The 72,089-nt window shown below is 36.0% G+C and overlaps 1 protein-coding gene and 1 pseudogene across 5 annotated transcripts; both read right to left on the bottom strand.

Annotated features, from left to right (window-relative positions):
• Positions 1–1,377: 1,377 nt before the first annotated feature.
• On the bottom strand, positions 1,378–4,943 carry LOC105749527 (annotated as a pseudogene).
• A 37,112-nt stretch (positions 4,944–42,055) lies between these two features.
• ZNF200 (zinc finger protein 200) lies at positions 42,056–71,026 on the bottom strand. 5 transcript variants are annotated; one of them, XM_023497734.2, is made up of 6 exons: positions 70,946–71,002; positions 66,932–67,960; positions 65,813–66,172; positions 64,807–64,895; positions 64,371–64,500; positions 42,056–43,569 (listed from the first exon to the last, which is right to left on the bottom strand). In XM_023497734.2, the coding sequence occupies exons 3-6, from the start codon at positions 66,060–66,062 to the stop codon at positions 42,824–42,826; spliced, it is 1,215 nt and encodes a 404-aa protein (XP_023353502.1). In that variant the 5' UTR covers positions 66,063–66,172; positions 66,932–67,960; positions 70,946–71,002; the 3' UTR covers positions 42,056–42,823. The 5 variants fall into 5 exon arrangements, with proteins under 5 accessions (XP_023353502.1, XP_012398619.1, XP_003761961.1 ...); XM_012543165.3 differs by lacking the exon at positions 66,932–67,960 and having other exon boundaries at positions 70,946–71,026; XM_003761913.3 differs by lacking the exons at positions 66,932–67,960; positions 70,946–71,002 and adding an exon at positions 70,840–70,922.
• Between the last annotated feature and the right edge of the window lie 1,063 nt (positions 71,027–72,089).

Genomic DNA, 72,089 nt, shown 5'->3' with positions numbered 1-72,089 from the left:
TTAGCTGGAGAGCATCAGCACTACTTAAATTCATTGCTATAGCTTCATTATCTTTAGCAAGATATAGTTTTCTAATGTATTTTAATTAATCTATTTTTGTTTTTGCTTGGTCTGAGATTGGGATCAATACCCTGCTTTTTTTTTTTTTTTTTTTTTTTTTTTTTACTTCGGTTTAAGTATAAGCCCTACTTACCGTGGACAGAATGGAAAAAGCCCCCACTTAGCAACCTTTTTCAAACTTCACGCTTCAATATTTCATTCAGGTCCAGTTAGTCCAGTTTATTACTTTATGCTAGCTTTTGTTGTGATTTACTCACTTCCTAGTGACTCCTAAACCTAATGATGGAAGAAACTGTGGCCAAAAACAAAGTAAGTCTTTATTGACATATCATATTTTCCAGCTTCAATGCCAAATGACATCATGTTTGAAGGGTAAGTTCCTGAAATGATCAAAGTTTCAAGTATCCACGTTTCAAGTTTCCAGGTTTATTGTCCAATAAACTCAGTGTTCTGGGACATGGAGGGGGGAGGGGAAGAAGAGGGGAGTAAAGGGAAAAGAAAGGCAAAAGAGTATTGCAGTGAGGATGAAGGAAATTATCTATAAGGAGAATTACAGCCATAAAGAAGTTGGAGGGACAGGCCACCGAGGTCTATTCCTCCACCTTCGTGTGTGTGTGTGTGTGTGTGTGTGTGTGTGTATAAATATACATAAACATATAAAACTTTTATGGGTGGAGATTCTCAAGCCCTGAATTCTCAGGATTCCAAAGCTCTCATTCTTCCCATCACATGTGGAGCTCCAACTGCAGCTGAACAAGAAGATAATAAGGTAACAGTATCGACACTATGGCCAGGAAGAGCTATGCTTATGTCCACTTTGTCAAGGAGATTAAGGTTCCCAATTGCTTAAAAAGCCTCAGCCTTAGAGAACAAATGAACAGTGATTGTGATTGTAATTCTATAAAAAGGGCCTCAACAGAAAAGAGAACATTAAACTTGGCCTTAGGAAGTGTAATTTTTATTTCCTCCAAATATCTTCCTGTTCTTTGAGCCTGAGCAAGTTACTTCACCCCTCAGCAACAATAACCATCTGTAACCAGGAGTAAAATGGCAACAGTACTACTTGTATTACCTACTTCACAAAGGTTCTTTAGGATAATTTTCTGTAATAATAGCAAATGATGCTTTATGGTTTACTAAAAGCTTTCCTCACAAAAACCTCATAAGAATATTATCTCCAATTCATAGGTAAGGAAATAACTTCAGAAAGGAAGAAAGAATTGGTTAAGTTCATATTTAAGTTCATACACTCAAGTGAGTGCTAAAATTCAAATTTAGGTCTTCTAACACCAAGAACCAAAATGCCATTACTGACAACATAAATGTGAATTTGGGTTATTTTTATATTCTGTGCACAACACTGGATGAAGGAACAAAAAAGACCCAAATCACTGCCTTGAAAGAACTAGTTTAGCATGAAAAAGAACAGATGGTGAGATGAGAAGTGGGAGTGGGGGTGGTGACAGAAATGAGTAGGTGAAATTCCATTTGGAAGAAACAGCTTGGCTCTTTGACTAGCCTGAGGGCAAATTTGGAGACAGGAAACAGAGGATTTAAATCTCACCTCAGCCACTTTTAAATCCGTGCTAAATCTCAACATCTTTGAAGTTAGTTATCACCTATATTGTAGAATAACAAGACCATAAATTTAGAACTGGTAGGGTTCTTAGCGGTCATCTGGTCCAATCTTCATTTTTAGGTGAGGAAATTGGGGCCTTGGGAATCTAAATAATTTGCAAGTAGTAAGTGATTTAAATTCATGAATCCAAGCCCAAAACTCCCACTCTTTTCATTTGGAGAAGCCAGCCAAAGATAATTTCAAGAAAAGCACTTTGAATGGCTTTAAATCCTCTATGCTGGAGGACCCTGAAAGGGAAAGCAGTAAAACAAAAATGTTATTGCTCTTCAGATTGATGGCTCTGGATTGACCTTCAGGTCAGATTATCCTTAGGTAGTTGTCTTGGCAGGGTCTCTTTCTTGGCTTGGTTGTGCCAGTTTGGCTGAGTAGAGATATTGTAGGTTGGAGGCTGATCTGAACTGTCAGGTACTGTAGCCAGAGGTGTGCTCAGATGCATAGCCATGTCCATTTGCTTCTGGACCAGATGCAGCTGTTTCTGCATTTTGCTCCAGCTCCAGCTCCAGTTTGAGAGCCTTGGAATAGGAAGTGGGATGGAATTGGATCTACCATTCAAGCTTCCCAGACCCAGGTGCAGCAATTCAATGAGGTTAAGCAGGAATAAAATAAATGGATATTTCTCAAAAAGACTATGAAATGTAGTGGATAAAATATGTGATCCCTATTCTCAGAGAGCTGTAGGGCAGAAAAGGTCAAACCCTAGGGCTGAGCCTCATGGAGTCACGTGACTGACAGGAAGTGGACAGCATCGCTGACCACTGGTCAATAGTTGTTTCCTTTCCAGTTCATTCAATGAATTTTAAAACCAACAGGAAGGGAGGAAGTGTATTTCCCTCTTAGTGCTATATGAGTAGCCTCCTGCCCTTAATACTCGCTCATTCTATCGCAATCCTTTTCTGCCCCTTGAGGCAATTGGGTTTATAAGTGACTTGCCCAGGGTCACACAGCTAGGAAGTGTTAAGTGACTGAGATCACATTTGAACTCAGGTCCTCCTGACTTCAGTGCTAGTGCTCTATTCACTGTGCCACCTAGCTGCGTCATTGGCCCTCTTCTTCTTTTTTTTTTTTTTTTTTTTTAAATAATTATAACTTTTTATTGACAGAATCCATGCCAGGGTAATTTTTTACATTATCCCTTGCACTCACTTCTGTTCCGACTTCCCTCCCTCCCTCCATCCTTTCCCCCAGATGGCAAACAGTCCTATACATGTTAAATAGGTTACAGTATATCCTAGATACAATATATGTCTGCAGAACCAAACAGTTCTCTTGTTGCACAGGAACAATTGGATTCAGAAGGTAAAAATAACCTGGAAAGAAAAACAAAAATGCAAACAGTTCACACTCATTTCCCAGTGTTCCTTCTCTGGGTGTAACTGCTTCTGTCCATCAATTAAAACTGAGTTAGATCTTCTCTTTGTTGAAGAAATCCACTTCCATCAGACTACATCCTCACACAGTATCGTTGTTGAGGTATATAATGATTTCCTGGTTCTGCTCATTTCACTTAGCATCAGTTCATGCAAGTCTCTCCAAGCCTCTCTGTATTCATCCTGCTGGTCATTTCTTAAGAACAATAATATTCCGTAACATTCATATACCACAATTTACCCAACCATTCTCCAATTGATGGGCATTCATTCATTTTCCACTACAAACAGGGCTGCCTCTTTGGGGTATAAGCCCAGTAGTAGCACTGCTAGATCAAAGGGTAGGCACAGTTTGATAACTTTTGCGGCATAATTCCAGATTGCTCTCCAGAATGATTGGATTTGTTCACAACTCCACCAACAATTGCACCAGTGTCCCAATTTTCCCCCATCCCCTCCAACATTCATCATTATTTTTTCCTGTCATCTTAGCCAATCTGACAGGTGTGTAGTGGTATCTCAGGGTTGTCTTAATGTGCATTTCTCTGATCAATAGTGATTTGGAACACTTTCATATGAGTGGAAATAGTTTCAATTTCATCATCTGAAAATTGTCTGTTCATATCCTTTGACCATTTATCAACTGGAGAATGGCTTGATTTGTTATAAATTAGAGTCAGCTATCTATATATTTTGGAAATGAGGCCTTTATCAGAACCTTTAACTCTGAAAATGTTTTCCCAGTTTGTTGCTTCCCTTCTAATCTTATTTGCATTAGTTTTGTTTGTACAAAGGCTTTTTAATTTGATATAATCAAAATTTTCTATTTTGTGATCAATAATGATCTCTAGTTCATCTTTGGTCACAAATTGCTTCCTCCTCTACAAGTCTGAGAGATAAACTACCCTATGTTCCTCTAATTTATTTATAATCTCATTCTTTATGCCTAAATCATGGACCCATTTTGATCTTATCTTGGTGTACGGTGTTAAGGGTGTTAAGTGTGGGTCCATGCCTAATTTCTGCCATACTAATTTCCAGTTTTCCCAGCAATTTTTGTCAAATAATTAATTCTTATCCCAAAAGTTAGGATCTTTGGGTTTGTCAAACACTAGATTGCTATAGTTGACTATTTTGTCTTGTGAACCTAACCTGTTCCACTGATCAACTAATCTATTTCTTAGGCATTGGCCCTCTTCTTGCAAGAATCTAGAGATGCCTCTGAGTAGTCAAACTGGGTAAAAAGGGTTTAATAAAACTCCATCCCACACAACCAAGAGGCAGAGGCCACAGACTGCATTCATGATTAGGAGGAAGATGGTCTTCTCCGTGGAATGAGACACAAATCAGTCCACCGTGTGAGGGCAAGGACTGCTCTGGCAGATATAGGAAGGAGGCACCTCCATCCAGGTCACAGACCCTACCAGCCCAGTGGGAAGGCTACTTCTAAGACAGACCGCATCAACAACTGCCCACATAGGCCCCCAGGAGCCCGCGGATCCTCCTGCGACCATTATAGGCTCCATCATCAGGGGGCTTCTGGGGCTTCTTCTCTTCTTCCTCTTGCTCTGGGTCCTCTGGCGCCGGGACTGATGGTGCACCGCAAAGCCCAGGTAGAATACGTTAGGCTCAGTGCCTAGGAAGATCTGGAAAACGTGGGAGAAGGAGGCAAAGGCGTTACAGCAGACGTTTTGGCAGCCTGGCTGCCAGGTGTTACACACGAATCCGCTCAGTTTGTCACGGTAATTGGCCTCTCCGCCCACGGCCGGCAGCACCCAGGCGGAACATAACCAGCATTGACAACCCGTTTCCTCACCAAGGTAGAATACTGACTGGGTCGTAACTTCCAGCAATCTCGTCAGGAACGCCCAGCTCATTTTCGATTTTCCCAATTACTTTCTTTGACCAGAGAACCGAGGGGCAAGTGAGGGTACCCACTTCACCTCATTTCCCACCCCCTTTCACCTCAGGCTGCTCCTCTGGATAACTATCCTCTCCCATCCCCTGGGACCCTGATCCGCTTGCTCCCAAGTCCTTCCCAAGCCATCTTCCCTGCTCCCCACCCTCTCTCTTATCCAAGATCTCTTCTCCTGTTCCCCACGTTACTCAGAAGCTGAGTTAGCAGGAAAACAGCAGAGAAAGCTGCAAGATTCGCGGTGCATTTCAAAAGGACTGAGTGGCGGGAACAAATCCCCTTTCAGTCAGTGCCCCACCCTCCCCCAACCTGGAGAAGGAAGCTAGGAGTGGGGAGCTAGAATTTAAGAACAATACTGAGGCTGAGGAGAGCAAAGAAGGGGGCGTGGTGGAAGTGGAGTGGAGGGCCCAGGGCCAAGGGAGGCAGGGAAAAGCTGCTAAGGAGACGGGGAGCTATGGTCCCCATTATCTTAGATCGAGCGCCACTTCTGGAGCACAAGGAGCCAGGAAGCTGCTTGACTTCCTAATCAGCCTCGCGGGCAAAAGAAGTGCATGAAAAAAGATGGATTTGAGGGAGAGGCCATGGAAAGAGGGTCGGCTCCTCTCTGGAAATTTTCATTCACTCCCCCTCCGAGCAGTCCGCCCTGTCCCTCCGGCGACTTCTCGGAGACCCCATATCTCCTCCTTCTCCTCCCCTGATCAGGCACACCTACCAGAATTTTTTCCCAGCCTCTGCACTTTCAAGGGGAGCTGCTGCAGCCTCAACTGGTGGGCAGATTCCATTCTACAAATTCTCCTTTCGTCCCCTAGGACTGGCTCTAAAAGGCGTCAGCCTCGCCTGGGCGGCCTGATAGGGACTTGCTCGTCGAGGCCTATTTTGAATCGCTGGCCGTGGTTCTACAAAATAAGATTTTGTATCCCACACTCAGAAATCAAGTACTCCGAGCCTACTGCTAGGGCTATATCCCTATTCCGAAGGAGGAATGAGTTGAATCCTATACGAGATAATTACAATTGTTGGAAGCAGGAGCGTGAGGGTAGTGGAAAAAACTGGACCTTGAATCTTCAGACCTGGCTTTGAATTCTGTTTTCAACTACTCTTTAAACTTCCTTGCTCAATAGTCTTCTTTAGAGATGTGGGACTCCCTTTTTCCTATCCACCACCTCCAGGTAATGACTTCCAACATTTATATGGCACTTTAAAGTTTCCAAGATGCTTTAGGTACATTGAACTTCTCAATACCCTTACACAGTAGATCCTTACAGTTTTCTCCATTTTGCTGGTGAGGAAACTGAGGTTCTGAGAAGTTGTTTGCTCTTGATAGGCTTTGAATCCTTCCTTACTCTTAATCCAACACTCAATGAACTGTATCATATATTGCATTTTAGAAACACCTCCAGTGGCTTCTCTTTGTTTATAGAATAAAACAAAATTTTCTTAGCCTGACATTTTACAATTTCCTACAATCTTCCCCCAACCTACCTTTCTAGTCTATATTGCATATTATTTCCCTTTACACAGTTTATATTTCTTTACACTATATAAGTAAACTGGAATCTTTGAAATTTCCCTTGATATTCTGTTCTTCCCCCTTATAAGATACCCCTTACGTTTTTATGTGTATTTGCATTTTTTTAGTTCCAGATTCTATATCTTCCATTCCCCCTTCCCCACTCAATGCAAAAGCAAAAATGCAATAATTAACACATGAAATTATGCTAAACATGTATCCAAATTAACTATATTGATAGGTGAGGGAAGCAAGAAAACTAAAGTGAAAGAAACAATCTTCATTCTGCACTTAAAGTTTATTAGTTCTCTCTTTGCAGGTGAATAATGTATTTTTTTTTTTTAAATCATTGGTCATTTGGAATTGTGAATCATCATACTGTTCAGAGTCACTGTCTTTCACAGTTGAATCATTGTTACAATATTGCTGTTACTGTGAACAATGTTTTCCTAATTCTGCTCATTTCATTTTGCATCAGTTCATATGTCTTCCCATTTTTTTTTTCTGAAACCATCACCTTCCTCCTATCTTACAGTGCAATATCACATACCACAATTTGTTAAGCCACTCCCTAAATGATGGTCATCTCCTCAATTTCCAATTCTTTGTCACCACAAAAAGAGCTGCTATAAATAATTTTATATAGAGAGATGCTTTTTCTTATTTTTTAATCTCTTTGGAAAACAGATCTAGAAGTGGTATTGTTAAGTCAAATGGTTTGCACAGTTTCATAGCGCATTGGATGTATTTCAAAATTGTTCTTCCAAATAATTGAAGCAGTTTACAACTCCACTAACAATGTATTAGAGAACCTATTCTTCCTCATCCCCTCCAGGTTTTATTATTTTACCTTTTTTTGGTCACCTTAACCAACCTGATGAAGGTGAGATGGTACCTCAGAATTACTTAAATTTCATTTTTCTATTAATGATTTAGAGCATTGTTCATGGTTATTGATATCTTTGAGTTCATCTTTTGAAAACTGCCTATTCATATCCTTTTACTATTAATTAAGGAATGGATTTTTATTTGTTAAGTTGGCTCAGGTTCTTAATTTGAGAATCAATAAGAAAAATCAATAAAAAAAGAAGTTCTTATTTATCAGAGAAACTTGAAAAAACTCCCCCAAATTTCCTGTTTTCCTTCTAATTTTAGTTGTATTGATTTTGTTTGTGAAAAAAAACTAATTTAATGCAATTAAAATTATACATTTTACCTCTTATGATCTTTTCTATACCCTGTTTGGTCACCTTTCCCTTATCCTTAGATCTGATATTGCTCCCCTAAATTGCTTATGATGTCACCTTTTATATCTAAACCTTTTACTCATTTTGACCTTGTTTTGGTATATATCTATGTTTTTTATTGTTTTTGCTCAATCATTCAGTCATGTCTGGTTCTTTGTAACACCATGTTCTATAGCATGCCAGTCTCCTTCTCCCCTCCCCCAAATATCTCCTGATTTCTCTCTAAGCTGATGTTCCTTTGGTTCCATGATAGTATCCATGTCATCCTCTCCTGGCCTCTTTTCCTCTTGCCTTCAATCTTTTTCAACACCAGAATCTTTTCCAATTTGTCCTGTTTTCTCATGTGGCCAAAGTATTTAAGCTTCAGCTTCAGTATTTGACCTTTCAATGAATAGTCAAAGTATTGACTGATTTCATTTCCTTGCTGTCCAAGACTTTCAAAAGTCTCGTCCAGTATCACAATTTAAAAGCATCAGTTCTGTAGCAATCAGCTTTCCTTATAGTCGAACTCTCAAAACTATGCATTGTTACTGGAAAAACCATAGCTTTGATAATATGGACCTTTGTCAGCAAGGAGATATCTCTGCTTTTTAGTATATTGTCCAGATTTGCCATAGTTTTCCTTCCCTTGAGCAAGGATTTTTAAATTTTATGGGTACAGCCATCATTATGGCTATAGCCAATTTATGACTATAGCTAGTTATAGCTAGTATCATCAAGTGGCTAACCTTGAGCTCAAAAATATAGAATCTGACATTGCTTCCATTTCTTCTTCCTCTAATTTGCCAGGAAGTAGTGGGACCAGTGGCCAAGGTCTTAGATTTTGTTTTATTTTTATGTTAAGCTTCAAGCCAGTTATGGAGACAAGTAAGATGATATAGTATTCCATCTCTTTGAAGATTTGCCACATTTTGTTGTGATCCACAGTTAAAGGCTGTAATGTCATGAAGGAAACAGAAGTAGATGGTTGCTTTTGTTTCTGTTTTCTGGAAAGCAAGCTTTCTTCATAATCCAGTGAATTTGGCAATTTGGTTTCTAATTCCTCTACCTCTTTTGGGAAAAAAAAAAAAAACAGCTTTTATAATGTTAATTAGTCTATGACTAATTTTTGCCAAATCACTTTTCAGTTTTCTCAACCAACTTTTATCAAATGGTATGTTCTTACTCCCAAAATCATGAATCTTTTGGTTTATCAAATACTATGGTTATTTACTACTTTATACTGTGTATCTCACCCGTTCCATTGATCTTCCATTTTATTTTTTTTTCCTGCTGAGGTAATTAGGGTTAAGTGACTTTCCCAGGGTCACACAGCTAGGAAGTATTATGTATCTGAGATCTAATTTGAACTCACGTCCTCCTGCCGTCAGGGCTGGTGCTCTATCCAATGCCCCACCAAGATGCCCCTCCATTTTATTTCTTAACCATGATGATTACCATTTGATAACTTGGTTTGAAATCTGGTACCTGGTAGGCCACTTTACTTCACATTTTTAAAAAATTGATTCTTTTGAGTCAATGAAATACTGTTGGGTTTTGTTGGTGGTATGTAGAAATGCTGATGATTTATATGGTTTTATTTTTATATCCTGCAACTTTAATAAAGTTCACAATATTCACACTATTGAATAATAATAGTGATAATGGGCATCCTTGCTTCACCACTAACTGTATTGAAAACACTTTAGTTTTATCTTCATTACAGATAATGTTTACTCTTAGGTTTAGAAAGCTACTACTTATCATTTTTAGAAAAGCTCCCCTTGCTTTTTAGTTTTGATAATAGGAATTGATGTTGTAGTTTGTCAAAAGCTTCATCTGTGTTTCTAGATGTTATTTTTCATTATTGTTTTGGTCAATTAAAGTTTTCTTAATATTGATTCTTAAAATAAATCCAGCCCACTCAAAATATCTTTGTTATATGGTGTTGAAATTTCCTTATTTGTATTTTATTTAAGTGGCTATGTGCCATGACAACAGATGTTCCTGGGTGAAGGTAAAGTAACTTGGAAAGTCTTAGCCCTTCTCTGCAGCTATGAAAACCTAGCTGAATGCTGAATGAAAGAGTGCTTCATTGACTCAAGGATGCAGACAGCCGCTGTGCTAAGTGCTTTCCTTGGTGCAAGCAGCAGTGTTGAGTCTAGTCTCAGAGAATACTGAGTTCTTTGGTGCTACCACAAGCTCTGAGTACTTCTACCCAGTGCTGGGGGATGAGCTCTCCCACACGGTTGCTGCAGAACCAAGTCCCCAGACAATGACTACCAGCTGGCGTGTAGGGGTTGCCTCAGGGGAGCCTTTGGAGGAGGAGGTACTAGAAGTTGAGGCAGTAGGGAAACACGCTCCGAAGAAGAAATCCACTCCCCTCCCCCAGTGACCTCGGTGTCCAAAGTGAAGTTTGAAAAGATGGATGAGGAGGACAAGAAGGAAGGTGTGTATAAGGTGTCTGTGCCAGCCTACGGAAGAGGTCAATTGTGAGGACATGGTACAGGGTAGTTTAAAATGACGGATCTCGGCATCTTCCACCGAAAGTCTCTGCACTCCTGGCACCTGGGATAGGTTCCCTGGCAAGAGCTGAATGGGGCAGCATGCAATCCCTATTTCCCAGATCTCACTCGGATGGCTATGCTGAATCTAATATGGTGCTGACCCAGGCTAAATTTGAAGCCATACATCAAGAGCCCACTAGAATGATGCTGAGGCACCTACTCCTGAGTTGCAGGAGCCCATGAAGAACAAGCAAGGCTTTGTGTGGCAGGACCTCGGGGAGTTTGAGGCTGACCCAGTCAACTCTCCTGTGGATCACCATAAGAAAGTCCAGCTGGACCAGCTGGATATCAATGTCCAGATCAACCATTCCTACCTGGTATTTTTCAAATAGCTTATCTAATATTGGAATTAATTGTTCTTTAAATATTTGGTAGAATGCACTCACAGAAATGCAAATTAAGACAACTCTGAGATCCCACTACACACCTGTCAGACCGGCTAGAATGACAGGGAAAGATAATGCAGAACATTGGAGGGGATGTGGGAAAACAGGGACACTGATACATTGTTGGTGGAATTGTGAATGCATCCAGCCATTCTGGAGCGATTTGGAACCATACTAAAAAAGTTATCAAACTGTGCATGCCCTTTGATCCAGCAGTGTTACTACTGGGCTTATATCCCAAAGAGATCTTAAAGAAGGGAAAGGGACCTGTATGTGCAAGAATGTTTGTGGCAGCCCTCTTTGTAGTGGCCAGAAACTGGAAACTGAGTAGATGCCCATCAATTGGAGAATGGCTGAACAAATTGTGGTAGATTAATATTATGGAATATTATTGTTTGGTAAGAAATGACCAGAATGATGATTTCAGAAAGGCCTGGAGAGACTTACATGAACTGATGTTAAGTGAAATGAGCAGGGCCAGGAGATCACTATAACAACAATACTATATGATCATCAATTCTGATGAACTTGGCCATGTTCAGCAATGAGATGAACCAAATCAGTTCCAATGGAGCAATAATGAACTGAACCAGTTACACCCAGTGAAAGAACTCTGGGAGATGATTAAGAACCATTACATTGAATTCCCAATCCCTATATTTCTGTCTGCCTGCATTTTTGATTTCCTTCACAAGCTAATTGTACAATATTTCAGAGTCCAATTCTTTTTGTACAGCAAAATAATGGTTTGGATATGTATACTTATTTTGTATTTAATTTATACTTTAATATATTTAACATGTATTGGTCATCCTGCCATCTAGGGGAGGGGGTGGGAGGAAGGAGGGGTAAAAATTGGAACAAAAGGTTTGGCAATTGTCAATGCTGTAAAATTACCCATGCATATAACTTGTAAATAAAAAGCTATTAAAAATTTAAAAAAAATAAAATAAAATAAAGCAAAGCTTAAGTCCTCCCCCCCATCAAGAATGCATTCATAAATCCATCTAGTTCTAGGGTTGTTTTCTTTTTTACCTTAGGAACTCATTTATGACTTGTTAAATTTCTTTTTCTGAGATAGAATTAAATATTTATTCATCTTCTGTTAATCTGAGCAATTAGTATTTTCATAAACATTTATCTATTTAATTTAGATTGTCAGTTTTATTGGCATATAATTGGGCAAAATAGCTTCTAATAATTGCTTTAATTTTACTGTGATGGGTTGTGTATTCACTCTTTGTTTTTTAATACTCCTAGTTTTGTTTTCTTCTTTAAAAAAAATTAAAGTAGGAGCAGCTAAGTGGTGCAGTGGAAAGAGGACCAGCCCTGAAGTCAGGAAGACCTGAGTTCAAATTCAGAGCAAGTCACTTAACCCCAATTGCCTCAGCCAAAAAGAAAAAAAAAATTTTTAAGTCACCAATGGTTTATTATATTCTATTGTGTTTTTTAAAAAATAGCTCCTAGTTTTATTTATTACTTCAATGGGATTTTTTAACTTTCAATTTTATTAAACTCTTCTTTGATTTTCTGGATTTCAATTTTGGTATTTAATTTGGGATTTTAAATTTGTTCTTTTTCAAGGTTTTTGAGGGGAAGAGGGTAAGGGAGAATGCATATCCCATTCATTCATCTTCTCTTTCTCTCTTTTATTAATATATAAACATTTAGAGATATACATATTCCCCTAAGTACTGCTATGACTATACCACATAAACTTTGGTATGCCATCTCACTGTTATCATTAACTTTAATGAAATTATTTCTGTGATTTGTTCTTTGACCCACTCATTCTTTAAGATTTGATTATTTAGTTCCTAGTTAATTTTTAATCTCTTCTTCGAAAGCCCCTTAATGAATGTGATTTTTGTTGCATTTTAATCTGAAAAGAATGCATTCAAAATTTCTGCTTTTCTGTGTTTGTTTGCATGGTTTTTATGCCTTAAACTTATGAGTCAATTTTTTTTACATGAAATAGTTTTTCTTTCTTTCTTTCTTTCTTTTTTTTAATAACTTTTTATTGACAGAACCCATGCCAGGGTAATTTTTTACAACATTATCCTTTGCACTCACTTCTGTTCTGATTTTTCCCCTCCCTCCCTTCACCCCCTCCCCCAGATGGCAAGCAGTGCTATACAAGTTAAATATGTCACAGTGTATCCTAGATACAATATATGTGTGCAGAACCGAACAATTCTCTTGTTGCTCAGGGAAAATTGGATTCAGAAGGTATAAATAACCCTGGAAGAAAAAGAAAAATGCAAGCAGTTTGCATTCATTTTCCAGTGTTCTTTCTCTGGGTGTAGCTGCTTCTGTCCATCCTTGATCAATTGAAACTGAGTTAGATATTCTCTTTGTCAAAGAAATCCACTTCCATCAGAATATATCCTCATATACATCCTCATACAGTATCGTTGCTGAGGTATATAATGATCTCCTGGTTCTGCTCATTTCACTCAGCATCAGTTCATGTAAGTCTCACCAATCCTCTCTGTATTCTTCCTGCTGGTCATTTCTTACAGAACAATAATATTCCATAACATTCATATACCACAATTTACTCAACCATTCTCCAATTGATGGGCATCCATTCATTTTCCAGCTTCTAGCCACTACAAAAAGGGCTGCCACAAACATTCATGCACATACAGGTCCCTTTCCCTTCTTTAGTATCTCTTTGGGCTATAAGCCCAGTAGAAACATTGCTGGATCAAAGGGTGTGCACAGTTTGATAACTTTTTGAGCATAGTTCCAAATTGTTCTCCAGAATGGCTGGATGTGTTCACAATTCCACCAACAATGTCCCTGTTTTCCCACATCCCCTCCAATATTCCTCGTTATCTTTCCCTGTCATTCTAGCCAATCTGACAGGTGTGTAGTGGTATGCCAGAGTTGTTTTAATTTGCATTTCTCTGATTAATAATGATTTGGAGGATATTTTCATATGGCTAGAAATAGTTTTAATTTCTTTGTCTGAGAATCGTCTGTTCATACCCTTTGACCATTTATCAATTGGAGAATGGCTTGATTTCTTATAAATTAGAGTCACTTCTCTATATATTTTGAAAATGAGGCCTTTATGAGAACCTTTGACTGTAAAAATGTTTTCCCAGTTTGTTTCCTTTGCCTGCATTAGTTTTGTTTGTACAAAAACTTTTCAATTTGATATAATCAAAATTTTCTATTTTGTAGTCAGTAGTGATCTCTAGTTCTTTGGTCATAAATTCCTTCCTCTTCCATAGGTCTGAGAGGTAAACTATCCTATGCTCTTCCAATTTATTTATAAGCTCATTCTTTATGCCTAGGTCATGAACCCATTTTGACCTTATCTTGGTGTACGGTGTTAAGTGTGGGTCAATGCCTAGTTTCTGCCATATTAGTTTCCAATTTTCCCAGCAATTTTTGTCAAATAATGCATTCTTATCCCAAAAACTAGGGTCTTTGGGTTTGTCAAACACTAGATAATTAAAGTTATTGGCTGTTTTGTCCTTTGAATCTACCTATTCCATTGATCTACTAGTCTATTTCTTAGCCAATACCAGTTGGTTTTAGTAACTGCTGCTCTATAATATAATTTTAGATCAGGTACAGCTAGGCCACCTTCTTTTGATTTTTTTTTCATTAATTCCCTTGAAATTCTTGACCTTTTGTTTTTCCATATAAACTTTGTTGTTATTTTTTCTAGGTCATCAAAATAGTTTTTTGGGAGTCTGATTGGTATAGAGTTAAATAAATAGATTAGTTTAGGTAGTATTGTCATCTTTATTATGTTTGCTTGCCCAATCCAAAAGCATTTAATATTTTTGATGGTTAGATCAGACTTAATTTGTGTGGAAAGTGTTTTGTAGTTTTGCTCATAGAGTCAATTTTTAAAAATAGGTGCCTTGCTTTTATGTTCTACTGTTTTCATAGTTATATCTGTGGGCATGAAAGTTTTTAGTGCTTCCATGGGGGAGGATCATGCTCCAGTCGTTACCCACATAACCACAATTTCTCTCATCCTTGGAACATCTACTAGTAGTCAGGAAGGGCCTCTGCTCCTTAGTGACTATAAATGCTCTCCTTTCCATCTTGAAACTGTGACCTGAAGAGGGTAATGGACAATAGAAGTACTAAACTGTGCCTGGTACTGCAGGGAATGGTAGCAGAGGGGTCCCTTAGAATCTCTCTTTGACCAAAAGTTCAGTCACCTCACCATCTGTGGGCTCTTGGCATTCCTGGTACTGTGAAATAGCTGCTGCCATCACCACCTTCAACAATAATCCTTACACTTGAAATAATGGTTTTCTTCCACTCTTACCTTTACTTGTTGAGATCCTTCCCTTCCTTTAAGGTAAAGAGTCACTTTGAACTGAAAGTCAGAGAAATTTGGCTGAAAGTAATACCCCCTTTCTTTAATCTTTCATAATTCTCTTTGGACTTTTCATGTACTTGGGATAATGTAGAATTATAATAATTTTATGTAAATTATAAGTTATTTAGGCCCTAGCCACTATCATAATAGACAGATATAGTTTTGGGAAGTTTTTCTCTCTATTTCTGTCTGTCTGTCTGTCTGTCTGTCTGTCTCTCTTTTTCTCTCTCTCTCTCTCTCTCTCTCACACACACACACACACACAAGAACCCCAGAAAATTGCAGATTTGTAGTATGTGTCCAAGAAGAGGGACTGATAGATCAGCTCTATGAATTACTCACCCTAATGCATATTATATTTTGGAAAATAAGCATTCTTTATTCATTTGGCCTTTTTTCCCATGTAGATAAAAATAACAGCTCACATTTACAGAGCACTTCAATAGATCAAACTTTTTGAAATATTATACCTGGGAAGATTTACATGAACTGATACAAATTGAAGTGAACAGGACAAGGAGAATATTGTAAAACATAATTGTAATATTATAACAATGATCAACTGTGAAAGCCTTGGCTATTCTGATCAATACAATGATCCAAGATAATTTCAAAGCACCCATGATGAAAGAATGCCACCTACCTCCAGGGAGAGAATTGATGAATTTTGAGGGTAGAGTAAAGCATACTTTTCCCCCCCCTCTATTTCTTTTGCCCCCTTTTTTGATTAATATGAAAATGTTTTCATTAATTAACATGCATAATTTATTATTTGCCTTCTTGATGGGTCTGGAAAAGTCTGGAAAGAGGGTAAAATTTAACAAAATGAATGTTAAAAAATGAATAATTATAAATGAATAATAATTTTGAAACTATTTTTAAAAGATTACAAATCTCATTAAGATTCTTAATGTTTCAGGGTTTGATACAGCGCGACCATGTCATCTATAAGCAGAAATATTTGAGACTTTACAATCAATTGTGGGGTTCATAACACAGATTTTGTGAACTTTTTTTCTTTTTTTTTTTTAAATTTTAATTAAAAAAAATTTTTTTATTTAATAGCCTTTTATTTACAGGTCATATGCATGGGTAACTTTACAGCATTAACAATTGCCAAACCTCTTGTTCCAATTTTTCACCTCTTACCCTCCACCCCCTCCCCCAGATGGCAGGATGACCAGTAGATGTTAAATATATTAAAATATAAATTAGATACACAATAAGTATACATGACCAAAACGTTATTTTGTTGTACAAAAAGAATCAGACTCTGAAATATTGTACAATTAGCTTGTGAAGGAAATCAAAAATGCAGGTGGGCATAAATATAGGGATTGGGAGTTCAATGTAATGGTTTTTAGTCATCTCCCAGAGTTCTTTCTCTGGGTGTAGCTGGTTCAGTTCATTACTGCTCCATTGGAAATGATTTGGTTGATCTTGTTGCTGAGGATGGCCAGGTCCATCAGAACTGGTCATCATATAGTATTGTTGTTGAAGTATATAATGATCTCCTGGTCCTGCTCATTTCACTCAGCATCAGTTCGTGTAAGTCTCTCCAGGCCTTTCTGAAATCATCCTGCTGGTCATTTCTTACAGAACAATAATATTCCATAATATTCATATACCACAATTTATTCAGGCATTCTCCAACTGATGGGCATCCACTCCGTTTGTGAACTTGTTTTCAAAAATATTTTGAAAACTGCTTTTTTATATAAATGATTTGCTTTTTTTTTTTTACTTTATCCATTAAAAAATTTATTCTGAGAAGTCATAGGCTTATCCAGATTGCCAAAGGGGTCCATGGCCCGATGACCTTCCTTTTGAACTCTATGATGACATTGCATATGACACTGACAAATAACTTTGGTGAACATACATCTCCCTTTTTTATATCTTGGGAGACATTAATAAAGAAGTTTGACTGACAAAGTATTCTCTACTGTTTAATATTTCAAAGAATCTTGGATTATTTTGCTATATGCATAGAAGCTACCTTGTTGAAGAGTAGAGGAAGTAATTTTTAAGGTAATTTTACTCAGCTAAATTAAATGCTTTTAAAAAATATTAACAATAGTAATCTACAGAGGGATCTTGTATTTACTTTTCAATTTGGCCAATTTAGCTAGAAAGGCTAGGAAAATGTGATTTTCTATAGAACATCACTTACCAAAGCATGCTTATGATTTCAAACTTTCATTAAGGATATCCTTGATATGTGCTAATATTGTAATAATAATAACACCTACTTCACAAGAGATATGGTGAGGATCAAAAGGGATATATGAAACATACTATAGACCTTAAAGTAGTATATTCATTTTGTTTAACATTATTATATGTGTTGATTACACTTATAAATATTTTACAAATTGAAGTAAATATATGGTTCAGTAGCTATTGAGACTTTTTTTTAAGAATTAAGAATTTCCAGGCTTTTGATATTCCCACCATTCATAGCTTGATCTTTTTAATATACTCAAAATTGTATTGTCTGAAACTCTCTGTATTATCCATTTAATCTATCTCTTCTTTCCTTTTTGTTATTTTTCAGTGACACTTTCATCATATACGCTGTATAAACAAGAGTATCTGAGATTGTGGTGCTGATTTGAAATTTTTTTGTGTCAACCTGAGATACCATTTCACACTTCTCAGATTGGCAAAAATGACAGGAAAAGATAATGCTAAATGTTGGAGGGGGTGTGGGAAAACTGGAACACTAATGCATTGTTGGTGGAGTTGTGAAATGATCCAACTATTCTGGAGAGCAATCTGGAACTATGCCCAAAGGACTATAAAACTGTGCATACCCTTTGACTCAGCAGTACCATTACTGAGTCTGTATCCCAAAGAGATAATGAAAAAAGGGAAAAGGACCTACATGTGCAAAAATGTTTGTAGCAGCTTTTTTTTTTTTTTATTATAGCTTTTTATATACAAAACATATGCATGGGTATTTTTTCAGCATTGACAATTGCAAAACCTTTTGTTCCAATTTTCCCCCTCCTTCCCTCCACCCCTTCCCCTAGATGGCAGGTAGTCCAATACATGTTAAATATGGTAAAGTATATGTTAAATCCAATATATGTATACACATTTATACAGTTATTTTGCTACATAAAGAAAATCAGATTTAGAAAGAAAGCAAAAAACCTGAGAAGGAAAACAAAGATTTAAGCACACAATAACAGAAAGAGTGGAAATGCTCTGTTGTGGTCCATACCCATTTCCCATAGTTCTTTTTCTGGGTATAGCTGGTTCTCTTCTTTACAGAACAATTGGAATTGGCCTGAATCATCTCAATGTTGAACAGAGCCACGTCCATCAGAACTGATCATCACATAATCTTATTGTTGCCATGTATAATGATCTCTGTGTTCTGATCATTTCACTCAGCATCATTTCTCTCCAAGCCTTTCTGAAATCCTCCTGCTGGTCATTTGTTACCGAACAATAATATTCCATAATATTCATATACCACAATTTATTCAGCCATTCTCCAATTGATGGGCATCTACTCAGTTTCCAGTTTCTGGCCACTACAAACAGAGCTGCCACAAACGTTCTTGCACGTGTGGGTCCCTTTCCCTTCTTTAAGATCTCTTTGAGATATAAGCCCAGTAATAACATTAAAATTACTTTTTTTGTTGTTGTTATGGCAATTAGGGTCAAGTGACTTGCCCAGGGTCACACAGCTAAGAAGTGTCAAGTGTCTGAGGCCAAGTTTGAACTCAGATACTCCTATCTTCAGGGCTGGTGCTCGATCCATTGCGCCACCTAGCTGCCCCTTTTGAATTTCCTTCTAATCTCTTTTATTTTTAAAATAATCATTAAATACTCTTTTCTTTTTAGTATCATATTATTTCCACCACCTTCTCCCACTATCCCCTCCAAATCTCTCCCATATAATAAGTATGGCCACACACACAAATTCATTTTTAAGTGTGTGCATGGTACACACTTGAGACATGGGCAGTTTTACTGATTAGGAGCAACACCAAGAATATAGCCCCCAGAGACAATACAATTACCAACAAGAATGTTTCAAGGCCTCATTTCCATCGTTGTATATTTGCTGGGACCAAAAGAATTTCAGAGTTAAAAACCAGAGAACTCTGGATATTTTGTTATTATCGGGTAGTCTGTCTATTGCCTGATTTTGGTCTAGCCTGAAGAAATTAAGATTTCAATGTATTGAAAGATCACGGTAAGTTAAAGAGTGTAATCTGTCACTGTGGAAACCCAGCCCTGAATCATGTTGGATCAAATTGAAGACCCTAGAGCTCTATAGGAAGACAAAGAGGTTTATATCTCTGCAAGGCCATTTGCTGCTTGAAGTAGGGCGAGGTGGAGAAGGTGAAAAACCCTCTTAGTACTGGCAAGGGAAAAAGAATTGGAGAAGCTTCTGCAAATACCAGGTTAATGATTTCTTAGCAGTCATTCAACATAGTGAATCTTTAAGAATCAGTGATTCTGGGGAGAATAGTAACATGTTCCTTACTATGACACTGATTTAAATTTATGTCTACTTTCCCTATAAATGCTTTATGTGAAGGACAGAATGCCCTCAGTTTATGAGCAAAATGTGATGTATGCTTATTCTTGCTTTGTCCTTGAGGTTAAATGTTTCTGAGAGTTAACTGAGGCAACTGGATGATTTAAGGGAAAGCACGCTGGTGAGAGCTCAGAAGCTACTGTAGCAGAAATAGCCACCCATAGTATTATCTTACAACCCTTGGGTCCTCAAACTTTTTAAATAGGGGGCCAGTTCACTGTCCCTCAGACTGTTGGAGGGCGGGATTATAGTAAAAACAAAAACTTTGTTTTGTGGGCCTTTAAATAAAGAAACTTCATAGCCCTGGATGAGGGGTTAAATGTCCTCAGCTGACGCATCTGGCCTGTGGACAGTAGTTTGAAGATCCCTGCATCGGATAAGTAGCCATCCCTTCTGGGAAATTAATCTCTTATCTAACTAGGGTGCAAGTTGTGTGAATGTGCTGGGGAGAAGGGGTGCTACACAGATATTTTCTTTTTAAAATTGTTTTTCTAAAAATCCCATCCCTTTACAGTCAAACAAGACAAATTTCTGAACTGGTTATATCTGACAGAAAATATATACAAATATGTGCATGTGCACATACACGTGCATACACATACACACGTCTCATTCTGCACTGAATTCTTTACCTCTTTATTACAGATTGTATGGTTCATCATTGGCATTATGCTGAACACACTTTGTAAGTATTTCCAAACTGTTTGTTTTTACAATATCATTCTCATCATATAAATTGTTCTCTTGGTTCTGTTCACTTAACTCTGTGTCTATTCCTACAAATTTTCCCAGGTATCTCTGAAAACAGCCCCTTCATTATTTTTTAAGAATACAATAGGGTTCCTTCACATTTATATATTATAACTTGTTCAGCCATTCCCCCAAATGATGGATGTTCCCTTAGATTTCTATGCTTTGCCACGTCAAAAAACCTCTACAACCTATTTGTATTTTGAGATTGTTTGTATTTAGGACTCATCTTTTCCCTAATTTATCCTTCCTATAATTCACCTTCTCCCTTTTCTTGTTAGATACAGGAATACATTTTCTTCAAATGTATTTCTCTTCACAACTATGTATGTATTTTCTCCTCATTTGAACTGTTCACATGAAAATAAGATTCAAGTGTCAGTTGCTCTATCCCATTCCTCTTTATATAGACTTCAACTTGAGCACCCATTATGTGAGACAATTTCCCCTTACCTTCCTTTATCTTATCCTTACTACTCCCATTCATTAGGATATAATAACCACTTCAAGGCATTATTCTTAATTGTATAAATTGCTCTTCTGGTTCTGCTCACTCCATTCTTTATCATTCCATACTTCCCAGGATTTTCCGAAACTATTTCTTTCATAATTTCTGAAAGGTATAATATTCTATTACAATCACATATTATAATTTATTTAGCAATTCCTCAGTTTTCTAAGAGTACTCTAAAGTATGGCCTTAAAGTCTAATTTTTTGCTTTTGTTTTCTTTTTAAAAAATCCCTTTTAATCTTCTATGTCAGGATCAGGAAGTTCGTTTTGCTTCTGACTATTTCTTCCCCAGTATTATCTTTCCTGTTAATTTTCTACCTCCCCATCCTCATTTGTTTTCCTGTTGAACTTGGTGCATTTCTACACCAAAGTTTGTGATGATGGGAGTGTTCAAGCCTTTAACCTTTCTACCCTCATATGTTACACTGACTCTCCTCTTACTTTCCATTCTTCAAGCCATGAAAACAACCAACTTACCTGGTTTTTTCTTTAGTACCCTTTGAAGAAATTAATATTCTGAAGGGAAACTTGTTTCTTTTCCCACTTTAGAATGTCCTAAAAAATTATTCAAATTATTGTTTTGAGAGAAACCTTCCTAAGTTTCTCTATACTCATGCTTATATTTCAACATTATTAGTTCTTTTCATAAAATAATTCAAAGTCCTCTAGTCCATTAAAGCTCCATCTTTTCCACTATAGGACTACTTGATAAAATAAGTTATTGGTTATTGTCTCTTTTAATTTTTGAAATATTGTATCCCAAAATCTGTTTTAATACAAGTCACTAAGTTTTGTGTACTCTTCACTATGTTCCTCAAAGAAATAGCTGGGACTTTTTATTTTGGTGTTCCTTTCAGGAGGTAAGTGATGAATTCTTTTTAGGTTTATTTTGCTTTCTAGTTCTAACAGATTTGGAAGATTCTTCTAATTTTTTGACAAATTGTGTTCAGATTTTTATTTTATTTTTAAAAACATTTTATTTACTTTAAAATATTCTCTCTTTTTTTTTTAAACTTTCAGTTCCAAATTCTCTCCCTTCCTTGCATTCCCCCTCCCACATCAAACTTGTGAAATCATGCAAAATACATTTCTGTATTAGTCATATTTTTTAAAAAGCAATAAAAAGAAACTGAGAAAATTATACTTCAATTTGTATCCAGAGTTCACAAATTCACTCTTTTTTTCATCATGAGTCCTTTGGGATTGTCCTGAATCATTGTCCTGGATCAGTACTGAATCAGAGTAGTTATGTCTTTCACAGTTGATTATTACAACGCTGCTGCTGTGCACAATGATTTAGCTCTTCTCACTTCATTTTGTATCAGTTCATATAATTCTTGCCATATTTTCCCCTCTGAAACCACCCCCTTTTCATTTCTCACAGCACAATAGTACTCCATCAACTGATGAACATGCCCTCAATTTCCATTTCTTTATCAGTACACACACACACACACACACACACACACACACACACACAAAAGCTGGTATAAACATTTTTTGTACCTTTGTATCTTTTCCTTTTTCTATGATCTCTGGTGTACAGACCTAGTAAGAGTATTGCTGGGTCAAAGGATATATACAATTTTATAACACTTTAGGCAACATTCCAAATTTTTTCCAGAATGATTTGACACTTTCACTATTCTACCAACAAAGTACATCTGTATGTTTGTTTACATTAGTATAACTATTTTTCTCTGACCCCCTCTAGCATTTATCATCTTTGATAGATGTGAGGTGACACCCAGAATTATTTTAATTTGCGTTTATCTAATCAACCATGATTTAGAGCATTTTTTGAAATGACTATAGATAAATTTTATTCTTTGACTATTTATCAATTGAGGAATGGCTATTAAAAAAAAAAAAAACTACATAAATTCTGACCTAGTTCTCTACCCATTATATATCTGAGAAATGACACCTTTATCATAAAAACATATTGTAAGTTTTTTTTTAATATTACTCTTCGAACTGTTCGGTTCTGCACACATATATTGTATCTAGGATACACTGTGTCATATTTAACATGTATAGGACTGCTTGCCATCTGGGGGAGGGGGTGGAGGGAGGGAGGGGAAAAGTCGGAACAGAAGTGAGTGCAAGGGATAATGTTGTAAAAAATTACCCAGCCATGGGCTCTGTCAATAAAAAGTTATAATTATTAAAAAAAAAAAGGAGAAAAAAGAAAAAATAATATTATTCTTCATGGTCTATGGTACCTTTTAGAACAATATAGTTTCCCTGACTTCTTTTAATTCTATTTTTGCTTTACAATTTGATCAATTCTGTAGACTTTCGTGAACTCAGGTGAAATCCTGTGCTATTTCCTGCCTTTTTAACTTCAGCAGAAGCATATTAGATTCTGCTCCTGTCCTTTATTTTAACTCTATGTGTATTTTTTGTTTCGTGTCTTATAAACCATGTATTGTTAGATTCTGATTTCTAATCCATTCTGCTATTTGTTTTGTTTAATGTGTGAGTTCATCCCATTCACACAGTTATGATTCCCATGCTTTTTCTATTTTCTTTGAAGTTTCTTCATCTTTTTATCCTGTCCCTCCTCAAGTCTATTTTGCTTCTAACTGCTGTCTCTCTTAATCTACCCTTTCATTTGTTATGTCTCCTTCCCTTTTATCCCCTTTTCCTATTTCCCCATGGGGTAAATTACATTTCTACACACAACTGTGTATGTATATATTCTTGTTTGAGCTAATTCCAATGAGAGTGAGGTTCATTGTTCACTATGTACAATCTCTTCTTTATGCACCTTTTATGTGAAAAAAATTCCCCCTTTTTTTAACCTCTCCTTTTCTCCCAGCGTATCTCTCTTTCTTAATCATTTCAGGTTTTTTTGTAATCATCCCAACATAATCAAGTCATACCCATGTCCTCTTTCTATATAAACTCCTCTTTTTTTGGCTGAGGCAATTGGGGTTAAGTGACCTGCCCAGGGTCACACAGCTAGGAAGTATTAAGTGTCTGAGGTCAAATTTGAATACAAGTCCTCTTGACTTCAAGGGCTGGTGCTCTATCTACTGTACCACCTAGCTGCCCCTTAAATTCCTTTTAAGGATCCTAATAATGATAAACCTATGTATCATCTTCCTACATAGGAATATAAATAGTTTAACTTTATTAATTCCCTTTTGGCGACTCTTTCATGTTTACCTTTTAGTGTGTGTTTTTTGAATTTTGTGTTTGAACATCAAATTTTTTATTTAATTCTGTTTTCATTAGGAATGCTTAGAAGTTCCCAATTTCATTAAATATGCATTTTTTCCCAAAATATTATACATAGATAAGTTCTTTTTGGCTGTCACCCTAATTTGTCTATCTTCTGGAATATCATATTCCTCCACTTATTTAATGTAAAAGCTGCCAAATTTTGTGGGATCCTGACTATGGTTCCACAATATTTGAATTAATTTTTTTTGTGACTACTTGAAAATTTTTCTTTCTTGACCTGGGAGCTTTAGAATTTGGCTATAATATTTCTGGGAGTTTTCATTTTGGGATCTCTTTCAGGAGGTGATCAGTAGATTCTTTCAATTTCTACCTTGCTCTCTAGATCAAAGAGATCAGGAAAGCTTTCCTTGATAATTTTTTCAAATATGATATCTAGGCTCTTTCTTTGATCATGGCTTTCAGGTAGTCCAAAAAGTCTTAGTTTTTAATTTAAAAGTTAGAATTAAATTAAATTAAAAGTTAAATTTAAAAGTTTTAATTTAAAATTAAAAACTTTTAATCATAATCATAATCATAATCAAAATCATAAAATTTTGCTTCAAGAAATCAATATTTTTTTCTTTTGAGAGTTTAAAGTTATTATGAAGTTACTCTCTCCTACTTTAAAGGGGTCTAGATTTTCAATACTTTGTTTTATGTCAGCATTTTCTTTGATTTATTCATCTCTTTACTTTTTTAATTGGGGCTTTGTGATGAGGTTTGACTTCAAATCTTGCTACACTTTTCAGGGAGCAGTCAGCTCTGCTTGGTCTCTCCCCAGGTTCCCTAGACTTTTTCATTTACCTCAAACAATATTAACCCCCATCCACCCACCCACCCAATTTTAAAAGTTCAGAATTATGAAGTTTCAGTGATCTGTCTGATCTCTCAGATTAGTGTTGGTGACATCAGAGTCTCTGAGTCTTTTTTGTCAATCCGTGGAGGAGCACTGCATTGATTATTGTCACTTTCTGGGATTTACAAGGTCCCCTAAACTAAGACTTTCTTGCCACCCTAGAGCTTTTTCAGGGGAACTATCCATTCTATCTGGTTACCTATCTGGTCTTTGGTTTCACTGTGAAATAAGCCAGCACTGGTGCCAGCTTTGCTGGCACCTTCTTTCCTAAACAACAAATATTTATTAAATGTTTATTAAACAAATATTATTCAAAAAATAATAGGCTATTGAATGAGTTGAATTCCATACCTATTGAATGTTGGGGATATAAATACAAGCTATAAATACAATCTTCTGCCCTCAAGAGGCTTATATTCTAAAGTGGGAAGACAATAAACAAAAGGATGCTAAAAAGGAGATAGGGAAAGAATGAAAATATCCCAGTCACGGCAAGGTTTAAAAGTCTAAAAAGAAAACAAACAAATAAATAAATAAAAATAAATTTAAAAAAAAAGTCTAAAAAGTCAGAAACACAGCCAGAAGGAGATGAAGTTTGGCTAGCTTGAGCCCCACCCCAAAAATTCTTAGAAGAATTTACCACTGGGAGAAGGGGGACTACATGCTAAAGAGAAGTTCCATGATGATGATGTAAACTGGCTCCCTGATTTTGGGGAGGGAAGGGTTGGAAAGGCCCTTATGTAAACTGTGTCCCCTTTAATCTTTGGAGGAAAGGTGGTCCTGGGTCTCAAACTCTCCCAGCCTCTCGAAGGGTCCCCACCATCCTGTACTCCCAGATAGTAATCTCCTATCAACTGGGGATCTTGGCCAGGAACATGATCACTATTCTCTATTGGAAGGTCCCTAGCTCCAGGCCAAAAAGATCTAATATAATGGAACTCTGTGCCCAGACCTTTTGCAAAAGTCCTAACAGGATTTTGCCTGCTGAGAAGATATTTTCTCTTTTCAGTGTAATAAACCCATTCTTGCCACAAACCTTGAGCCTGGATTCATTGGGGTTTGCGAATTCTTTCACAAAACCTGCGACCCGACAAAGGGATTTCATTGCTGTCAGGGGATCTCTCAACCCTCATTTCTCACACCTTAACATTTGGTGACCCATTACCAGGATCCCCAAAATTCTAGCCAAGGTAAGCCTTTTTTTGCTGTTGTCTATTCTATAGCTGGGACATCCAAATACCCAGGGAAATTTGAGCTGCCGGGAGCTCCATGCTCCAGCAGAATTCCCTGGCTGGGGATGCCTGGACTCAGAATTCCTGCGTTTCTGACAAAAGTCCCCTTAATCAGAGGACGTGTGTCACCTCTCTCTCTCCCTCTCTAGGGATGCCTAGGAGGACAGGCACAATAGAATCTGGGAAATATAAGACTTGTGGCAAAATGGGACAATCTATCTCTGTCTCTATCCCTCAGGATTCTCCCTTAAGCTGTTTCTTAAACAGAGACAAATTCGGCTTAAAAGATCTTAAAACTAAAAAGCTTAAATTAAAACAGCACTGGAGGATGCTGCTTAAATTTGATGGAGAGAAATCAAAATTAGATACTAACCTTTTAAATAACCCCTTCCTTTCCATTCCTCTAGGGACACAGGATCCCTCTGAATCCCTTTCAAAACATCTCCTTACCAAAGGCAGGACGTTATGTCCAACAATATTTCTTTAACTCTATCCCCCTCCCTTCATGAACCAGATCCTGAGACTTCCCAGCCTCCACTCCTCAATCCCTTTGATACAAGAAGTGGGACCCTTTTTTCTCCTCCTCAGGACACTGAAGCAGCAACTCTCAGGGAGAGATACTCAGAGCAGAGGTGCCTCTTTCAATGTTAAATCTCTCCCAGACTAAGGAAAAACCTGGCCATTACTCTGGGGACCCCACCCAGTTTTCTGAGGGGTCTAAGGCCATTGCCCTCCAATTAGATCTTTCCTGGGGAGGTGTTAATATTAAACAATCTGCCCCAGATACACGGAGGAAGCTGCAGAAGCCAGCTTTCAGGTCTCAAACTTCTCCCACTCAGCTGTTAGAAATAGCTGTTGAAGTCTTTAATAATAGAGAGCAAACTGCAGCAGAGGAAAAAGACCGCAGAGTTAAAGTGAGAAATGGAGATAGTCCCAAATTCTGGCTACTGACATTTCCGGGAAACCTAGGGTTCGTGTTTCAGGTTATGGACAGGGCCATTGGGCCCGAAACTGTCCGCTGAAGAAATTCCCCAGTCCTTGTCCTCAGTTCGAGCAGGAGGAACACTAGAGGCCTATTAGGGCCTCCAGCAGGAGTTTAGAGCTTGGTCAAGCTTCCCCTTGCTCCACCAAGACAGCCCAACCCCCAACAGCCCAAAACCTGGATGTGGACAGTAAGACCATTGAATTTCTTTTTGATGCGGGACTTCTTCCTTCTTGCTCTGGCAATCTGGTCTCACTCGCCCCTCCCCACATAGAATGGTAATTGCTGGGGAACTTAAGAATTGTTTGGAGACTTTTCCTCTGCCTTGCCAGATTGGTAACTTATTATTTAAATACTCGTTTCTTATTATTCCTTCCTATCCTGCTCCCTTATTTGGGTGTGATTTGATGGTGAAATTGGGGACCCAATTTTCTCTTCTCAGACCTCCAGATGGTCTTTTTGTGCTGCTCTCAAAGCCCTCCCATATTCCCTCTGAAATCTGGGAGAAAATAGATTCCTCTGTCAGGATTGAGAAATTTCTTAAGCACAAACTTTTAGCTAAAGAGATAAGAGATTTGGAGCGGCTTAACTGCAGTCTTATCTTGATCTGCAGTCCCATCTAAGAGGCTTTTCTAGATGCAACCATTAAAACCCTTAATTTTACCCTAAAAGCCAAACTGACTTCGGCCCTTACCTTGGCTCTATCTGATTTAGAAAAGTCTTTTACTCTATATGTATGTATAGGATGTACATTCTATATGTAGAAGAAAGGCAGGGCCAGGTCCTGGGGGTCTTAACTCTGGGACCCGATCCCAGCCCAGTTGCCTATTTCTCAAAGGAACTGGACTCATGCCTTAGAGCAGTAGCTGCTACAGCCTTTCTAATTGAAGAAACCTCAAAACTTACCTTAAGGCATCAGAGCATTTTAGAAATCAAAGGGCATCAGTGGCTTATTAGTGGGAGGCTTACTCTCAATAGCACCCTGGAAGATAAGTCACTCTCCCCTAGGACTTCTGCTGAAAAGGCTGAACTCACTGCCCTAACCAGAGCTTTGGAACTGGGGAAGGGAATGAGAGTGAACATCTATACTGACTCCAAATATGCTTTTCATATTTTGCACAATCATGGAGCTATATGGAAAGAAAGGGGACTTTTGACAGCAAAGAACTCTCCTATTAAATGTGCAGGAGAAATTCTACAGCTACTACAGGCTGGGTTGATATACCCAGAGAGGTTTCTGTCATATTTTGTAAAGGACACCAGAAGGGAGATTCACTTCAAGTCAAGGGAAATAGGCTTTCAGATTTAGCTGCTAGAGCTGCTGCCTATTCACCCCTGACAATGGCACGTTTAATTCCCAGCTCCCTGATTCTTACACCCCTTCTTAAAGCCCACAGGAACAAATCCTTTCTCCTTCTGGCTAATTTCAAACACCCTCAAGCCAACTATTAATCCCTTAATAATTAAGAGGCAAGTCAGTGGAAACTAATTTTTGATCTTCATCTGGGAAGAAATGCTCTTCAATCCCTTGTGAAGTGCATTTTTTTTTATATAGCTTTTTATTTACAAGTTATATGCATGGGTAATTTTACAGCATTGGCAAGTGAAGTGCATTTTTACTGGTCACAAGCTGGGAGGAACAATCAGGCAGGTCCACCCAAGTGAATCCTGAAGGAACTGTTAGACCTCCCCCTCTCCTGAAGCCTGAAGGGGCACATACCCAGGGGAAGATTAGCAAATAGACTTTACACACGTGCCCCCCCTGTAGAGGCTTCAAGTTGCCTTTGGTCTTTGTTGACACCTTTACTAACTGGGTAGAAGCTTTTTCCTGCAAGACTGAGAAGGCTCAGGAGGTATCAAGGAGCTTGCTAAAAGAGACCTCCCCTAAGCCCGCCTAGCTCCTTGCAGAACAACAAATAGTCCAGCTTTTACTTCTCAGGTATTTCAGTGTACTCCTATGAGCACTCTGGAGAAAGAAGGGTGAAATTGCATTCTTCTTTCCCTCACTCTCGATCTTCTTCCTAAGTCTTTCTCACTGTAAGGATGAGAACTTTGCTCCTAGCATTTTTTCTCTGATTTTCTTGATGTCATTCTATGGCCCCTGCCAGCAGTTAACTCCTTAGCCTTTCTGCTAGGGAGCTCTGTGGTTAGTGGGGGGCATTCAGGATTGTTGGGTGGCCATCAGCACCCTCGAGGCGACCCACAGATGGGACCCAATGCTTTATTTGTGAAGGCCCCATTCCCAAATGTCACCATCTCCACCCTGGATGCCTCCCCATTTTTAACCTCCTTGTGAGATTTGTTTCCTCCAGGCTCCAAGCTACAAACTTCCAAATACTCATTCAGTCTGAAGATCATGGGACAACTGATTGGGACACTCAGCATCCCCTGGATGTTGCTGCTGCCACCTTCAGATCAAACTTCCCTTCCTGGCCTGAACCCCCATTGAACATAGAAACAACTCTACGACCCTTGTCAGCTTGAAGTAGTTACAGAAGATGAGAACTTCATCCCTTTGCCCTAAATGAATTTGGGGTGACTGCTTAAGGGGATAATGATGTAAACTGTCCCCCTGATCTTTGGGGGGGAAGGGTTGGAAAGGCCCTGATGTAAACTGTGTCCCCTTTAATCTTTGGGGAAAGGATAGTCCTGGGTCTCAAACCCTCCTAGCCTCTCAAAGGGTCCCCATCCTCCTGTTCATAGGGAAAACTCTCAGATAGTAATCTCCTATTCAATTGGTGATCTTGGCCAGGGGCATGATCACCACCCTCTACTGGAAGGTCCTTAACTCCGGGCCAAGAAAATTTAATATAATTGAACTGTGTGCCCAGACCGTTTGCAAAAGTCCTAACAGGATTTTGCCTGCTGATGAAGATATTTTCTCTTCTCAGTGAAATAAACCCATTCTTGCCACAAACCTTGACCCTGTATTCATTGGGATTTACTAATTCTTTCGCAAAACTTGCGATTGGCCAAGGGGATCCGGATCCCATTGCTATCAGAGGATCTCTCAACCCTCATTTCTCATATCTCTGCAGAAAAAGTATGGCATTAAAGTTGTCTGGGAGGTTCTGGATGACTTATGGGGAGAAAGTTCTGTGAAAGTCGTTCCGTCATTTCTCATTGAATTTTTTCATTCTTATTTAGTTGTGTGAGACTAGCAATCTTTTGCCAAAACAAATATGTGGTGCTTGACGCTTTCCCTCCTATTTAGGCAATTAACATATGTGGGAGTCCTCTTTTGTATTCCCTATATAGCTTGGATATTACATGAGATATTAATATAAAACTAACTTCTGTCAAACTACTTTTCATTTTTCTGAGTTAGTTTTTTTTGAATAGTGAATTTTTATCCAAGTAGTTGGAGCCCTCAGGTTGATCAAATACAATATTACTGTGTTTAATTGCTTCTGGATTTTGTATATCTAATCTGTTCCATTGGTCTACTCTTAATTTTTAATTAGCCATAAATAATTTTGAAGATCATAACTTGATATTGTAGTTTGAATTCATGTCCTAGATCTTTCCCATTCTTTTTCATTTTTCTTCCAATTTGTGAACTTTTGTTCTTCCAAGTGAATTGCCACTACAAAAAGAGCAATTTTTCTTTCTTTGATCTCCTTTGGACATAAAAGCAGTCTTAGGTGATGTAGTACAAAGCTTCTTAAACTGTAAATCACAATCTCATGAGGGTTATGAAATTACAATTTATCAATAAATATTTGACTAAGATACCTGGTTTACATATCTACATACTTAGGGCTGCATAAAAATTTCTCAGGCAAAAAAGGATCATAAGCAGAAAAAGTTTAAGAAGCCCTGATATAATGGATAGAGTGTTCAAATCTGGCTTCAGATACTTACTAGCTTTGTAACTCTGGGCAAGTCATCTAAATCAATTTTGTACACTATAAGTTGGGAATAATAGCACCCGATGCATAGAGTTGTTGTGATATAAAATATTTGTAAAGTGCTTAGCACAGTGCTCAATTTTGCTCTTTCTCTCTTTTATTATTTACTTTATTGTTTAAAGTGTTTAGGTCAGAGGTATTAAATCTGCAAACTCTCAAGTGAGGACTGAACTAGATTAAAATGGTAGGTTTTTTGTTTTGTTTTTTGATGAGACAATTGGGTTTAAGATTTGAACTTAGATCCTCCTGATTTCAGGGTTAGTATCCTATCTACTGTCTCATCTAGCTGCCCCCTGAACCAGATTAAAATGTAATTGGGAAATGGCTAACAAAATATCAAAGTACAATAGAACAGAGATAATATTAATTTGTGGTTTGTAGAAGTAAAATATCCTTTTAAAGTATTGCTTTGGCCACATAATAAGAATTTTGGTATATCATTGATGTTATCAATTTTAATGAAATTATTATTTATTCTTTAACTCATCCATTTTTTAGGATAGTTTTGTTTCCAATTAACTTTTAAATTCAATATATGTTGTTTTAAATTCCCTCCCTCCTTCCCCTTTCCCATTCCTTGAAAAAAACGAGAAAAAAAGATCCATATGTAAATACATTTGCAAAACAAATTTTCACATTAGCCATGTCCAAAAAAATGGGAAAAGGAAAAAAAAAAGAGAAAAAGGAAGGTAGAGAGGGAGGGAGGAAAAAGATGCTTTAAATTGCTTTTTAAGGACATCTACACTTCTATCTGAAGGTGGGCAGCAGATTTTCATCATGGATCCATTGGAATTGTGGTTGATCTTTGGATATCTGAAAATTACTAAGCTTTTCAAAGTTGATCAATATTGCTGTTAACAGAATAAATTGTTTTCCTGACTCGTCCACATCACTTTGCATCAGTTTTTGTAGGTCTTCCTGAGTTTTTCTGAAACCATTCCTTGCATTTCTTATAACACAATAGTATTCCATTGCATTCATATGCCAGTTTCCAATTTATCACCATCACAAAAAGAGTTGCTATAAAGATCATTTTCCCTTTTTTTTTTTTTTTTTGATCTCTTTAGGGTATAGGCCTACTAACAGTATTGCTGAGTCAGAGAGTAAGTATTAGCACAGTTCAATACCTTTTGGGCATGATTCCATTTTCCTTTCCAGAATGTTGAACTAGTTCACAGTTCCACCAACTGCACCAGTATATCTGTTTTCCAACAGCCCTCCAACATATGTCAAATTCCATATTTTTGTCACTTTAGCCAATCCAAGGAGTGTGAGGTAGTATCTTAAGAATTGTTTAAATTTGCAATTCTCTAATTATTAGAGATTTTGGAGTATTTTTTTTTTCATATGGATATTGATAGCTTTGATTTCTTTCTCTAAAATGTGACTCATCTTTACCTTTTAATGCTTCTCTTGATTCCTGTGGCTGTATACCAAATTTTCTTCTCAGCTTTGATCTTTTCATCAGAAATGTTTGGAAATTTTCAATTTTGTTAAAAGTTCATTTTCTCCTGTAGGATTATACTGTTTTGCTGGCTGATTTATTTTTGGTTCAAAGTCTAGATCTTTTGTCTTTCTTGGGAATATCATTCCAAGCTTGTTGTCCTTTATTGTAGTGGTTGCTAAATCATGTCTGGCTACTTGTAGTGATTTTTCTTTGACTTGGAAATTTTGAATACTTTGTTATAATTTTTGGAAATTTTTATTTTGGATTTCTTTCAGGATGAATAGTGCATTCTTTCAATTTCTACTTCACCTCCAGTTCTAAGAGTTTTAGGTAGTTTTATTTCTTGAAACATGGCATTTCTGGGTTTGGGAGGTTTTATTTTGGTTATGGCTTTCATTTTTCAAATGATTCTTAAAATATCTTTTCTTTATCTATTTTTCAGATGTTTTTGCTAAGAGATCGTTAACATTTCCTTTTTTTCTTCTTCAGTCTTTTGATTTTTATTTCTTGATATATGTTATATTTATTTAGTCCATTCTCATTCTCAGAGACTTGTTTTCTCGGGCCAAGTTTTATACCTCTTATTTCAAGCTATAAATTTTCTTTTCATATCTTCCTTCCCTATTCCTTATTTCTTTTTTAAAATTCTCAAATAATTTTTTAGTTTTTAAAAACTTTTGCTTTAACTCTTCCAAGAAACATTAGACTTTATATGCAACCTGAATTTTTCTTGTAGCTTGTAAATGTTTTGGGGTTATTCTCTTCCTCTGAATTTGTGTCTTAAGCTTCCTTGATACCTTAATATTTGTTTATTTGTTATTCCAGCCTATTTCTTTACTTTAGATTTTATCTTAGTGCTGGGTTCTGCATATTTCTGGGGGTGGTGAATGTCTGGTCTAAGTTTCTGTCCTCCTATATGCCTCTGATGCTTTTGCAATTCAGGTTGGGGGCCTGTAGGCTTTTAGGGTTCCAAAACTGATGTGACTGGGGCAAAGACTATTTACTGACTTCCTATTCTGAGGTCTGCAAGTTTCGGGGTTAGATTTGGTTCTGCTGGCTTGTGCCTGAATGGGATTTTGGTAGTCTATCGAGGGTGTTAAAATACTATTAGCCTGTTGGGAGGCTCTAAAGCAGGGGTCCTCAAACTACAGCCTGTGGGCCAGATGCAGCAGCTGAGGACGATTATCCCCCTCACCCAGGGCTATGAAGTTTCTTATTAAAGGCCCACAAAACAAAGTTTTTGTTTTTACTATAGTCCGACCTTCCAACAGTCTGAGGGACAGTGAACTGGCCCCCTATTTTAAAAATTTGAGGAACCCTGCAAGGTTCTGAGTTACTGAGCTGCAGACTCTCCTTTAAGCTGATATGCCTACTCTGGTCATTTCATTTCCTTCCTTTGTTGGCTGAAGTCCACAGGTGAGTGTCCACTTTGCTCCTGGGATCAGAACCATATAGCTACTGTTTAACTTTCAAACTTGTTCTTTGTTTCTGCTTCTCTCTATCACACTAATTTGCAGATTGTCCCCTCATTCCAACTCAGAACTGAGAAGTGGGCTACAAATTTTCCAAATGGCATTCATTCCTGCACTAATCCAGGGAGTCACTATAATCTCTCACTACCCCAATACCCACTCTGAGTTTTCATTTTCCACGGGCTGCAATGTTCTGTGGGCAATGGTGAACTCCTAGTCAGATCCTGTCCTCAGCGTTCATCTCTAGTGTCTACAGACCTTTATCTCTTAACCACCTTGGACTGGAAAAATGCTTCAAAGTGACTTTTTCTTGGACTTCCCTATCAGAAATTGGTCTTGTGCAATTTCTAGATCATTGTGGTGTTTGGCGGGGAATGTAGGCTATACTTCTTGCTTCTCTGCCATTAATACTGCATCTCTATAATATAGTATCAAGGTTTTTCATTTAGTCATGGATTTCAGGCTGTTTGATTATTTTTTTTTTCTCTGAAACTTGTAATACTTTGAGTCTCCTGACTTTGTTCTAATATTTTCATTTCACTTAATCATTGTTTGTTCATACTGTTTAAATCTGTCTACCTTTTAAATTATTTCTTTTTTCAACATGTCCTTATATTTTAAATTGACATTATTTTAAAACCAGATATGAATGAAAAGCATGTGGAAAATAAATTATGATCTAGATAAGGAGACCAAAGGGAAGCTTGTAAATCAATTCATTTTACTTAATTATAAAACCTTTAACTGTAGAACTATTTGGAAGCACAACTATACATGTTTTATTCACAATCTGTAGCGTTCTAGGATACCAAAAGTATCTCTAATGAAAATGATTTAACAAAATTTTGTATCTCATCTCAAAATGTCCACAATCCATTTCATAAAATGGTAATATCAAATATTAAAAGAAACAAAAAACAAACATGCACACAATTGCAATTTTCAAAAAGGTCTATTTCATTATAGGTAGGTAGCAACTCAACAGTTAAATACATTTAAATAATGTATAAGTAACTGCACTACTACAGCATTGGTAACTAGATAACCAACTTAACTAGAAACCAACTAACAAGTAATTGTCTATAAAATACAGCTTTTGTTTGGCTCATTTCAATCATCCCTCCTGGGGAAAAAAAAAGTTAGAAAGTCACATAAGAAATATATTTTATGGTCAAATCTTCTGACATCCATCCCTTAAAAGTTTCTTCAGATGCACTAAGCAAACCCAAGTTTATGACTTCTGGGCATTATTGCCCATCTTCCAAGACAGACAGCATAAGTCTCATACTGAGCCTAAAGAATCTGAATGTGGCCCACATCAATTAAACTAGAACAGTGACTTTTGCAGAAATATAAGCAATACAACTGAATATTAAGTGCAATATCAAAATGAATGCAGGTAGTATCTGATGTCCAAGCTAATTTTACAGAAATATCAAGATCATCACATATTTTCTAAACTGAACCTCCAAATTCTGTTCCAATCATTGACAAGAGTGTACAGCTGGAAGACTCCAATCTTTAACCCTTTGCAGTCATTTCTTCTCAACTCTGATTTGGCATTGAGGTCATCTAGTAACCAGCAAGCTGGTCTTTGTAACCAATGCTCTGTGAAATATAAGTCCAGCAAAATAAAAATTGATATTACAGTCAAGATTTATATTTTTCCATTTATGAGCAGATTTATTTTTATCACCTTTCTTAACTGTTTAGTGAAAAGGTATTATCAAATATCAGCTTCAAATAATGACAAATCTAATCTTCAATTGCAATTTAAGTAATCAGCGCTTGTTTTTTTTCCCCTCTAAGGTGAAAGACCATGCTTACAAAATTTATATTTGGTCTCTAACTTTAATTTTGGTCCCATTAACCTTACTAGTGTCTGCACTAGTTGTAACAGAAGACAATTTTATTCCATTACAAGACTTCATTTTTTCACATCCACCTTCACCTACCAGAAATCAAATCTTTAGCTGAAAATATCTCAGGCAACTTTGCCAAGGTCACAACATAAAGAAATAGACATTGTCAGATGCTGCCAAGACTGTAAAATGGCATGGCAAGACTGCAGGAGGGAGTGACCTGGTGGTCAGGGCACTAATGCTCTAGACAGCTGCTGAAGCTGGAAGACAAAGTAAAAGAGACAGCATCATTCTCTCATCTGTCTACCAGGAATCCATCACTCCTCCATTTTTCCCTTCCTTTGTGGTTTTACACTGTACTGGTCCAAACATAGCACCCTCCAAGACACTTTTGACACCATGAGAATTAGCCATTCAGGCTTACCTCCTCCATAAAGCTACTTCTGTCTCCTGGATGCCCAAAGGGCACAGGCGAGGAAAGCAGAGATAGTAATCAGGCAGTGGTAAGAACAGCCTGTGCTCAAAGGAACTGAGGAACAATGGGAGTCCCAAACATTTTCTTCCTATATTTTTTCTTCAACAAGTTTCATTTTTTAAAATGTCTTGTCTTATTTCTTGAATTCTTCTGGTGACATTCTTTTTTTCTGGAGCATTAATTATATTTTATGTATACTCTATTTTTTGTGGAGTTATTCAATTTTTCTTTTTTTTTCTTACCCATTATATTCTTTTTGTTCTAGTTTGTGCCATTTGCAAATTGAATATCTTGCTTGTCTTTTTTTTTTCCTCCAGAAACTCTTTAAGTGCCCCCTCTTGTTTGATGATTATCTCTTTTTATTGCTAAGTTCAGTTTTGCAAAGTATATTGCTTTCCATTTGGAGCTTGAGTTCCTTTGCTTTGTAGAATATAATATTCCTTCCAGTCTCTCCAGCAATTTCTTGTGCCTGTGGAATAATCTTTTCATCCAAATTTTCTTTCCTTTACAAAATATTTCTTCTGTTTAAAGGATTTGCTGTTAAATACAGAAATTATTAAATTTAACCACTGTAACTTGGGAGTTTAAAGCAAGTCTTTAAACTTTCTGAACCCAAGGTGATTCCTGAAATTGGATGTTTTTGACTTCTGTATTCAGAAATCTGAGAAGTTTTCTTGCATTACTTACTACATTGTGGTGTTCAGTTTGGTTTTTTTGTGATGTTGTTTTGGGAGATCTTTAATACTTAAGTTAACCTCATGTATCCTTGCTTGCTTCTAGGTCAAATAACATTAGTGTGTATTTTACATTGCTGTCTTTTACTTCTTTTATGCCACATTATCTTCCACTCCAAGTTTTGTTTTGTTTTGAACTGGTTCATCTCTTTTCCTTCTTTAGACTCTTAATACTTGATTCAACTTTTTCTAAACTGTCAAATATTTAAGTTCTGCACATAGAACTATAAATTCTGAACTAATTTCTTAAGTGCTTTACTGATATCACAATTTAACTTCACAACAACTCTGTGACATAGGTTCTACTATTATTCCTATTTTATTCTTGAGAAAACTGAAGCAAACAGAATAAATGATTTGTCCAGAGTCATACAGCTAGTTCAAGAGTCTGAGGCTGGATTTGAACTTTTGGTCTCTAGTTCCAGCACTCTAATCACATATGAGTTTCTTCTTGTTCCATGCTTTCACAGGAACCCATAAGATTATGTATTTTGACAGGCATTTGTTTACTTCTCTTTGAGGATTTAGTATTATTCTTTTTTCTGGCTTAGAATGCTCTAAATTATTTGTGCTCTCAAGTTTTTATTGAGGAATTTTTATATAGTATTGTATTTTTTAAAAAGCTTCCACCTCCCCTTATCCAACTTTTTTTCGATGTTCCCCTTTTGCAAGGTTACAAAGCTGCTTCGGGGTCATAGATTTCAGGGGACATAGATTTTGCCAGCTTATTTCCCTACCCTGAGTATACCTTGGCAGGGCAGGACTGATTCCCTTTCCCAATTCCTGTCTGGGCTCATCTTTTTTTTCCTCAGTTTTCCTCAGTTTACTGATTTTTGTCAGATGGAGAAAAAGTGATAAGGATGTTCAGGAAAAAGTCCTTGCAGTCTTACAAGTTCCCTTACCTATAGGTAAGGCTTGGGATCCAGCCAGAAGGCTTCACATTTTCAGCCCCTTCCTGCCATCCCTGAAGCCAGAGTCAGTCTATCTGTTATTTTTCAGTGAGAGAACAAAGAGAATGTGTTGACAGTCCCTGCAGCAGACCAGCAGACATAGGCCAACATGCAGGTTTGTACTGGGAGTTCATTAGGAGACCTCCTGTGTCTCTACCACAAGTTTGGATAGTGACAGGGAGAAGATATTGAGTTATTGCTTTAAGCATTTAAGTTCTCTAGTTTTAATTCTTAAGTACTTTTTTTTGGTCAGGGTTTTCTCTTTGCCCTGTTTATTCAATAATAATTGTTAGACACTTGTGCATATAATTCTTTAAGGGTGGTAGTATTAGGCCATTAAAGGTATCTGAAAAAAACGACTTATCTGCTATCTTTCTCATTACAGTATTCTACTCATATCTCTAGTTTGTTCTTAGATTGGTGTTCAACATCAGGAGTTCTTTGTAAGTTCTACCCTCACCCACATTCTTGGATGAGGTGAACAGGCCCAGGTGCTATGAGGCAGTGACAATACCACAGCCATTGCCTGCTAGAGTTCTCCACTAGGTGACTGGTCCTTGTTTTTCCTTCCTGTAACACTGCAATTTGTCTTTCTTCTCTAACACCAGATTGGGACAAAGAGCCAAATCTGTAGATAGCAGCAAGCCCCATCTTCAGCCTCAAACCCTGGCTTCTGCTTCCTGTTGGCCCCCGTGTATGTTGGCCTCTATCTCATTTTTCCCCTTTCTCAGTAACCCACTGTTTTACTTTTCATCCTAATGTGGCCCAGGCCAGTCCTAATCAGATATCAGAATGACCTCAAGGATTCTGCAATATAAGCTATATAGATGTATTTACTTTATTTAATTTCCTTGGGCAAGCACCAAGGGGTATCTCTTGTCTTCTCATGCAGATCTAGCAGGTCAACAGAGATGAAACTGGTTTCAGGGACCTTAGAGGACCCTGTAGTACACGCCTGTGATGTGCCTCTGCCCCTTCTCCTAGAGGAATTGTCTCTGCTGCAGCTCTTACAAGCCGGTAATGAGATACCACTGGCTGCAAGATAGCCAGCAAGAACATTCATGGGCTTCTGTGCTGTTTTCTTTTGTAGTCCTGGACTGGATAGAGAAACTTACTACTTTTTCTTTGGTTTTACTGAATCCTAACTTTAGGGCATTCTCATTAATATTTTCTTTATCAGAAACTTAAATTCTCCAACAATTTTGTTCAAGTGAGTAATAATTTTTATGGTTATCTATGTTATCTTTATCAAGTTATTAACTCTCCCAATTTTTAGTGAATTGCTATCTTTAAAAATTTTTTCAGTCATCAATCAATAAGCATTTATTGAATACTTATAATGTACTGGACACTAAATGGTGAGGTTACCAAAAAGAAGGGGGGGAGGAGACGAAATAGTCTCAGCAGTCAAGGAGTTTTTTATTCTAATGGGGGAGATAGCATGTACAAGATAATCTTGGAAAGGAAGACACCAGTACCTTGGGCAATCAGGAAAGGTCTTGCACAGAGGTAATATTTGAGCCATGTCCTGAAGGAAACTAAAGACTTCAAGAGGCAGAGTTGAGGAGAGAAAGCATTCTAGGTAGTAGGCTCAGCAAATATCAAGGCACAAAGACAGAGAACAGAACATTGCGAGCAAGAATATGGATAAAACATAAGAAGGAAAATATAAGAAGACTGGCAAGGTAGGAAGGAGTCAGGCTGTGAAAAAATGTTAAAAATCAAATAGTTTAATTTGATTTTTTTTTTCCTGAGGCAATTGGGATTAAGTGACTTGCTCAGGGTCACAGTTAGGAAATGTTGAGTGTCTGAGACCACATTTGAACTCGGATCTGGCGCTCTATCCACTGCGCCACCTAGCTGCCCTACATTCAATCTTAAAGGAAAAAGGGACCCAGTGAAATTTATTTGGGCGTGAGGATTTAGTTAGACCTATGCTCTAGAATAATCTGCATTGCTATCTTTTAAAATTTTTCAGTTAAGAACCAATCAATTTATCGAAAACTTATGTACCAGACACTAAAAAAAAAAAAGGGGGGGAGGGAGGGAGCAAAATAGTCTCTGTAGTCAAGTTTTTTACTCTAATGGGGAAGATGGCACATAGAAGATAACCTTGGAAGGGAAGACACTAGCATCTTGGGCCATCAGTAAAGGCCTTGCATAGAAGTCTTTATGAAGAATGGACTGTTTTAAATGAGGGTAGTGAAAAGTTGAGAAAAAGGTGTGAGGGCTGGACATATTATGGACCTAAAAATTACCGGATTTGGCAACTAACTAGATGAGAGTTCAGATTGAGGACTTAGCTTGTGAACCCAGATGACTGAAGGACGGTGATGATAGCAATAAGGAAGCTTGGAAGAGGTATATGTTTGCTGACAGGAAGGAGGGGTTAATGAGATGTCTTAGAAATATTAAGTTTGAGATGCCATGGAGCATTCAGTTTGAAATGTATAACAGGCAGTTTATGATTTGGAACTGGAATGAAGGAATTTATTCTAGGTTTAGAATTCATTTATCTGAAAGTAATCAGTATAGAGATAATAATGAACACAGGAATTGATAAAGTCACTAGATGAAATGGTATAGCAAGAAAATAGAACAGAACTTAGGGGACACTCAAACTTGGTGATCTTGACATAGATAATAATCCAGCAAAGAAAACTGAGGAGTGGTCAGGAGAGCCAAAGAGAACTGTGCCATCAAAAATTGGAGAAAAAATTATCAGGAAAACTGATCAAATGCCAAATGTAGAAAGGTCAAAAAGGATTAGGATTGAGAAAAGGTTATTAAATTTGACAATTAAGACATCACTGGTGACTTTGGGGAGAGAAGCTTCAGTTAAGGGAAAAGTTTTCAAGCCATATTACAAAGAAGAAAGGGAGTAAAAGCATTAAATACAGACTGCTTTCTCAGGAAGTTTTGCTGAAAATGGAAGAGATAGAAAAAGATTTATCTAGCAAAGATGGTGGGATGAAATTAAGCTTTTAATTGAATGGGGGAGATTTGCATGTGTTTGTATGCGTCAGGAAAGGAAGACATAGAGACTGAAGTTAAGTTGGGTATCATCAAAGGCTGTGTCTAAGACTCTATTCTTTTTTCTTTCATTGTCTCTATTTTAACATAGTTTCATCACATTCCGTGAGTTCAATTATCACCGATTCAAATGGTCCAAATAAATATATCTCACCTAATTTCTTTCTTGAACTAGTGACATGAATTCTCATTTGGTCATCTCCATCTAAACTTCTCAAATTCAGGTGCTAGTCATTTCCTTCTCAAACTATTCTAAAAGCTTTTTAATTGGTCTCCTGGCTTCTTGTTTTACTTATCTATCATTCACAAAACTGCTAAAATAATATTCATAAAACAAGTTTGATGTCACTTCCCTATTCAAAACCCTTTAATGGTTTCCTAATGCCTCTTATTACAAAAATGCAAGTTCCTTGACTTGGTGTTCCAGTCCCTTCATAATCTGGTCCCAACCAATCTTTCTAGCCTAATTTCAAATTATTTACCTTTAAATAGTTTCCATAATCAGTTTCCACAGGCTGTACCCCATGTCAAGAAAGCTTTCCTTCCTCACCTTTGCTTATTAGATTCTTCATCTTTTCTCAAAGCTCAGGCTATGTGTCAAACCCTCTATCTTTGCAGTTGTCCCTGATCATCCTCCAAATTTAATGTTTTCTCTCTTCTCATTTTGTTTTGGTTTTTTTGTTTCTTTTTTCACAGATTTATGTACACCCTGTATTCCCAAATGGAATAAAAGTTCTTTGAGGACAAAGACTGTCTTGTTTTGTTTTTGCTTTTATATCCCTAGTACCTAGGAGTGTATCTTGTATATAGTAAATAATATTTACTGAATTAAATTGTATATTCTCACAACTTCTCATACAAAAATAACACTAAAGAACAACCATCAGTATTCCAAGTTGTTTTCCTATTACATGTGAACTGCATTTTATATACTGGATTTCTGTATATCATTATCAACTCAACTTCAATGAAATACTGAAATGAGTGCTGATGGGAAAAGTAAAGACCTGTTTCAGACAAAAATAAGAATGCAGAAAACTTTTTTAATAAGAGGAAAAAATGGCATCTTTCTGATAAAACATGAATATTCAAAATAAGTCACAGAATACAAATATTGTACTGAAATGGTAAAAGCTATACATGACCAGAAACTGCACTTAGGTGTAATCCAAATGAGAGTGATCCACTTTGTAGACCCTTCATATTAATCCATGGTAGTTCCTTGTCTAAAGTGAAATTTTCTTTTTAGAATTTCAAGCTTTTAGTCACTTACTTATTTAATAGACCTAATAAGAGTTGTTGTTCACTATATCCAAGACAAGTATATAGTACATGTCAGTTATACTTGATTCATTTTTATATTGCCATATTTTAATGCTGATTTTCATGTAGAGGAAAGCAGGATAAACTACATTAGTAATGAGTTCCTACTAAGCTTTCACTCTGGTCACTCCTAAGAGAAACCTGTAGATAGAAAGAAAAATACAGAGGAAGGTTTTCTTTGAAAGAAAGATTTGGAGACTTTACAGTTCTCTTTGCATTGTTTTACATGGAAACTATCCTTAGTCCTTTGTCTGAACTACAACGGCTTGGCCCATTCATATAAGTTTTTTTTCTTTATACATTCTTCAAAGAGTAAATAATGCCTGAGCTGTGATGGTTGGATATTTATCTCATTTGGACTATTAAAGTTTCACTATGTGAGTTCAGAGTTTCAAATAATTTTTCTTACATTCTTAGCATTTAGAGGGTCACCACAGGGAGAATCATGTCAAGGTAAACAAGGTCTGATTAACTCGATAACACTTGCTTTTGTGGTTTAGGTATGAAATGGGCTTTTTCATGTCTGGTACAATTTGATTGTCGACTGAATCTTCTCCCACATCTACTACATCTATAGGGCCTCTCTTCTTCATGAGTCTCTTGATGAAGCAAAAATTCTTCATCTCCTAAGAAGCTTTTCCCACATTCTTGACATTTAAGGAGTTTTTCCTTTACATGAATTACTTCATGGCGACTCCGGTGAGAGTTCTGACGAAAATTTTTTCCACACTGAGAGCATGTATAAGGTTTTTCTCCAGTGTGGATTCGTTCATGTTTATTAAGATTTGTTTTATGATTGAAGCTTTTCCCACAATGGATACAATCATAAGGTTTTTCTCCAGTATGTGTTCTCTGATGAGAAATAAGGTAAGAACTTTCAGTAAAGTGTTTTCCACACTGGGGACATGTATAGAATCTTCGTGTTCTCCGATTCTGAGAAAGTGCAAGAATGCTCATGTCCACATATTTTGAAAGGTCTTCTAATGGGGCATCATTTTCAACAGTAATTAAAAGACTTCGTAATCTCTTTTCTTGCGTGATCGAAGTATTTAGTCTTTTTCCTTCATGGTTACCTGGATGTTTCTCATAGCCTTTTGCCTGCTTAAAAATCTGGGAACCATCCCTTTCACAGTAACTTGATGACATTTCATGATGTTCTATATCCTCTGGATTTTCTGGCTGATGATCATCTTCCTTATTCTCATTGCAATCTACTGTTGAGACAAAGATAGAATTCATATAATATATCCTCTTAAGCTTAGTGAAAAAATATAGGAGGAAATACGAAATATATGTCCCAAGTGTTATTGACTTAGAAGAGTACAAATCAAGGATCTCTATCAGGACTTGTGGGAAATTTGAGGGCTGAAAATAATAACTAAATTTTTATACCACTTTATTACTTAATTTGGCTGAAAAACCATAAAAAAAAAATTACCCTGATAATGGGAAAAGAACTGAGAAAATCCATATTTATTTTTCATGTCATTGTCAACAATTACTCATTTAACAAATACATATTAACCCTTAAGCTGTACAGAGTATTAAAGAACAGAAAAGAAAAATAAAAGTACCTATGAGGACTTAGACATGATCACTGACAACTACTATACTCTATACATTGAAATTAAATCATTTCTAAGGCAATTTAGTTGGTAAATTTTTGTTCATGGATAGATAGATGTTCATCACAGATAAGTTTTAATAAAACTTTGTTTCTTTGTTTTTTTTTTTTAAAGAAGAGTTATAGAAGATAATTTTTATCCTTGAGGAATTTACAGTGTTAGTAATCTTTAGGCTTTGAGATTTGGAATCCATGTTTATAAGACAGAGAAGGGGAAAAAATTTTCACATATTGTACAAAATGGATGTTACCACTGACATATGTAGTTTTTCTATTATTGTGACTGTGACTTTACTGTTTACTCCCAATTTCCAAATTTGTAGAGAGGATATATGATTAAGGAATCCACTAGAAAATTTCCCAATCAATAGTTAGTTGTAGTAATTCTACCTGAGATTTCCTAAATTTTCCTAATATAAAACATACCAAGACAAGATGAACTTGTCAATGGACTTTTTGCTCATTGTTCACCAGGTAAATTTTCATAGGTGCAACCAATAAGACAGGTAGAAATTTTCATTTGCAGTAAATAGGAAGAACAAAGGAAATTCTAAAGAGACCTTCAAGTTGCATGCCTTTTGCTAATGCTAAAGAATACATGTATATAAAAGAGGTTTCTTATTCCATTTCCAGGGAAAATGTAAAAAGAATGAAAGAAATACTTCAAAGTAAAAACAAAGAATAAAAAGGTTATTAAGGAAAAGAAAATATTCCTGACTTTCATTAGGAGTTTAGAAGGCAAAAAATTTAACAAAGAGAAAAAGATTATAGTATATTTGAAGTTAAAAGAATCTGGAATTGGGACAACTAGGTGGCACAGTGTATAGAGCACCAGCCCTGAAGTCAGGAGGACCGGAGGTAAAATCTGGCCTCAGACACTTAGCACTTCCTAGCTGTGTGACCCTAGGCAAGTCACTTACCCACCCCACCCCCGCCTCAGAAAAAATAAAAACGAGAGAGAGAGAGAGAGAGAGAGAGAGAGAAAGAGAGACAGACAGACAGACAGACAGAAAGAAAGAAAGAAAGAAAGAAAGAAAGAAAGAAAGAAAGAAAAGAAAAGAAAAGAAAGAGAAAAACAGTATTCTAGTAAGATATAGAGTAGGTCAGAAAATTCCAAACTTTCCAGATATCTACAAACAAGACAAAATAGTATTTTAGGGCAAACATAGAGCAATTAAAAATAAACAAGATCGGGGTAGAACAGTGATCCTCCAGGGACAACCAGAGAATATCCAAAGAAAGATACCAAGGCAAACTGATTGTGTAAAGTGTAAACACCTCCAGATTAGTTTCTCTGAAACAGCAAGCAGTGAGTCCTGGGACTACCTGGGTTGGGAGGTAGCCTCCACCCCAGCCACAGGAATTTTCACTTCCTAGACAGTATGGACATGGAAAGTGGGGTGATCAAACCTCTACTGATAAGAGATGTCAAAAGGGGCCCTGGATGAGAAAGAACCATCATATCTTTAGTAAATACAGAAGCACTGGGGCAGGGACACTGCTGGCTCTGTGGGCACTAACCTGAGGGCAGGATTCTTGGTTTTAGATTACAGACCAGAGGAGAGAAATGAAAGAGGACCTGAGGCTAGAAGTACTATCCTCCATACCCTAGGACTAGAAGTGATTTCACTTTTTAAGGAAGGGAAAAGGACTTGTATGTGCAAGAATGTTTGTGGCACCCCTCTTTGTAGTGGCCAGAAACTGGAAACTGAGTGGATGCCCATCAATTGGAGAATGGCTGAATAATTGTGACTTATGAATATTTTGGAATATTATTGTTCTGTAAGAAATGACCCACAGATGATTTCAGAGAGGCCTGGAGAGAGTTACATGAACTGATGCTGAGTGAAATGAGCAGGACCAGAAGATCATTATATACTTCAACAACAATACTATATGATGATCAATTCTGATGGACCTGGCCCTCTTCAACAACAAGATGAACCAAATCCAATAGAGCAGTAATGAATTGAACCAGTTACACCCAGCGAAAGAACTCTGGGAGATGACTATGAACCACTACATAAAATTCCCAATCCCTCTATTTTTGTTCGCCTGCATTTTTGATTTCCTTCACAGGCTAATTGTACACTACTTCGAAGTCCTTTTTGTACAGCAAAATAACTGTTTGGACATGTGTACATATATTGTACTTAATTTATACTTTAACATATTTAACATATATTGGTCAACCTGCCATCTGGGAAAGGGGGCAGGGGGAAAGATGGGAAAAGTTGGAACAAAAGGTTTTGCAATTGTCAATGATGAAAAATTACCTATGCATGTATCTTGTAAATAAAAAGCTATAATAAAAAAGAGAATATGAAAAAATATACTTATTATCTCTGTGTAAAAAAAAAACAAAACAAACAAAAAAAGAAGTGATTTCACTGATAAATTGTTACAAATTTAAAAAAGAAAAAAAAGCATTATATAGAAAACAAAGGAAAAAGTTACCAACCATAGAAAGTTACTAGGGGAATAAAAACCAGGTTTGTCTTCAAAGGAGGATACTGAATTTTAAAATGTTTCTCCTATTCCAAAGAGTAATGTTAAACGGTCACCTGCCTCAAAAGAATTTATGAAGAATTTAAAAAGACTTTTAAAATCAAATGAGAGAAATGGAAGACTTTTTTTTCCTTAAAAAAAAAAAAAGGACAATTTAGGAAAAACAAAATTATGAAAAGAAAGTCAACCAACTAGAAAAGGAGATCAAAATTTTTAAGGAAGAAAATGACTCCCTGAAAACAAGAACTGGGCAAGGGGAAGCCAGCAAAATTACAACAGACCAAGAAATAAAACAAAGTATAAAGAATGAAAAAATAAAACAGAAAAATAGAAGTTAGAAACAGAAAAATTCACCAATCATCTGAAAGAGATCCTTAAGAAGGAAAACTTACAGGAACATCAAAGTTAAATTCTGAAACTCACAGGTAAAGGAGAAAATATTATAAGCAACAATAATAAAAAATTCAAATATGACAAAGCCACAATTAGAATCACAAAATCCAGAAACAGCTACATTAAATGACAACAAGCCTTGGAATCTATCTAGGAAAGAACAAAAAAATAATACCCAGCAAAGTTAAGCATAATCCTGAATGGGGAAAAAAAAAACCAAAACATATTAAATATTAAATGAAGTACCAGACTTTCAGGACTTTGTTGCAAAAAATGATAAATAAAAAATGATATAGAAGAGCCAAGAGAAATAAGGTAAACATCAAAGATTAATTACAAGGGACTCAATAAGAACAAAGTATTAGTATTTTATACATGGAAATATAAACCATTTATCTAAAATTGCTATGAGTAACTGGGTAGTTCAAAAGAAAGACAGGGGAGAGATGAGTATGACAGGACTCTAAAGAGCAAAGCCAGTGTAAGAAAATATAAAAAGAGTAATTATCATCAGTGAACAAGATGCAAGAGGAAGAACTGACATAGAAGAATTAGATGGGGAAAGAAGGCTAATAGTTCTAGAACCCCACTCTCATCAAGAATGAGTTAAAGAAAGAACTATATATATATATCTAGAAGAGTGCAAAAGTTTTCAAAATTCAGAAAGAAAAAAGAGGGCAAGGAGAGAGGAAGGTGGGAGAAAATAAGAGAGAGATTTTTAGAGGGAATCTTATACATCAGATCTGGGTCAAAGAGAGAATAATATATACATTTAAAAGGGGAAATCTGAATTTATAAAGAAATAAAAGGGTGAGAGAATAGGAAGGGAGTATAAGAAAATGTTAGAGGGAATGGGATAAAGTGTATAAATTAACGGGAATGAGACAAAGAGGAAAGAAAAAGGTGGGATTCTTGGAGGGAATGTAGGTTGTGTTAATAGAAAGGCAAGGTAATGGGGAGAAATAAAGCAAAGGAGTCAGCAGGGATAGGAAATAAGAGATACATACAAATATAATAATAAAGATCAGGAGTTGAATTTATTAGGTTAAAAATACAGGCTTAGTAATTATTTATCTGAATGTTAAAGTTAAACTGTCAAAAGAAAAAAATTGGGAAACTACACTATATGTCAATTTTGCTTTAAACTATTTTAAAATTAGACAATGTAAGACTGAAATATTGCTGTGGTATAAAAAATGAGTTGGTAGACTTAGAAAAATATGGAAAGATTGGATTTACAAAGGAAGATGTTAACCACTCTCAGCAAAAGAGGAAAACAAATGTAGCATGGTCTTACATAGATGTATATGTGTGAGCATATATGTATGATTATAAATATGTATATATGTAGATATGTATATATATTATATATAAATATATCTGAGCTTAATTGTATAAGGGGAAAGAAAGGGGGGAAAAGGAATAAAGTAAAAAGTGCACAGCAGCTTTATTTTAAATGAAAAAAAGATATGAGGCTTTTCCCTTAGGGAAGAGTGTTGAACATTTGCAAAAGGAAACAGGTTTTTTGTGTGTGCTCCAAGGAATATTCATATGGATCTAAAAGTTACAAATGAAGATAAATCATCCAGGAAAGGTCAGAGGAAGAAGAATTAGTAATAGTTTGTAATTCTCTGCTTAGGAATATACTAGTATTTGATCTTCTCAAAGATCATGTTTTGGATGTGATAGGGAATTTGAAGAGACTTATCATACCTGGTAACCCTCTATCCAGCTCTGATGATTCATGTGGGGACATAGCTACAAAAAGATTCCTAGAAAGCATTATAAGGGCTTATTAAATTGTGAGGAAAAAAAAAAAAAAAAAGACTTTATGAACACGGATACTTCCAACCAACAAGAAAATAATTTTTGTTTATGTACCAAAATCCTTTGCAAAATATAAGACAGAGAAATCCTACAAAGACTCTCCAAATTAAATCTGCATGGACATTTAATACTGAGTAACTTCAAAGCAAAGGCACAGGGGCAAAAAATGAAGAAAAAAAATTGGAAAAATATGTTTCAGGAGAAAAAAAACAAGAAAAGTCAAAGACCAGTAGACTATATATAAATCTTACCCCCAAATATCACAAATCCTCTACTTGAAAAAAAAACAGTAAGTGCTGAACTTGGCAAGTATCAAAGAAGTATTTATTTTTTAATTAAATATAGATGCCTGATTACAGATGTGGAAAATCAGATGGATTACTGACTTGATAAGCAAAGATCAAAATTATTTCCAAATTAGAAATAAAGATAAAATGGGCATGCATATAATTGAGGCAACTGTAGCCTGATGTTCCGAACCAAAATATTGATCCAAAAATAGAAAAGTGAATAAAAGAATTGACAGTGACATTATCAACACTTTCCAAATAAATTTAGTTGATATTAATAAGAAAACCTAGAAATTAACTGCCTCACCTAACAAATACTTGATCTCTTTTTCAAGCAGAAAAATCTGACAGACAAAAAAAAATAAGAAAGCTTGTTTCAAGATCCAAGTACTTAATGATACAATCACAGAACAGAAAATAAGAGATTTATAAAACCTGAAAAAAAGATCTGCAAAGGATAAATTTTTATTATATAGGAGGGAAGGATACCAAGGATGATAGAAAAATTCAAACCTTTTTATCACTCTTCCTTTAAAAAAAAAAAAAAAAAAGACAACATAAGTTTTATTTATACACACACACACACACACACACACACCATCACTAGTCTTCACAAAACTGACTAAAAGAATTGTAATGAATATGAGATTGCAATATAATTATTGTTTGACTTTTAAAGGAGCATTTGGTTAATATTCTCTTTCAGCATTACCCTCTCTATCTCCCTCACCTATTTCCCTAACAAGACTTTATGTCTCTCTGCAGGGACCTTGCCACTAATTCAGCCTTTCTATTCATGTATAGCAAAGGCTGACTTTCCAATACCAATAATAAACTTCTTTTTATCAATCTAAAAAACAAAACAAAACAAAAAAAGCATTTGATTCAGCAGAGCAAAATATTTCCTTAAAGGATTGTCCTCTAACAAAGTAGCTCCTCTGAAAATATAAAATTTATCCAAAACTATTTTAAAAGACACATGTTTGTTTGATGATCATCTGATTATTAACATCAAATAAGGTATAAAACAGGAAGACATATATATGCTAACTAAAGGTTAGCTACTATCAAGGAGAATATCTAGAATACAATTCAAAAGGAAGAGGATTTCCCTATAGCTTATAAATTTTAGTACTGAAAGTGACCTTAGACTTTACTTAATCTAACTCTCTCATTTAGCAAATCAGATAAGTGTGTTTTAGAGAGATTAAATGACTTGCACATGAAAACTAGAATTTTAATTCTGGCCCTCTGACTCTTTAGAGTTTTTTCACTGCACAACTAGCTCAAAATAAAAATAATACTTCAGCAGGACTAATATCTCAATTTCCTAAAAATGGGAAGAAAATGGAATTATAAGCAAAGAGCAATTAGTGAGCCTGACTAAATTCCTAACAAATTCTAGAATGCATTGTTAAAGGAATGGTTCTGAATATTTAGAAAGGGAGATTAGTGATCAAGAAGAGCCAAGATGGGGTCTTCAAGAACAAAGCACCACACTTTTCTTTTCATTTCTTTTTCTGACAGGGTTATTAACCTGGTAAGTTGAAGGAACACTATAAGCACTTGACAAACTCTCATGCTATCCTTATAGACAGGTCATAGATATAAACTAGGTAATAGTATAGTTGTTAAAGTTGATATATGTTTAACAAAAGAATCCAGAGAGTAGTCACAATGGGTCTATGTAATTTTGGAGTTCCTAAGTGGTTTGTATTATCAAATTTGCAAACAACATGAAGCTAAAAGGAATGGCCAACACAACGGAAAACAAAATTAGTATCAAAAAAGACTTCCACAGGCTCTACACAAGACACTGGACCTACTAAGATGAAATTTGATAAAAATAAATTTAAAGTCTCAAATTTGGGTTAAAAAAAGTAAATTTCGAATTTCACAAGTGCAAGATATGGAAAGTATGCCTACATAATAGTTTTGCCTCAGAAATATATAGAGGGCAGCTAGGTGGCACGATAGAGTACGAGCACTGAAGTCAGGAGGACCTGAGTTCAAATCTAGTCTCAGACATTTAACACTTCCTGGCTGTGTGACCCTGGGCAAGTCACTTAACCCTAATTGCCTCAGCAAAAAACAAAAACAAAAACAAAGAAAGAACTATATGGAGATTTTAATGAAATGCTACCTCAATGAGTCAACAGCATTATATGGCAACTAAACAAGTTAATGCTATCCTAGGGTACATGAAGAAAAGGCAAAGCAAGCTGAAAGACTGTACATAGTGATAGTAGTGATGTATCTGGTTAGAAATTTGGAATATTTTATATGATTCTGACATTTAAGAAAAGGCCCTAATATGCTGGAATTTATCTCAAAATGGAAGATTAGGATAGTAAAAGATGCTATGTTTAAAAAGGTTGGTTTAATGAACTAGGAATGTTTTGCCTAGAGTTAAACTAAATTTGGGTTTTGCGGAGAGGGCTGACAAAAGAAGGTCATGAAAAAGAGGTATGAACTTATTCTTTTTGGCATTAGGAGACAGAACTAGTAACAATGGATAAAAGTCAATAGAGACAGATTTAGATTAATATGTGGAAGAACCTCCTCTAACAACCAGAAATATTCAAGAGTGGAATGAGCTACCTATAAGGTAATGGATTTCTTCTCTAGACATTGACTGCTTTTCTGTGACATTATAAAAGCAATTTCTGAAATTATGCAAAAATGGTAGCGTTTCCAAAATAGAGAAGGTAAGTAAAAACTGTGTTCTATATAAATCAATTAAAAATAATGTGGATTTTCAGTGGAGAAGAAAATAATTAGAAGGAATATAATTATTCTATTTAAATATATAAATGGTTGTTTTGTAAAAAATAACATCAAATTTAATAATATATGTTCATTAGAAGGAAAAGTTTCTCAATAATTAGAATTGATATGTAACAAGCACACCAATGAAGGAATTAATAAGCATTTTTTTCCCTCAACAATAATCTTGAGGAGAGTCTGAATGATCACTAGTTTGGAATGATTCTTGCATAAAGCAACAGAGTGAACTAGAAAATCTCAGCAATTTTTTCACAATAAAATTTTTTTGTTCCACATTGTGACTTAACCATTTCATGAATCTGTGTCTTATCTCTTCAACTAAATTGTGTTCTTGAAGAGGGAGTATCACTGTTACACTCTTTTCTATTATCTTCCTCTATATCAAACGTAGTATTCTTTATACTGTAAACATTCAATAAATATTTATATGTTGAATGAACACAGGATCAGGTAACTTCAGGGAAGGAGAATAGGGTTTTGTAATTTTGAAAAACTAATGGTGAGAAAGGTAAACTGATTATAATTCACAACTATATGCTTGTGACACACAGATATTCAATAATCCAATGGAATACCCTGACACCAAGAGAGTAAAAAGGTCAAACACACTCATTTTACAAATAAAGAAAGTGAATCTCAATTATGTTAAACGATTTGCCTATGGTCACATTAATAGCAGCAAGTGACAACCAGGACCAAATCAGTTTCCATTGTTCTTTGAATCTTCCTTTTAAAAGTGGTGGTTCTTAAAGGGTGGTTAGGAGACCATTCAACTCTCTTTCAAGATTCCTCTAGGAAGTTCCCAAGACTAATAAACACATAAAATAAGTATAAATGTTGTCTGAGTGAGATGCATAGCCAAAAGATGGAGAAAAGTTCACTATCAATGACTAAAAATATCTTTAAACAAAAAAATGAAAATTTGTAAGAATAGCAGTTTATGAATACTAAGCAAAGAATCTGAGGAAGAAAGTACCCCAGCTGGTTTCAACTTGCCCTTCATTTGAGACAAGAAAAAGGTTCAAGTATAGAGAGTGAAGAAAATAGAAGGAAGAAAAGTACAGAAAGACTTACTAAAGGAAAACCCCACATGGCAACCTTTTGGGCTACTACATTTCCTCCAAGAACATACTATTCACTCTAGGGCCCTTTTATTCTTGATAAATGCCTCTCCTGAAACATCTACCCCTTGCTACTAGAATTACCTACTTGGAAAATAGAACTTTTCCTTGATCCCTTACAGTCAATGTACTCTTCACAAAATCTCTCATATTGAGAGAATTCTTTGAATCTCCCACAAGAAATATTAAGGAATAAAAAGAATACTAGCTAAGAATTAGGAGACTCCAGCTTTAATCTGGTCCCTGCTACTAATTTGTGGTGTGACTATGATCTGCCTAATCTTATAATAAAGGGGAATGATAAGTTCTCTTAGGTTCCTTCTAGCTCTGACATTATATGACTTTATGATTAATATTAAAAGGTGGTCTGTCTAGTGGAAGACACCATAAATGAATGTGAAGAAGGACAAATGATCATTACCGTGAGACACAGTTCCAGGCATATATCACTTTAGGATCACACATATATACTGACCTTTATTCCCATGCACTTGTTTACATGTTTCTCTGGATAGACCAAAAAAAAAAAAAAAAATGCATATTCATTTACAGTGTGAGGACACAAAAGAATCTGTGTCCTAGACACAATGGCCCATGAAAGTCCCAAGTTCCTAGGAAGAAACCATGGTTTTAATTAGCATTTTCATCAGCGGAGGTCCAAAATTGTTAACTAAATAAGTAGGACAGTTTCTGTGAGCTTTGAACCGGGATAGTATAATGCAATGGTGTCAAACTCAAAATAGAAACAAATCTCAGTGAAATGTATATATTGACTTAGAAAATCATAAATTAACACTGTTTATGGGTTTGGGTTTTTTTTTTTTTTTTGGCATATTTAGAAACATTTTTTAATCACACATTAATCTAGTTTGGACCATACTTGAAGTTTAACAGGTCACCTATGGTTTTTGGTGTAGAGGACAGAAAGCTGAATTTCTTAAAATCTGGCCTCAGACACTTAAAAACTGTGTGATTCGAAATCAATGAATATTTACAAAAATATAAATTATCTAGATTAACAGATCAGGAAATAGAAAGCCAAAATAACCCTATCTAAACTATTTGGGAAAAACTGGTGGAAAAGGAGTTCTACCTAACTTATTTATGACACAACATGGTACTGGGAGATTTAAACCAGTAAAAGAAAATTATAGACCAATTTCCCTAATAAATACTGATGCAAAACTTTTGAATAAAACACAAGAAAGGTGACTACAACAATACATCACAAGGATTACATCCTATAACTGGGTGGGATTTATACCAGGAATACAGGAAGGCAAATTAGGAAAACTATCAACATAATTGACCATCTCAAACCAAATCATATGATTAAATCAACAAATGCTGAAAAGGCATTAGAGAAAACAAAGCATCCATTCCTGTTAAAAACACTAGACAGCATAGGAATAAAGGGAACATTTCTTAAAATAATAAGCATTATCTAACTAAAACCATCAGCAAGCACAATCTATAATGGTGATAAGCTAGAATCTATCTCAATTAAATCAAGAGTGAAAGCTACTCACTATCACTACTATTCAAAATAGTAGTAGAAACATAATAAAAGAAAAAAAATCAAAGGAATTAGAATAGACAATGAGGAAGCAAAATTATCACAGTTTGCAGGTGATATGATAGTATACTTAAAGAACCCTAGAGCAACAACTAAAAAATTACTTAAAATAATTAACAACTTTAGCCAAGTTACAGAACATAAGCTCATATAAATCATGAGCATTTCTTTATGTGACTAATAACCAGAAACAAAGAAAGAGAAATTCCATTGAAATAACCATAAACAATACTTCAGACTCTGCCAAGACAAACCCAGGAACTATATGAAAACAATTATAAACACATTTCACACAAACAGTCACCCTAAACAACTGGAAAAATATCAGTTGTTCATGGATAGGCCAAACCAATTTAATAAAAATGACAATTCCGCCTAATTTATTCAGTGGTACAAATTCTGTGATGTTGGATAAATCATTTAAACTCTATCTAGCTCAACTTCTTCAGTAAAATAAGAGTAATAGCACTTATTTCACAGGATTACTAGGAGATCAAATGAGATATTTGTGAAGTACCCAGTTCATGCCTGGCACACAATAGACATATAATAAATTCTTCCTTTTTGAGCCTGGAACCCTTCTTCCCAATTACTAAGATGTGAAACATAAGCCTCACTTTAAATATAGAATAGAAAATACCATCTGAATCCAGAGAGAGATCTATGGAGAATGAATGTAAATCAACACAGGCTATGTTCATTTTTTTTCCCTCATGATTTTTCCCCTTTATTCCGATTTTTCTCTTCCAATATGATTCACAAAGAAATGTATTTTAAAAAGTAATGTACATGTATAACTAGAAAAAAGAAAACAAAAAAATTTTACAAAACAAAGATTTAAAATTGTGTGTGTGTGTGTGTGTGTGTGTGTATAAGAGAGAGAGAGAGACTGAAAGATGCTTTTCAATTCAAAGGTAGAATGAAAAAGGTTGTTCTTAGACCAAAAACAATAATCACTAAAATAATATGGTACTGGTTAAGAAAGAAAAAGGATAATCAAAGAAACCGATTAAGTTATTTAATATACATAAGCAAATGAACAGGAACAATCCACAACTAAGGGTTTATAAAAGATCACATAAGATAAAATGGACAAACTGAATTATATAAAATTAAAAAGGTTTTGTACAAATGAAACAATGAAGCTAAGATCTGAATGGAAATAGTTAATTGAAGAAAAATCTTGACGGAAAATTTCTGTCTCATTTCTAAGACATATGTAAGGAACTAACTTAAATTTATATAAGCCACCGCCTCACAAACTGGTCAAAGGTTTTGAACAAGGAGTTTTCAAGAGAAGAAATTCAAGCTATTAACAGCCACATTTCTAAAAATAGTCCAAATCATTTATAATTAGGGAAATGCGAATGAAAACAATTCTGAGGTTCACTTCCAGGCCCATAGTACTGACAAAGACACTAAGTAAGGAAAATAATATTTATCTGAAAGAGCCATAGGAAAACAAGCACATGGATGCATTGTTAGGACTGCTTTCCACTGTCATCATAGAAAATAATTTGGAACTATGATCAAAAAGTTTCTAAGTTGTGCGCACCCTTTGATACAGCAATTCCACTATTGGAACTATATTCTCAAAAGAGATCAAAGAAAAATAGTAACTTTTTTGTAGTAGCAAAGAACTGAAAATTGACCACCTAGAGAGTGGTTGAACAAATTAAGTGTATGAATAAATGGAATACTGTTGTAGTGTTAAAAGACTTTCTATGAAACCTGGGAACAATTGTATGAGCTGATGCTAAGTTAAAGAACAAGAAGCAGAGCAGAGAACAATTTATAGTATTAAATCAAAATATGGGGCAGCTAGGTGATGTACTGGTTAGAGCACCAACCTTGAAGTCAGGAGGACCCGAGTTCAAATCTGACTTCAGACACAATATCTCCTAGCTGTGTGACCCTGGGCAAATCACTTAACCCCAATTGCCTCATCAAAAAGAAAAAAATGAACAATTTTGAAAGACTTACAGCTGATCAATGCAATGATTCCAAAGGTCTAGTAATGAAGAATGCACTCATCTCCAGACATAGAAGTGTACAGAATAATAATCACTATGAAAAAAGGCATTTTTGGACATTTGGAAACTTGTTTCTTTGCTTGACTATGCTTACTTGTTATAATGGTTGTTTTTATTGTTGTTTCTTCCTCAATATGGAGAAAGTGGAAAAAACATAATTAATTCTTTAAAAAATGAAATTTATTTTTTTAAAAAGGAAGCAGGCAAATGGAAAAAATATTTGCAGCAAGCTTAAGATCTCACTTAACAAGCTATATAAAGAACTGATGCCAATTTATAAGCCATCTGCCAATTGATAAAGATGAAAGCATATTCAGTTCTCAAAGAAAGAAATCCAAGCTACTCCAATTATATGAAAAAATTATCCAAATCACTAACAATCAGTGAAATGAAAATTAAAGCAATTCTAAAGGTTTTTCCTCATATCTATCAAATTGGCCAAACTGACAATAAAAAGAAAATTTCCTGGTGATATGGGAAGATAGGCACATTAATATACTGTTGGTAGAGGTATGGATTAAATCTAGTCATTCTGAAAAGTAACTGGGAATTCTAGCTTTTCAGTTTTTTCACTCAGCCTTTATATAGGCTCTCATATGGACTCATATGTACAAAACATTTATAGAAACTCTTTTTGTAGTAACAACATGAAACTAAGCAGTGCCCATTAACTGAGGAATGGCTGAACAAAATACAGATGGATGTGACAGAACATTATTTTACCATAAAAAAATGAAGAGATGTTTTCCATGAAAACTGTAAAGATGAGCTGATATTAAAAAAAAAAAAAGAAAGGAGAAAAAAAATCATATAATAATAACAACATTGTAAAAACAGACTGCAAGAGACTTAAGAATTCTGACCAACACAATGACCAAGCATATGTCCAAAGACCAATGATGAACCATGCTACCAATTCCCCTGATGAAGAGGGGATGGTGTAGAAGGAGACATGTATTTTTGGACATGGCTATTGGAGAGAGAAAATCTGTTGTTAATGAAAAAAATTTATTTAATAAAAAAAAAAAAAAAAAAAAAAGGGAGGTTGGAGGCCAAAACAAAAACAAACTCATCTTCCCCAAGCATTCTGAACTACTAAATAAACAGTTCTCTAAACCAGTCTTCATATGGTATGGTTTCTATCCTCTTATCAACAACCTGGTTACATATTTCTAAATGCATTGTAGTTTATGAAATGTCTAAAAGATGGAAGGAAGCCAGAAGTGAGCATACCACTACAGATGTGATTTGACCAAGATCATCACCTCCCTCTTTCTGAATACCAGATCTCATTCATACAGTCTATATTACATTAGTTTTTATGGCTATTATAGCCATAAAAACTCTCTGACTCTCACTGAAACATTAAAATTCACAATGAATCTGTGAAAATCCTCAAGGTTGTTTTCCTCACATAATCTTGCAAGATCTCTCTCACATATCCTCCTAGCCATTTGCCTCTAGTCTTGTGCCACAGTTAGGCATCTTACAACTTTCTGGATGCTTTGGAACAAGAAGTCAGGAGGGAAAATGTTATCAACCACTTCCTCAACTACTTGAAATACTTTAGATACAGTTCTCACCTAAGGAATAGGAGGGAAAAAAGGCAGGAATTTGTGGGGCAAGGTTAACCAATCTGAGCCAAAAAGAAAAAAATTAACACCACATCCTGAATGGTGAAGATAGGTTCTTTGTTAAATAAAAGAAGCAACCAACATGTCCATGATGCATGGGTTGGACATGCCTATTTAATCATTCATTGAATACCTATCAAATGTATTGGTACCACAGCCCAACTTAAAAGGGAGGAAGGGATAGAAGTTAACAGGTTTGATGCAAGGGAAGCAAGGAAAGGAGCTCTTCAAAAATAGAATGAGTGGAGAAATAGTTGGCCTACCCTCACCAGAGGTTTTCAAGGAGTTGGGTTAACTGCTTGTTAAGATACTGTAGAGATGATTCTTGTTCCAGAACAAGATGAATTAGATAATTTCTGATATCTATTCCAGTTCTGAGATTCTATGATACAGTGCAGTGATGGATAATAGGGTGGAATAAGTCCATGGATAAAATGTTGCTTGAGGGACCAGAAAATAATTTATTACACCATTCACTCTTCAAAAAGCCAAGACCAATTCAAGTTTCTATAATGCTTATCAAATAGTAATCTGAAGAAAGGGACATAAGCAAACTCTCTCCAAACAGAAGATTTCAGAAATGCTGCCTAAATTGAATTGGAAACTCAGTAATATTATCATTACCAACATTTTAATAGCACTTTAAGGTATGCAAAGCACTTTACAAGTATTCTCTTATCTAATAATTCTTATCATAACTCTGTGAAGCTACTCTTCCTAAATTTTATCCCAATTATGTACTGCCTGCTCCTCTCACAACTAGAAAGCACTTAATTCTCAATGTTACAAATATTTAGTCAAGTCATTAATAAGTAGTTTGCTTTTACTCTGTCTAGATGTCCTCAACATTTTAAATCCAGGTCATTCTGTTCATGTCAGAGGGAGGGAACTTTTGTACAAGTAACAGAGTATTCAATAAATGCTTTGGCTGACAGACATGATATCACAACATCTACTAAGTCAGGAATGGAAGAAAATGATATAAATTCTTAGATTTTCTTTCTGTCTTAACTGGCTTGTCCATGTTCTTTCTATCTCCTAAATGCTAATACACACTGACTTATTTTCTAGCCTTTATTGTTTTCTCTACAGTTTCTTCTCCAATGACTTTACTGAATTCCACCACTTCAACAATCACCTTTATACAAATGAATGCTAAAGTTACATCTCTAATTTTGACCTCATGATACAATGTAGCTGTAGATATTCAAATGGCCACTGAGCATTCTGACCTGAATGTTTTCCAATAATTTAAAATTAAAACTTTAACATGAATTTAATCTGTATAAGTACTTTAAAATTTTTTGGAGTTACTTAAATTTTACTTATCTATGGACAAGCTTTATTCCTTAATAGACTCTAAGGTTGAAAACAGGGACTGGCTCATTCTTTGACTTTATATCCCTAATACCTCGACTCCAACACTGTAAGGTTATTGGACCTATTCTAATACAAAGAAAAAATATCTCTAATATGTAGTATATAATGATTAGTTTGTTGAATTAAGCTGAAACTTCCTTGCTCCTCTTCTTAATTTCTATACTGCTATTAAACCATTTTCCTAGTTCAGTTATAGCTCAGTATTATCTTTGATGACTTTTATTTATATACAATGACCAAATTCTACTGGATTTTTTCTTAGTGATATTTTTCAAATCCATCCTTTGCAAAAAGACTGTCAGATTGGTTATTTAAAAATACTAATTTTATCATTCAATCTTAATCAGTTCAAGTCAACCTACATTTATTGAAGCTTATGTGCAAGATGTTGTAAAGAAAACAAAGATGAATAAAAAACATAGTGATCTCTGTCTTCAAGAAGCTTACAACTTTGTAGGGGGGAAAATAAGTAAACATAACATAAAGATGATCCTTCCTAGTTCTAAAGTTCTATGACATATGTGAGCATCAAAGTTCAGTAAGAAAGGTACAAACTCTGAGGCTTTAAATCAGGAAAGTGATTACTCTCAGACAGAGGATTATCAGGGAAGATGTTATAAAGGAACATTCTCATCAGACAGATAAGAGTATCAAAAAGTAGAGTTATGGAGAAAGACTGAGGAACATAGCATGAACATGCAAAGAGGTGGAAAAGTTAGCAGATATTTTAGACACATGGTAAGCTGAAAGATTTGATTAAGAGCACATTAGCACAATGAAAAAGAGTATTGAAAAAGATTTTGAATTCCAAATTAATGAGCTAAGACATTATTTGATTGGCAATATTACATCAAACCCATACAATTTGTCCTTAACTTACCTTTCTATCCCTTTCTCCATCAAACTATTCAAGAAAAATGCTATGGCACAACCAAATTGGTTCTCCACACATTCAATGCATCATTCACAGACTCAGACTCTAGGATTTGGAAGAGACCTTCAAGGACATCTATTCCTACATGATCAGGGATATCTTCCCATCATGCCATTAAAAAGCAGATATCTAATTTATCTCTTGAAACCCCTACTGACAGTGACTCAAAATGTCTCCAGGACTAGTTCACAAAGACCTCAGTTTTTACCTTACATGGAGCCAAAATGTGTGTCTCAGTAATTTCCAGTGACTGTTTCAAATTCTGCCCTCTGAGATCAAACAAATCAAATTCCTCTTTTCTATGACAATACATGAAGAAGTCCTTCAATTATTCTTTTAGGCATTGTTTCCAATCTCCTTATCAACTCATATATCTGGATCCCAACTTATAAATATTCTTCCTAAAATATAGCACTCAAAAATGACCTGATATTCTAGACATAGTCTGATCAGGATAGATCACAAGATACTATACTTTCATTAACATAGCCTAATAACACATAAGGTTTTTTTAGCTATTACATAATACTCAACTCATGTTGAAATTAAAAGAGCATACCAAAAACCTAATCTCTTTCCATATGAAGTTTTAGTCATGTCTTTTCCATTCTAGGATTAAAAAATTCAACTGCACTTGCCCTTCCAATTTTTATATTCATAATTCTGTTCCAGAAGAAAGGTTCTCAAAAGCATAGTCCACATTAGGGGTTCATAAAATCAAAACTATCTTAATAATAATACTAAGATGCCCATCACTTGGAGAATGGTTGGGTAAATTGTGGTATATGAATGTTATGGAATATTATTGTTCTGTAAGAAACGACCAGCAAGATGAATACAGAGAAGCTTGGAGAGAATTACATGAACTGATGTTAAGTGAAATGAGCAGAACCAAGAGATCATTATATACGTCAACAACGATACTGTATGAAGATATAATCTGATGGAAGTGGATTTCTTTGACAAAGAGACCTAATTCAGTTTCAAATATCAATGATGGACAGAAGCAGCTACACCCAAAGAAAAAAACACTGGGAAATGAATGTAAACTGTTTGCATTTTTGTTTTTCTTCCCAGGTTATTTCTACCTTCTGAATCCAATTCTCCCTGTGCAACAAGAAAACTGTTTGGATCTGCACACATACATTGTATCTAGGATATACTAGGACATATTCAACATATAAAGGACTGCTTACCATCTAGGGGAAGGGGTGGAGGGTGGGAGGGAAAAATCGGAACAGAAGTGAGTGCAAGGGATAATGTTGTAAAAAAAATTACCCTGGCATGGATTCTGTCAATAAAAAGTTACTATAATAAAAATAAATAAATAAATAAAAAATTAAAAAAATAATAATAATACTAAGACATTTTCATTTCTAATATGTTAAAAATCAACAGCTATAAACTATATAAACAAAAATTATTTGGGGAGAGAAACTCAATTTTTACTGGTATAAAGGAATGCTAAAACAAAAAGATTGGAAGCTACTATTACAGGTCTTTTTGCATTCTGACTCTCATTCAATGTTAGTTCTCTCTCCCAGGTTAACATATAGCCTGAGTATTTGAGAAGCATACCATTTATTCTTTCACCAATACAATGATCCATTTATATTACTATTCTAAGTCTGGTCATTTAATCAGTTCTGAATCCTTCCAAATCAACTGTTATCTAGCTAATATTTCTCCATCTGTTCCATGGAAGGCATCATGAAAGAATTTTTCAAATTGTTTCTCAAAATGTAAGTATATTCAGTGAATGATTTGTCCTGATTTATTAGTCCAGTAATCCTGTCAAAAAAGAAATTCAGTCAGTTTTGTATGATAGGATTGGGTTATTTTTGAGGAGAGAGTGGTGTTTGAGGGGAAGTACCCATGTTGATTCATTATTGCCTCCTTTTCTAAATGCTCACAAAACATCCTATTAATGTGTTCCAGGATTTTTCTGGGAATGGCAATCAAATTCACCAGCCTTATTTCTTTCTCCTTTAGAAAGAAAGAAAAAAAAAAAGATTCACTTTTCTCCAATCCTCTTTACTCCACTATTTTTCAAAGATTACCAATAATACTAAGAAATCACATCTACAAATCAGATTAATGCCTTGGAATATAATGAGACCTGCCTGATTTGAACTCATTTGTCTTTGTTTTAATTTCCATTCTGAAAATTTTTGTTGACTACAAGTTGAGTAGGAGCCAACAATACTAATACTTTTTAAAACCAGACATTAACATAAGATTACATCAGAATGTGGTAAATAACAATTCTGACATATCTTGTAATAGGTTAAACAATCTAGAACACTGTGGTTCACATGCCTAGGTTCTACAATAGAAGAATAATGACAAAGAAGAATACATCTGAGGACAAGTGATTAGGAATTCTAGAAATCATCTTGTAAAAGTAACTTGAAGAAACCAGAATCATTTAGCCAGGAGGACAATAATAAGAGGCAAAATATGCTGACATAACTTAAGTGCTATTATGAAGAAGTTGTTTTGTGCTACTTCAAAAAGGATTAGTGCCACGGAATAGAGGTTATAAAAACAGGCAAAACTGAGTTCAAGATAAGGATTATTTTTTTTTAAATCAATCACAACAGTTACTAAAAAGCAGATGAGACTTAGCATGGGAAATAAATGAAGAGAAGATAATAAAGAGAAATAAAGAGAAACTAAGAATCTACTTTCAAGGGATTCTTGCATAGGGATATGCCCTAAAGTACTCAGACTGGAGGATGTGTTTTCAATTCTCACTTCAGTCTGACCACTAGACCAAGTTTCATCTTATCTAGACCCACTAAATCACACAGGCCTAACTAGCACAAATATTCATTTATTCTGCCACCCTACCCACCCCACCCAATTCCCCACCCACCTTTTTTTATCTCTTACCCAGGACTGCCTAGACCTGAAAGGCCCCTTTTCTGGCCACCAATCCCCAATATGTATTAAAGCCTCCAAAAGAATATAAGAGCAAAGATGAGAATACCCTTGTTTTTAAAAAAGAAAAACAAAAAACAAATTAAAAAAAAGAAAACAAGGATATTGATTGGTTAACTGATTAAAGTCTGAACTAAATAACTAAATGACTTCTTACTTGCCCAAATCCTTACTCGGTCTCCAGGATCTAGCTTAAGTAAATCTTTCTTCAGGTCTAGTTAAATTTAATCTCTCCCTCTCTTTTGATCAAACTTTTACTTTATTCTTCTCTTTAAGCACTTATCACACTCCATCTTGTATTAAATGTTTGCTTATTTATTTACTAGTCTGTAAACTCTTGAAGCCAAGAGCTTATTTTATATTCCTCCACAAATAACTATGCCAAGTATTCAGGGTACACAATAAGTTCCCAATATTTATGGAGTGTGAGTAAATGAATCTCATTATACCAAACTATGTCTTTTAAACGGTCTACCTAAAATTCCCATTAATTTTAACATTTGTATTTCTGATATGATTCTGGACCATATCAAACTAGTGTTAATTGTTAGTATATGACTTTTATCTGGAAATATCATAGAAGCAATAGTTTCCCACATTTCAAAATATCTTTTAAACATCAAATTAAGCTCAATGTGCCCTCTAGAAGGGATGGAAGGTGAAAGGGTATGTGTACACACATGCAAACTCTTCCAGGGGCCCTTAGAACTAAGGAGAGAGGATACTTTCACAAAGTAGTATAGCAGGAAATGAAATTATTCAAGTGCTTTAGGATTCAGGGAGGCACTGATTTGGGAGGTCCAAATTCTAATTTCAGATCTAACATCAGGGAGAGGAGCTCAGGGGTAAGTTTTTTTATTTCTCTGAATCTAAGTTTCTTCAGAAAAATGAGGCGGTTGCCCAAGACTATCTCTAAAATATCTCTCAATTATCCCACAGCTCCCAAAATTCAAAAAAATTCTTACCTTCTAACACCATGTCACCAACATCCTCCTCTCCATGATTCCTAGAGAAGGGGGACCTCTGAGAAAGATCCAGGCCCACATACTCCTCCTGGGAGTGATACACATTTAGATCCTCAAATACCACAGGCTCCTGAAACAATGACAGACTCTTCAATTAGTCCTTATTTTCTCTGAGATGGTTCTAATTTCTTTGATGAAATAGAGATATTAAGGTAAAGGAAGAAAGATGTAGTTGAGTTAAAAGGAGCTTGTAAGTAATAGTATCAACAGAGACAGAGAACAGCCAGGGATGGGAGCAGTAAAAAAGCAGCCTACAAAGAATATCTAGCACTGGATCACTCGATTTTCTTGCTGAAACTAAACATGAAGTTATTGGTTTTCTGAAAAAAGGAAAAGAGAAAGTTGCATTTGAGAAAAAGAAGGAACTTCAGCTTACCTGAAGTTCAGATGGAAAGGTCTGCGGCACTTCCCGTTTATGGACACGCCTATCCTTGGGAAAAATAGTCACCCAGGAAGCAGGATGAGCTAAGAGGAGAGAAAGTAGCAATGACAGCCAATAATGAGACTCCAAATTATCAGAATTCAGATTCTCCCTAAGTCTAGTATGCCCCCCTCTTTTCCATTTAAGATTTAGGAACATCAATCTTCTTTAGAAATCAATCCATAAATATTAGAATCACAGTGTTCTCAAAGGTCACTTAATCCAATCCTTAGCTACATTATGAATCCACTCTATAACATTCCTCCCAAGATAATCATCCAGCTTCTACTTAAATATTTTCAGTAAGGGAAGGTAACTGCGGCTACCTCCAAGGCTGCTCATTCAATTTTAGGCAACTTCAAATATTAGCAACATAAGCCTAAATCTGCCTCTCTTCTACCCACTGATATTAGTTAAGAATAAGTCTAATGACAATTTTTCATATGTCAAAGCTTTATTCCTCTAAACCTTCTCTCCAGAGTAAATATCCTCAGTTGTTCAATTCTTTATTTGAAGTGACTTTAAATTGGCCCTTCCCAGTTACTCTCTATACCTACTACTGTAAATGTGACTTGACCAAAGCTGAGTACAATGGGACGATGACTTTTATATCAGCTTTTATGCTGAGAACAGAGTTACTCTCTTGATTACGTAGTCTTTTGGTAAAGAGAGAAAAAGGAGAAAAAAACCAACTAATATTTACTTTTTTTTTTCTTTCTTTCTTTTTTTTTTTAATTTAATAGCCTTTTATTTACAGGTTATATGCATGGGTAACTTTACAGCATTAACAATTGCCAAACCTCTTGTTCCAATTTTTCACCTCTTACCCCCCACCACCAACAAATATTTACTATCCAAGGCAAGGAAATACCTATTGCTCCCTACCATCTTTTGGGGGGGGGGGGGGGGAGAATAGTGCTAAGATTCTCCTTTTCTCCCTAGTTAAGTTTTTATTTCTTACCTCTGTTCTGCAAAGTTGAAGTAACATCTTTCACTAAAATTATGGTGTCTTCCTTGCCAGTCTTATGATTTTGTGACTGATTCTTCTCTGGCAGAAAAGTAAAGAAGTGCTCCAGTACTAATTGGTGGATGGTCTTGGGAGGTACAGCAGATTCTTGTAGAGCATCCTGACCCATTTTAGGGCCTGGCACCAGTTTCAGTATAAGGGACCCGGTTTGCTTTGGGGGTGTTAGGACCGCTTCTGCAGCCATTGTCAGTCTCAAATTTTCCAGTTTCAGCTATATATTAAATCTCTTGTATGAAGGGAGGCCCTTTCAACCAGGATCTGGACTTCTACTAGATGATTATGTCAAACAAAACCCTAAGAAAACAGAGAAGACAACATAACTATCAAAACAAGAAAACAAGCATTAAGTATCTAGTATGCATTACTTTACAAACATCCCATTTGATCTTCACCGATCAAATTGAGGGTTGCTCAGAGGGTTGCACTATTATGCTCATTTTACAATTGAAGAAACTAATACAAACAGAAATTGAGTGACTTGCCTGGGGTCACATAACTAGTAAATGTCCATGTTTAAATTCAGGTTCTTGATTCTAGGTCCATTATTGTATCACCTATAGCTATACAAATCTCATCTCCTTCCCCAACCTATGAATCATCCTCCCATATTCTCTCATATCTCTGAACAAAGAACTCAACAATGAAAGGCAAAACTGAATCTGGGGGTGTCATGTGAAATGGAAAACTCAGAAACAGCATAATTGAAAATATCAGCTGATAAAATTTAGAAGCATCAATTTAACCTCCTCATTTTCCTTCAAAAGTCAGAGAAAAGATTTGAGGCTTTAAAAACAAAGACTAGATTATAATTGGTTAGTTCTTTGTGTTGATGTATCTATGGCTGAGTTGAATTGAGAGAAAATACTTCCCCAGGTCTATAAGTATCATACCTTAATGTTTATCACAATGCTATTTGAAATTGAACATTAGACCCCCCCCCAGTATGTTTAATACACTTTGCTAATGAAATACAGTCCTTATCCTCAAAGAACTCAATCTTAGTGGAAGAGTTATAATACATATTAAAAATGATAATAAAACTATATTGTTGACCATTTTACGTGTTCTTCCAAAATACTTGTAATTTGTGGATTGCTTCAATGCATTTTCCAACTAACTATATAGCTTTTAGGCTAAAGAACAAAGTCTTTATCCACTTTGATTCCTGTTTTTCAGTTAATCAAAATTTTTTTTAAAAATTATGAATCTCATTTAGCGGGTTCTACAATGTTCTAAGGCTTGATAAAATCAAAACAAAGTTCTCTGCAAACTGTAGTATTTGGCAAACTTCATCATTTGGATTCTAAGTATCTTCCATGATGGTGGCAAACACTTTTAGTGAGTTTATTTCCCAGTTTTATTCCTGGATTGATGATAATAATGAAGTTTCTTTCTATCGTCTTTCAAGGAATCTTATGATTTTTACAAATGCACAGGAAACATCTTTTTGGAGAGCCTTTAAAAGTAGCACTTTGTTCAACTATCAGTAAGTTAATTAAACTAAGAGATTTTGTATTTTTGTCTACCTTTCAGTCACTTGTGTGACTATAAAAATAAAGTCAGTAAAGAATATAATTTACAAAAGCTTATTTGTTTCTTCTTCCTCCTATGTTCATGTAGGTTATCTTTAATATTATTTACAAATTTTCTCAAAAGTTTTTATAGAGGATTCCACCACTGTAGGAAATTGCTACAAAAGAAATTCCTCTACCAATGAAGACAGTAACTGTTATGCAATGTTATGGCCTTAAAGAAGTGCCTAAAGCATGGAGTTAATTTGCCCAGTCACATAACCACTATGTGACACACGTAGAACTTGAATTTGAATCTTCCTGACTCTGAAGCAAGTTCTCTTATCCATCATGCCTGGTCTTTTCTTTCTTTTTTTTTTTCCTAGTATCTTTCTGAGATCTTTAGAATCAATCCTTCAAAATCTTGTCATGTATCCTAAATGAAGTACTTTGTATATACTGTATACAAAAGTATACAAATAGGAAGACTGTTTTCTTTAGTACTACTTCTGATTTTTCATGCAGCACATGAGACATTTATTATAATCCAAATGCGATGATCCCAATGTTACTGAAAAAGAAAGAAGTTTGTTGTAAAATAATAATAATAATAATAAAATTGATGTATCTTTTTCATATATTCATCTTTCTTCCAGGTTGATCTAAATGATTATATTACCATGCATTTTGTACACATCTTCTCTAGTACTATTTTTGGGATGATACTGCTCATACTCTACTATCACTCTTTTATATTATATTTTGCAAATGAAGTTATATTCTTAACCAGCACTTCTTTTGGCTGACACTTATCACTAAAAGGAGAGCAAGTATTCGCTAGCTGAGGTAGCTTCTTTTTTGGTTTTCTCATTGTGGTCAATGGTTTTTATCAAACTTCTGAAGGAAAGAGTGATTGTCTAAGTTGCTATCTGTTCTTTTATCTACTTCCTATTTTTCAATGTCAACAACTTGTTGGTCGGACTGAAATCCTTTTAGTGTTATACCATGTGTTCACATTTAACACCGATTTTGATCTGTTTTAACAACTCAATGATCTTACACTACAAACAACACTGACTTGAAAAATGATTCCATATTAGTAACTAGCTGTTTTCCAATATATGAAGTCAACTTCACTTTGTTGTGATGTTACTTAGTCATCTCTATAACATCTTTTCTTAGGGAAACTACTTATGGGATATAGCATGGCTGAAATAATTTCTTGTTTATTGTTTCCCAAGCCATATTCTCCAATATGAAGTAAAGAATGTATAAAGTGTTATAACATTAGTTAAAGGAAATGTATTATTTCCCCCCCCCCCCCCATCTTTAAGTGAATGATTCAGTATGGCATTTTTAAACTTAGCCATGAACCATGAGTTAAAGTCAAAAGATGGAGACAGAGAGAAACAATATCAACAAAGATACAGAGGTAGAAAGAATTCAGGAGAAATCTGGGAGGTTGCAATTAGTTCAGTATGATTAAAGTATAGAATACATAGCACTTAGGTAAGATTGAAAAGGTAAGACTGAAATTCCACTGAGTTTTAAATGTAAGAACAAAGCTTTTTTGCCTTCTGCTTTAGAAATATTAGTCTGGAAGCATATAAAGATATGTAGGATATATGGGCATCTGGGAAACCTGTTAGAAGATCACTTCAATAGTCTAGATTAAGATGAATTCAACAGTTATTCTGAGAAATAATAGGGATTGGCAACTGAACAAATGTAAGGCATAAAATAGTCAAAGATATTCTATAAATCGCAATCATGAGTGACTGGAATGAATGGTAGTATACTGACAGACATAAGAAATCAAGAAAAGAAGATTAAGGGAGAACAGAGTTCAATTTGGGATTTATTGAGCTTGAGCTTGATGTGCCAACAGATATTGAAAAAGAAAAATCTAGAAAGCAAATGAAAATGAAAGTATGGAACTGGAGAGAAGAATTGGATATTTTGGTGTTGCCCACAGATGACAATTGAAATCATAGAAATAGATAAGATTACCAAGTGAGAGGACATAGAAAATACAAGAGAATTTAACAAGTAATTTATTAAATAGCTGCTACTTGCCTTAAAAGCAAAAGGTTCTACCTTCAAGGAGCTTATATATCACTGGAGTCAGAGAAAAACAAATGGCAGAAAAGAATTGTAAAAAAATGAAAAAAACAAAAATAACAACAACAAGGAATGGGATGTCATAAGAATCAAGGCAATAGCAAACATCATAAAGTGCCAAATACTTGAGAGGTTCATAAAGATGAAAAGTGACAAATATGGTTTAATAATGAGCAAAGAGAATAAAGTGTATCATTAAGCACTATATTGTAAGTCAGAAGATCAGTGTTTTAATCTTAAGGGGACTGGGAGCTAAGGTCTAGAGAACGGTTCATGGATTGTTTTTAAACCGAGGATACAAGGATAGAATTTAAGAAATGAATTTGGATGGGGAAGAAAATTACATTTTTATATTTTTCCACACTAACCTTGGAGATTTAGCATATCCTTCAATTTTGAATTGTTTAAAAATTACTGAGGTGGGGCAGCTAGATGGCGCAGTAGAACACCAGCCCTGCAATCAGGAGAACCAGAGTTCAAATATGGCCTCATTTAACACTTCCTAGCTGCGTGACCCTGGGCAAGTCACTTAACCCCAACTGACTCTGCCCAAAAAAAAAAAAAAAAAAAAGCAATTACTGAAGTAAGCTTCACTAGATTACTATAAGGGGAGAATGACACAAAAAGTGTTGTTCTAGGAGTTCCAATACCAGCTTCCCCAAACTCATTGAGTATGGTCTTTAGCAAGCCATTTAGAGTTCAGTTCTCTCATTCCAAAAAACGAAAAGGGGTTAATTGCTTAATCTCTAGGATTTCAGATAACTCACGCAAGTATCTTTTAACAGCTTTTGAAAAAAAAAAAAAAAGGGGGGGGGGTGGAAGAAAAGATCAGCAAGCTATATCTCAGAAGCAGACCGGAATGCTAAAACCCATTTGGGCAAATGTTACTTCATAGTCTTTGAGAATCAGTGAGTCATGTGGTTCTACCTGGCTTTGGTTGACTCACGAACCTCCTACTGTCCGGGGAATTCTCACACGGTATGGTGTCCCAAAGTCTCTCTCTCGTGACCCCGTACGTGGCTTTATTACCCAGCCCTTTTGTCTCACTTTCTCTCACGATATTCCCCGGGTCCCGTGGGCGGAGGGAAGAGCGGACGCTGGGGTCTCCAGAGCCTCTGCCGAGTTGCACCTCACAGCGCATGTCAGGGCTCGGTTTCGGCTCAGGGCGCAGGCCCGATTCTAGCGATCTTCCCCGGTCTCCCCCCTGGCGCTCCAGACGTCCGATCCGACCTAAATAGCCAAACCTCTCGCTCCGCTGCCCTTGCCTGGCCCTGCCCAGCATTTCCTAACTCAGCCCCGCCCAGCACCTTGTCCCTCCCAGGGGATCACCTGTGCTGCAGCTTCTTCCACCCAGCCGGACTCGGCGTCCCAAGAAATCCCGCCAGGGGAGACCAGCTGGAATGAGGGAGGGGCCGCAGCCCACAAATCCACTCACCTCTAGGGTCGGGGAATCAGGTATTCCAGAAGAGACCAGGAAATAGAACTAAATGGGAAAAACCCACCGCTTCTCGCCTGTGATTGGTCTCGTTTCGCGCCCGCGCGGAAGAACCCTCTCCATCTATTGGTTGAGGCTGCTGTCCCCCGGAAATGGCGGTGGTGACGCGTGTTTTCTGGAAGACAGTGAAGCCTTAGCTGGCTGTGGCGTCACTCCCGGTGCCTCGTTTCCACTTCGGATGTCTGGTCTCCCCGCTCGGAGCTGCTCTTTGAGCCAGGAACTCGAGTCACGAAACGGTGGGACGGGCAAGGTCGAGAATGCAGACGAGCTGATTAATAGACCAAAAGTGCTGTTCCACCTACCAGCGACCTCTCAAAGGAGAGCCGGGAGACAAGCGGAGTCCCACGAAGGGCTGAAGCCGCTGCATGCTGGGAGTTAGAAGCAGCGGACTCACGTAAAGGCTTCCGGGAAATGGAGTTCCCTCTCCCTTCCCACCCACGCGTGGGAGGCGGGGGCGGAGACAGAAGAGGAAATGAAATCTAACCTCTGACGTTTGTGCTTTGTCCTTATTTCCCGAAAAGCCTGGAGTGGGGGAAGTTGTGGTGGCGGTGTTGAAGTTTTCGCCTATGTTAAAAGAGGAAGGGACGGAGAGAGTAGCGCAGCCTCTGCGCAGTCTCCGTCTTGGATTTTAGTGACCTCTATGGTAGGTCGTAACCTGAGTCACTCGTCCTTAAGAGTCCGACCCTTAAAGAACTCTGGGTGATGACTAAAAACCATTACATTGAATTCCCAATCCCTTTATTTATGCCCACCTGCATTTTTGATTTCCTTCACAAGCTAATTGTACAATAATTCAGAGTCTGATTCTTTTTGTACAGCAAAATAACGGTTTTGTCATGTAAAAAAAAAAAAAAAAGAGTTCGACCCTTACCAGGGAGAGCAACCGAGAGTGCAAATGGATCCTTTAAAAATGATTTCTTCTATTGGAGTAACCATTCTATCTCCATCCCCTTGTAATAATGATAGCTCACGTTTTTTTAATACTGTCAGTATAGATTCTCTCTTCATGTTTTCCCGTAAACTTGGACTGCAGAAAATCTGAGTACATTGTACTTATTTTTCCCAGTGCAACTCAATAAATGAA

Source organism: Sarcophilus harrisii, chromosome 1, assembly GCF_902635505.1.
Source record: "Sarcophilus harrisii chromosome 1, mSarHar1.11, whole genome shotgun sequence".
Lineage (NCBI taxonomy): Eukaryota > Metazoa > Chordata > Mammalia > Dasyuromorphia > Dasyuridae > Sarcophilus > Sarcophilus harrisii.
The sequence above is the reverse complement of the archived record's forward strand: the minus strand, read 5'-3'. Positions and strand labels throughout refer to the sequence as shown.

Bases quoted from the DNA above. Each gene is read 5' to 3' on its own strand.
- ZNF200 (XM_012543165.3), bottom strand. From the start codon at position 66,062: ATGGCTGCAGAAGCGGTCCTAACACCCCCAAAGCAAACCGGGTCCCTT. The intron at 64,501-64,806 runs GTAAGCTGAAGT...TCATTGTTTCAG, and splicing joins CCTTTCCATCTGAACTTCAG to GAGCCTGTGGTATTTGAGGA. The intron at 43,570-64,370 runs GTAAGAATTTTT...TTGTCTCAACAG, and splicing joins TGGTGACATGGTGTTAGAAG to TAGATTGCAATGAGAATAAG.